The sequence below is a fragment of the Gossypium arboreum genome, chromosome 8 (assembly GCF_025698485.1).
Source record: "Gossypium arboreum isolate Shixiya-1 chromosome 8, ASM2569848v2, whole genome shotgun sequence".
NCBI classification, from domain to species: domain Eukaryota; kingdom Viridiplantae; phylum Streptophyta; class Magnoliopsida; order Malvales; family Malvaceae; genus Gossypium; species Gossypium arboreum.
This window is the reverse complement of record NC_069077.1, coordinates 18846786-18918874: the sequence shown is the minus strand read 5'-3', so window position 1 is coordinate 18918874 and position 72089 is coordinate 18846786. Positions and strand designations below refer to the sequence as shown.

The following is a 72089-nucleotide window of genomic DNA, read 5'->3' as shown; positions in this document are numbered from 1 at the left end:
GGCCGACCCACCTTCTCCTCTTCCTTTCCCTTCCTCTTTCTTACTTCCTCATCCTTTCTTCTCTTCTCTCTTCATCCCACACACAGTACCTGAACCCCTCCCACGCCTGTTCCCATCAAACGCTGACCATTGACCTCCACCGCCGTCTCACACCACCGTCACCATCCCAACACTACCACCGTCGGTCTCCCCTTAACTGAGTATCTTCTTTTATTTTCATATTTCATATTTTTAATTATTATTATTATTATTTTTCTTATCATTCTTTCTCTATTTTCCAAGGCTTATTATTCTTTTCTGTTGTCTTCTGATTCTGCTCTCTTGTGTTTATGATTCTTGTGACTATTCTTTATTTCATTTTGCACTACTATTCTTTGAATCGATCTATTCTTTTGCTTTCTGCTATGATATTTTGCTTATTCTTTTGCATTATTATTACTATTATTTAATGCTCTTGTTTTGTTTCTCTTGCTTTTTAGCATTCTATTCATTCTGCATATATCTTTTCTGCTATCCAGGTCCTTGCCCTATTAAATGTTAGTACACATCCTTTTAGGATTATTTGTTGACTATTTCGGTTCTATCTGTAGGCATGTGTTTGAATATTGGATGATGCCTTAGTATTGATATATTCTTTTACTTTTGCAAGTACATCATGAAAAATACACGAGGCAAGAAAACTGCCATCCACATTTCAAAAAGCGGAAGGGTCCTGGCGCAACCTCCTTGAGCGCCTCTACCGAAGCTCTTCATCCTCTACTTCGATTCTCGTTAGGCCCACAAGGCGACCTATTTCAGCTTCTTCGAGTACGACCATTAGGAGTGGACCGATGTATTGACTGGGCCGCATTAGAGCAGGCCAGACTAGCTGATAAGGTTCGTACTTTTATTACCACTGCCCCATGGGATTGGTTCTTTGCGATTATCGAGCCCATCTATTTAAAGCTTACCTTAGAGTTCTGCACGACTTTCCACCTACAGCATGTGATGAATACCCATGACGAAGCCGGTACTATCACTTTTCGACTCGATGGCTTAGTGGACATATGAGCGTCCCTGAGTTCGGCGCAGCTTTTTGTATCTACACTGATGAGTTTATAGGTGCCGATAACTTTCTTCACCTCTATCGTCACATCCATCACTCACCTTCGTGCTGTTGGACCCATCTCACAGCTAGTCAGATCCGTTATGACGCGAGTCACTTAAAGGCGACATCTCTTTCTCCGGCTCTGCGATACATCCACACCTTATTAGCTTACACATTAACTGGAAGGAGAGAGAGCACATGAGTTGTAAGCACTACTAACGCTTACTATCTTTGAAGCATGGTGACTGGTCACATCTTTTATTTGGAATACTTCATAGTGCTTACTTTTTGCCATCAGACGGACCGCCATTGGAAGGATCCCATCTATCTTGGACCCTATGTGACTCACCTCGCTCGACGCTCTGGCCTCTTCGACACTCCAGAGATGTCATCGACCCTCACACTAGTAGGCTAGATGTCTCCTCAAGGAATATCGAGTATGATCCACATGATGATGATAGAGCGACGCCATAGATTTGACCCGCTTAGTACAGACTCGTCTACTGTGATGACCAGGAAGAGCCGGAGGATATTACTGATGATGTCCCTCCCCCTCACGAGGACCCACACCCACCACCACCATCGAGTCACCAACCTCCTGTTGCCATTTTGACAGATATTTCGGAGCGACTCACTCGCTTTGAGCAGCAGTGTTTTGAGCGATTCGATAGCATCGATACCACTCTTTGACAGATTTGGCACCCCCTCCACATCTCTCATTCGGCACTATCGACCCACGGGGCATTCGACAATGAGGACCTTTGAGTCCCTTTATTTATTTATTTATTATTATTTTTATCTTCATTTAAATTTTATTTTGATTTTTATCTATTTTTGAAGACTTATGTTTTATATTTTGAACTATATTTATCTTTATGGTTTTTCTTGAGTAACCCCTTGGTTCTCTTCCACAATTGTGTTTATTTTTTACTAGTAACTCAGAATCGTGCCTTTCATTAGCATTATCTACAATTCTAGTTTTCGCTATTTCAAGTATTTTATTCAAAAATTTAGGGCAGTTTCGTTTCTCTCCCTCTCTTCTGATATTATGCTTATATTGCTATTATCTCTCTTATTACATTGAGGACAATGTATATCTTATATGTGGGGAGGTCATTTATGTGATTTTCAGAAAATCCCTAAATTTTTCTTGTTCTCAAATAATTTTCTCATATCATTATTAGAGTGAATTCTGATTGATTTATGATTTTTAGTGGTATGTGTTAAATTAAATCATAGGTAACTGTGTATTGATTATTTAAACTTTAAGACATTAGAGGATCAAGCGTGATAAGTTGACTTTTGAGAATTAAAATTTCTAGGTTGTTTCCCTGAGTTTACAGGATTGACATCAAATACCCATAACTTTCGTGAGATTTTGAGCCTTTTAGAGCATATATCTTTCTTGCTCATAGATTTTTTTATGAGTATGTTAGTATTGATTTGCTATTCTAGAACTTGCATCGACATGTCAGTATTGATTTGCTATTCTAGAACTTGCATCGACAATACATGTCGAGACCGTACCTTTGATTTGATACATTGAAATGATAAAGGCACTTAGGTTTTAACCCATTTACCCCATAAAAAGCTACCCCACAAATTGAAAGATCCAAGGAGTTTACAATTCCTTGCTTAATTGGTAGTTTAGATATAAGTCATACATTAGCTGATTTAGGGGCTAGTAATAATGTCATGCCTTACAAAATGTTTAAGCTACTTGGTCTTGGGAAACCTAAACAAACTAAGATGAGCATTCAATTGGAAGATAAAACTATAAGATTTCCTAGGGGTATTATTGAAGATGTACTAGTAAAAGTAGATACTTTTATATCCCCCGTTGATTTCATTGTTCTAGACATAGAGGAAGATAATAACACCCTTTTGATTTTAGGGAGGCCCTTTTTAGCAACTGCTAAAACAATTTTTGATATTGGCACAGGTGAGCTCACGCTTCGCGTAAGAGATGACACGATCACCCTTCAAGCTCATAATTCTGGCATCACATCGAACATTGAAGGTAATAGTCCACACCAATCTACTAAAACTAACACCATGACTTTGCAGAAATTGAGCTTCAAAGAAGTTCACGAGCCATGTTCCAGAAATGATTAGAGGACACACTCATGAAGAACGAAGGCTATGGATAGAGGAGCTAGACGAATGGTGAGTACACAAACCGAGAACATATGATAAGCCGAAACTATGCCAAAACAAGCCTAATACCTCTCCAAATCAACTTAAGGTTGGCGATAAAGTCTTACTAGATGCCGCAGATCCTCACATCGTCACTACCATACTGAATGAGGAAATCCCTCTTACGGTACTCAGTATTTTTCCATTCGGTACGGTGGAGGTAAGTCACTCCAAGTTCTGCACTTTTAAGGTAAACAACACCCGATTAAAACCCTATTTTGATGAGATTGATAGCAGGAATGAGGAGTATAAACTCCTCGAACCACCCTGACCATTCACTAGAGAGGTAAGTCGAGCTTAGACTATAAATAAGCGCTTCTCGGGAGGCAACCCGAGTACTAACATATTTTCATTTTTGTATTTTTAATTTCTAACACGTTAAATAATTAACTTTATCTTTGAATTGCAAAGCTTTTCAGCACACATGATCAGGCACACGAGCGTGCCTAAAGCCGTCGCCAAACAGGAGACGAGACACGGCCATGTGATACGGCCGTGTGGAAGCAGGACATAATTTCCCTAAAGCACGGGATGCGATAAATCCTTATGGCCGTGGGTGAACTTGATAGGTGAACACAGACGCGGGAATAGAAAAAAACGGGGGTGCCAGGGGCAAGGCTCGATTCTGTTTCTTCGACACAGGCATGAGACACCCCCGTGCCATTAAGTTGTGGACAACAATACACGGGCGTGGTACCCTAACATACGGCCGTGCGATACGATCACGCATCGACACGACCTAGACACACGGGTGTGCGATAAGACCATATGGCGACATCTTAATTCGCGACAAACACGGCTGAGCCACGGCCCACACAGGCGTGTGCTACGGTCGTGCCACTTAAAGAATTAGAATAATTATCTTATTTTATTTTTATTTTATTAAGTTTTTAAGATTCATTCGTTTTTTATATTCATTTGTTCTCCTTTTCAAAAAAAAAAAATGGCTTACCTTTAGAATCAAGCTTGCCATCCAAAGTATCTTTAATACTCGATCTCGCCAATCCAAGGATATCATCCATTCTTAATACAGGAAGTTTCACTCCTCCCCCTATCTTATTTTCATACTCTAATATCTATCTTTATACATTGAGGGCAATGTACACCTTAAGTGTGTGGGGTATTTATGTCACTACCAGAAAAATCCCTGAATAATCACTTAGTTCTCATGAAAAACTCTCATGTCATATTTAGGATAAATTTTAATTGATTTATGATTTTGATTGATATATCTTGAACTAAAACATAGGCATTTATGCATTGATTGTTTAAACTTTAATACATTAGAGAATCAAGCATGATAAGTTGATTTTTCAGAATTTAAAATTATAGGTTGTTTCCCCAAGTCTATGTATTACTTTGAATTGGAATTCACGAGTCTAAACATCAAAAAGCCATAATTTTTGTGAGATTTTTGAGCCTTGTGAGCATCTATTAATTCTTTCATACTCACTTTTATTATTGCTTTGAGTGCGTTAGTATTGAACTGTTATTCTAGAACTTGCTTGATTATGCATGTCGAGACCACACCATTTGATTTGATATACCAAAATGATTAAGGCACTTAGGATTAACCCACTCATGCCATGAAAAGCCTACCTCCACGATTAACCCCTAGTAAACCCCCTTGAGCCTAATAAGTCATTTCTTGTATTACCCTTAATATTAACCTTTAACCTATTATTGTTGAAACCCCCTAATTTAATCCCTATTTTTGTCAAGATTTGAGTTGAGGAAATTGCTTAGCTATGTCTTGTTTGTAATAAGTTAGTCTATGAATATTTAACTTGTTCTTTTTTTAAAAAAAAAACTATGTATATATATTAGTAATTCCATATTCTGAGAAGAAGCTCTGTTATACGCACGTAAAGATTAACTCTTTTTCTAGGTAGGAAATTTTTCAATTCAATCTCGATTCTAACCCTTTCTTTCAGCTTGTGACCACACCCCCTAACCAAGCCGCATTAGAACCCTCTAAAGACCTTTTGATTGATGTATCATCTTAAATTATAGTGGTGCAGATTTGATTTTCATGCAAGCCTACGGTAATGACTTTTCATTATTGACTATTGAGTGCTTCATTTATTATCTTTAAACACCTCGAGTGATTTGAGTGAATCTTTAGTGACGATGTGAATCTATGTGATATTCTGAATCAAAGGTAATTACTTAGATGCGGAGAGACACCTATGTTTGCATGATTAAATACTCAACTTGGAATGTTTAAAAATTTTATGTTCTTTTAGTTGAATTCTCAATGTATGATTACCTATGGATTATTTTGAGATATTATCAATAAGAATTATAAGTTGAGGAGAATTTATTTTGATTATGAGTTGAGGATTTTGCTTGAGGACAAGCAAATGCTTAAATGTGGGGGTATTTGATAAATCGTAAATTATACATATTTTTACCCCAAGTTTAATGCATTTTATGGATGATTTCTCATTAGAATTAGTGAATTTGATGCTCCTAATGCTTTAATTTCATGTTTTATACTTAGGAGAGCATAGGAGAACGAAAAGAATGAGAAACCGGCCAAAAATAGAAAAATAAGCCAAAATAAAAAATCAACAAGGCCTGGACCTCCTCACACGGGTAGACCACACGGTCGTGTCAATTTGGCAGGCTCGAACAAGGCCTGAAGTAATCGAACATGGGCGTGTGCCACGGGCGTGTCCCTACCGAGCCCAAGTTGAGTCCAATTCAGAAAAGGCCAATTTTGAGGGTTTTTAGGCATTCCAAAGCCTATAAATACACCCTAGAGGTGGAGAAAAGGGGAGACGGAGAATAGGGGGTAAGGAATTGCCCCAAGAAAGCCGATTGATTCATCTCTGAAGCCAGATTCATCATCAAGACTGAAGATCTCTCCTCAATTTCCCTTCAGGAGTTTTGGGTTTTCTTTATGTTTTGTATTCTTTATTCTTCTAAGATGTTTTCGTATTTAGTTATGAACTAAATCCCCTAAATACTTAAGGGGAATGAAACCTAAGACGAATCTTGTTATTATTTTCTGAATCATATGATAAATATTTAACTTGTTCTTAATTATGTGTTCTTAATTCTTGTTTTGATATCCCAGGACTGATTCAAGACATGCCTTTATTCAGAGGAGGAATAGACCCTGTCTAAGAGTACTTTTCTCATAATTAAGTGGTGTTTTTTGTGCGCCTAGAAATAGGGTGACAAGATTTTGCTGGATTAGGGTGAAACTTAATAAGGGGATCCATAGATCGAGTTAATGCAACCTTAGAGTGTTAATTAGAGAAAAGTCTCGGTTATTCAATCTAGGGATTAGATGTTATTAGTCTTGAATGGGGATAATAACATAACTTAGGGATCTCTACGGAACAAGTTGAATGAATAAATCATTTGATTTGAAGCCAGAATAACAAGTAAAGTCTAGGTGGATTTTTCTTTAGGTATTGTCTCAAGTCAATCGATTTTCCCAAAAGCAATTCCCCAATTCTTTTCTCTGTGCTTTCTTAGTTTAGATAATTAGTTAATTAAAACAAAACCCCATTATTCTTAGGCTAGATAATAAAAAGACAGTCATTACTAGTACTTTTAGTTCCTTTGGGTTCAACAATCCGGTCTTGCTAAAACTATACTACTGTTCGATAGGTACACTTGCCTACATCGCGATATTAGTTAGTCTAGGTTTGATCTTCATTTTAAATGTTTATTACTTGTTACGAATCACGCGATCAAGAAAGTAAGCGGGAGAAGAACTATCCCATATCTTTTACGTAGGCCAAAATATGGATACAATTCATTTGCACCAGAGTTAGTCCCTTACTTAACACTAACACTGTTAATATGTTTTGAGTTGCACTATTATATTATATTTTGTAGCGAAGGTGCATTTCTGTAGGCAAATGGATCAATAAGGAGATAAAGAAATGCGTAGTGGGTGCCAAGGTGAGAGTTTATTTTCCACACCTAATCACAGACTTGTGCCATTGAGCGAGGGTGGCAATGAATCCAACCGAGCAATTTCATCACCCTACCTGTAGTGTTATCGGGTACACCATGATCTACTAGTTCCTTGAGGTGCAAAGGGAGTAGATCTGTGAGTGGAATCTAAGGTGTAAAAACAAGATAGAAATGCCTCCGGCCCCACGAAAGAAACCAATGAGAAAGAGGGTTGATCAAGGTATGGACTGGAAGCGAAAAGTGTGTTAGGAAATACGTCGAACCACTGGCGTGCTTGGAGACATGAAATTATTTTTAGATCGACTGGTAGCGAGTGAAGGGATTGAGGGCCAACAGTGGCCCGAGGACATGAGTGATTCATCCATGGGAGGAGTCAGTGAGGAGGAAAAGGGAATAGAAGAAGAGGAGGATGACAAGGTTATGAAGGACAATACCCTCGAGCCATTCCACGATGATTTTAAGGAGGCTTTTATGCCTACGCACGCCTCGACGATAGGTTTCGTCATCCAAGATCCTAGCGATCGACTGAACTACCATAATTCGATGTAGCAGATTAAACTAGGTTTCACATTTCATGAGCTTAAACATAAGCACTTTAGTTATACATAGGGAGTGTGTAGGAGGCCATTAGAAGATGTATTAACTCAATATTGGTCGCTAGATTATAATACATAGCATGCAATGTTGCAACATGGTGAGCAGAATAAGAAAATCCAAAACAGCCTTCAATGTCACAACATAGCCTGAGGATGTCGCAACATAACCCTGAAGATAGCTTAAAGCTGAGCATACTGCCCTCGATGTTGCGACACAAGACATGGTGTATCATGAAACAGGACCTGATGTATCGCGAAACAGGACTTAGTGTCTCACAACATCCCCTCTGCACGAGAAACTAATATCAACCAAGGGTGTTTTGTTCCACACAATCCAACTGTAAGCTCTGGAATGTCAAGCGAACTAGGTTTAAGAATGACGACCACCTTAAATCTCTAAATAGGCTCAGCTAACACATGTTATGGACACCATTTTACTTTGTATAGGTTTCTCTCTAGATTTAGACTTTATTTTTCCATTCTTGTTATTTACTTTTAGGAAGAAATCAGATCCAAAAGTTATTCTCAAACTCTGGAGGATTCTACGTTTATAGTCAATACAATGAGGCTTTTTCTAAACTAGTACTCTTGAAATTTCTCTTCATGTTCATTCTTTCATTCAAGTTTATACAGTGTATTAGATCCATGAGGAACTAATCCTCCAATGAGGGATTAGAACGTAGAGGTATGAATAATTAATTTTTTGTAGTAATTTCTTAACGAATTAGTTGTTCAAGAGAGGAAGAACCTAAACCCTAGGAAGTCATCAATGTGGGAATTAACCCAAAATTGGTATGGCCTATCTGTGAACATCTGAACCCTAAACCGGTTTGGAATGTGAGGCTGAAAGGTAAGTAGTCCTTGTACACTCAATATTTATGAGAACATATCGAAAGAACTTGCTAGGATTTTGACTAGTTGATTGAACTAGAAAGCCCAAGGAAATAGTTGATTATGATTACTAGAGCAAGCTAATCACCCATGCCCAAATTTGGTGTTTACTTTCTTATTTGATTTCTTTCTTGTCATTCATTTAGTTACTTTTATTCCCATTATTATTATTATTTTATTATAGTCCAAAAACTCTTATTTTACTTTCTTTTACTATAAACTGATTAGAGTATTAATTAGATCTATTTATGTTTAAGTTAAGATTAATTTAGTGCCCTCATCCCTTAGGTACTATCTTCAGAGTACTCACTTACTTCATTGTAAATTTTATTACAATCTGACTTGTATACTTGCCAAAACCAATTTCCCAAATCTTTGTGCATGACTTCTACTTTGGAAGTTGGTACGTTCGGAGGCGATCAAGTTGTTGGCTCCTATAACAGCCCAATTTAGGTGAAATCAGAACAGTGGTCTTAAGACCACAAATCCAAGCCAAAAAATAAAATTTATTTTTATTTTATTATATGGTCCGTATTATGATAGACATGTCATGTGAAAATTTTGATAAGAAAATATTATCAATTAAGTGTTTAATTACGGGAAGGACCAGATCGCATAAAATGCAAAAGTTGGATTCTATAGCTAGAAGGATCAAATAGCTATGGAATTCGAAACTTAAGGTCTTTATATTGTAATTATACCATTAATAAAAAGTATATAGATATTTTGGTGACTCATCCGTGTAAATTTAGAAAAAGGCTAAGGACTAAATTGAAAATCAAAATTATTAAAAGATGATAAATTATTAAATAGAAATAAAAATCATTTTTATCATCTTCTTCCCCAAAATATTCCATGAAAACCCTAGGAGGGAGAGAAGAAATTTTCATGGCCAAATTGGGTAAGTTTCCTCAGCCCGTTTTTAGTAATTTTGATATTTTTGAAACTAGGATAGCTTAATCTACCTATTTTGGGGATTAATTTGAGAAGTTATCAAAGTACGAAAAATGGGTCATGGTTGTATATGCTGAAAATTTGAAATTTATGGTAGAAAATGAAAGGCTGTTGATAGATAAACAACTTTTACAAAGTGATTTTTGATAAAAACATGATTTAGGGACTAAAATGCAAAGTGGTGAAAATTGGTGAAAAATTCTGAATTTTTATGAATACGTGTGCTGTAAATTTTGTAATGGGGCTTTGGTTGGGCTTGGAATAGGGAGTAATTTGCACAAGTTTCATTTTCTGGGCTTAGGGACAAAATCAGAATTTATGGAAAAGTTAGGGGTAAAATGGTAATTTTGCCTAGGATGTAAATTGATTCTAAATGAGTATCAAATATGAGAAATTGATGTAAAATTTACTTGTATAGATCCGAATAGACCAAATTCGGAGCTAGAATGACGAAAAAAGAAAATGTTAGATTAGTAGATTTTACGTACACGAACATTGTCAAGGTAAGTTCGTGTAACTAACTTGTGTTTATTTACATGCTTGCATTGATTTTTTTTATGTAAATTATATAAATTTCATAAATATGTGAAAATGATTACATATCCGATCAAGCCCGATAAATAAAAATGTTTGAATTAAATGATAATGCCCGATAGATGATAAAGGATAAACGATGAGAATGTTACTTATATGCTTGAAATGAATGTGGAATGTGTTTTTTTGAATTATATGAATGTTGTGGATGTATGAAATAATAACATGCCTGATAATTCTTGAGAAAATTTTTTAAATCCCGGTTGAATAAAATGGAAATTTAGTGGATATGTGATTTCCCGAAATGAATGAGGTTCTGCATTTGTTGCTGACAGGATTTAGCTCGGATGAGTAATCCTATTGACCTCATTACAGAAAGGATTTAGTCTGGACAGGTAATCCTGATATAAGTCCTCTCGAACATATGTTATGTATTCTAGATCAAGCTCTTTAGAGCATATGTCATAAAAAGAATTTAATCTGGACCTGTAATCTTGTTGTATACATGTGTGGCTTGAGAGTGTACTCCCTAAAATAGTACCTTATGAGTACCATTAATTATGAACTGACGGATCCTGATTTGTACACCATGAGTGTACTACCTGTATATCCATCGATATTTCAGATAAATTCAACGGGTGAAAGTTCTCAACATGAGAAGATAGGAATAAGAAATGAGTTTTTACACATATCGGCCTAAAATACATGAAAATGACAGTACGTGATAATAAATATATGGAAATATGAAATGACAATATTGTACATGGAATTTATTTGATGATTATGTACATCCTTGATTATAGAATTTTACACCTTGAGTGTACTAATTGTGACCTTGATATTTCGAGTAATATGAGTAAAGTTCTGATAAGAAATGATCTGAACTCGAAATGAATACTTGTAATAATGAGGTAAATCATGCACGTTGAATGAATACATGTTGTGGAAAGCATATATGATTGAAATCTTGATTATTTTTGAGCCCATATATGTTTGATGTTACTATAGATTATATGACTAACAAGGGCAATGAGGATGTGTGTGTAGGGCTTGAGGTCAAATTGATTGAATATGCCTTACATAGTTACCTCATAATAGAATGAATGGTAAGTTAAGTACCATGTTATACGAACTTACTAAGCATTAAATGCTTACTTAGTTTTATTTCCCTGTTTTATAGTGAATCAGAAGCTCGTTTGATTAGAAGCTTGGCGGAGATCACTCGTACTATCTATCAGCCCATGTCGGTACATTATGGTAAAGAAAATATTGGTTACAATGGCATGTATAGGTTATATTGGTCATATTAGCATGTAAATGTAAATGATTATTGTAATCTAGCCATTGGAATAGCTACTGATGATTATGTTTTGGAACATGTATATTTATGTATTTAAGTTCACTTTATGGAGATAACATAAGTGTTTATTATTGATTGATTGGGAAAGGTTAAATAAGTATGCTTAACTAAGGTAAGATTATAGACATGTATGCATGAAATGATAAGTCATGATGAATGATGGAATTTGCTTAATTTGAATGATTTAATTGATTGGTTTATGGATGTTAGTTTTAGTGCAGGACATGGGTGTGATTTTGGGTGAGAAATGAAGCTAGAAATGACTTTATTTTGTCCACACGGGTAGACACACAGGCTTGTGCCTAGACGTGTGTGACATACACACGGGTACATGGGCGTGGAATTAGGCCGTGTATCCCCTGCACCCTAAATTTGGAGAAACAAAATGCTCTGAATTGGGCACATGGGCAGAGACACGGGCATGTGTCTTGGTCGTGTGAAACCTGCACCTAATTTTGAATTGAATTAATTGACCACATGGCCTAGCACACAAGCGTATGGCATGGCTGTGTGCACAAGTCAGAGAGTTACACAGCGTCGAACACGGCCTCTGGCATGGGTGTGTCCCAGGGTTACATGGGCATGTCCCTTGGACCATATGGGCGTGTGAGCCCTGCACCTTGGAAAAATTTTAAAAAGTCGCAAAAAATTCTTAAAGTTCCCAATTAAGTCCCGACTTGATTCTAATGCTCGTATTGGGCCTTGAAGGCCCAATCAAGGGACATTATAAATGATCTCAGTAAATGAATAGTAACTTAGACGAATTATTTGTAAAATGCTCTGAAAGTTTTGATAGTGCTCTGAAACCATGTTCTAACGATGGATAGGGGTTAGGGGTGTTACAACTCCGTTTGACGATGAAAAGAGAGGTAAAAGTGATATTCTCGAAGCGCAAAAGGAACACACTAAGACTTGGATCACACATTGCGACACCAAAACCTTATGTCACGACATTGGACAATTTTCAAAACAGGTAGGTTGTCTTCGACACCGCGACACCACTACATAAACTCTGTTATCCGAATTTAAATTAACATTTGTCGTTTGTGTATTTTAGTTTTATTAGGTTTTTAAATTTTTAACTCTATATTAAGTATAATTAAACTATAACTCTTCATTATGTATTATTTTTCCTATAAATAGATCACTTAACATCTACAACAAGTGAAAAACTCATTAATTTTTCTGTTGAAAGCTCATTAATTTTCAAAACAAAAGATTGCTATAGAAAAATAGATCTAAAGAAAGGCAAGTTGTTGTGCTGCAATCTTATAATGCACCGTATTATTATCACAATTATCTATATAAAATAGATCTCAAGGAGTTTAAAAACGTCGACATAGAAGATATCCTAAGATTCTTGATGGAAAGGAAAGAGTTATGGACATATCAGAAGGTCACAAAAATACATGAATCATTCAACCAAGATTAATGAGACCAAAAGGCAAATTTTAGATGAAGTTTGTGTGTTAAAAATTATGGCCTATAACTAACGTGTCCGACATCAAGCTAATTCATGCTATTATCACATATGGAATATTGCAAAAGAAGTAAATATGTATTGGTACGTTGGCATATAGGAACATGGTTGAATGCACAAGAAATCTGGAAAAAGGGATATTCTTTCCTCATCTAATAACAGAAGTGTGCAAGAGAGCAGGAGTACCTATAGAGAGAATAGATAAAATAATGAGCCCCCAAAGAAGCTACTCGGAGATGATGTTTATAAACAATTGGTCATTTTTTAGAAAAACCAAAAGGAGGAAAGGAGGAGAAGAGAACTTCAAGAAGATGATGAATGATAGAAAAAAAATAATGTAGTAATTGTTTTTAGGAATATATAGCATTAGGAAAATTAAACTCAATTTTTTTTATTTTTCTTTTATTCAATTAGGGTATTGTAATTCGTTATATTTAATGTATTTAAATTATTTATAAAATACTCCTGCAAAGTAGATGCACAATAGTTTTGGAGTTGCCCGTGATAAATGGAGGAAAAATCCACCAATAGCCGATGGAACTATCACGATCAATCAGGTAACTTCTTTCCTTATCTTTTTAGGGGCAACACATCGAGGACAATATGTTATCTAAAGTGTGGGGGTGATATAGAAAATTTGTTATAAATTTTTATGCTTTTCCTTGATTTTTCTTGTCATTTGTGTGCTTGAGGTTGTAGAAATACATGTCCTTGGTTAGGAGCATGTACATAGGTTGGTTCTATTTACAATAAATTTGGCATAAGGATAGATGATTTCAATTTTTTTATTATTAGACTACTAAGTTTTATATATTACACTGTAAATAGGCATTAAAGCAATTGAATGTACTAAATGGTATAGAAAATACAAGGAAACGAGCATGCTAGTATGAATGATAAATTATTGAATTTGTGGTTGTTTGGTTGATTAGAGTTGTGAATATTAATATACCTAGGGATGACCTAAGACATTGTTTGGAATATGCCTAGAGCCAAAAAGTTAACCCTATTATTTATCTTTAGTACCTATTTTTTGAGCTAGAAAACACTTCTTGATGAACCTTTAATACAAAAGTAGAGCCAAAATATTAGTTTGTACTTATCCTTTTTCTTTGGTCCTGAACTACACAACTATAGACTTTTGGCCATATGTATTGAGGGTTAAGTAGATACATCACGGTGGATTTTTTAAAAATAGAGTGAAATAAGAGGGATTAGTGTGATATAATGATTGTAGGTTAGCCAAATTGTGCAATAAAAGAAAAATTCAAAAAGAAAATCAAAGCGAGTGGAAAAAGTCCTTGAAAAGTAAAAGCATTTGTGAGTGAGATGTGTTGAAAAATGGAAAAAAATGTGACTTTGTCACAAAAGTAGAAAAGCTCATTCATCAAGTGCACAAAAACTCGTGAGCTAACCATGATTGTTATATTATGCTGTGACTTCCTATGTGGAAAAATAAGAAAGGTGAGAGAAAGAAAAATAAGGCAGTGAACAAGAAAGGGTTACTTAGGTGGATAATAGGGGACAATATGATATGTTAAACTATTTTCATGCTTGAAACTTTTTTATACTTACTATTCTTGAAATTCATACCTGTCTTAAGCCTCAAAATGTTACAAGCCGAAAAGCCCTATGTGATCTAGGTAGACTTATTCACAATTTGAAATTATATTGAACAATTGCATTTATGACTATTTGTATTCTTCTAGGATAATCAAATTAATTATATAATTTATTGATGGATTCTTACATTTGAGACCCTTAATTCTTTTATGCTTTGTAATACACTGAACTTAGGTGATTGATATCCAAGGTGATAAGTCAGTTATATCTCATGCCAAGATTATACGTGAATATAAAATGCTTATTCTTGTGCTCCAAAGCTAACACATGTACCACACCTGCTCAATAAGTCACTACAACAATTGCCAACGTATTTAATGCTAATCAGGCAACGTGAAGATGAATCTTTACGAGATTTTGTAAAGAGATATTCCAGAGCTCTTAGGAATTGGGATAAACAAATAATAGTTATAGATATAAATATTGTGGGGTAATATATTTTGGGAGTGTGTAGGTGCATAACTCAATACTGGTTGCTAGGTTGCTAGGTTGTAAAGAGATATTCCATAAGAACTCAATACTGGTTGCTAGGTTGCAACATGGAGCATGCAATGTCGCAGCATAACGAACAAAATAAGAAAAGTCCAAAACTACCTTTAATGTCACGACACAACTTGATGATGTCGCTACATATCCTTGAAAACACCCTGAAGCTGAGCATATTGCCCTGGATGTTGCAATACAAGACCTAGTGTGTCACAACATCACCTCTACATGGGAAATTAATATGAACCAGGGGTGTTTTGGTCTGCACAATCCAACTTTAAGCTCAAAAACATTAGCTGACCTAGTGTTCAGGACAATGGCCATCCTAAATCTATAAATAAGCTCAGCTAACACATGTTATGGACATCTTTTTACTTTGTATAATTTTCTCTCTAGTTTTAGACTTTAGTTTTTTATTTCTCTTAGATTTTAGACTTTATTTTCCATTATTGTTATTTACTTTCGAGAAGAAATCAGATTTGGAAGTTGCTCTCAAACTCCATGAGGATTCTATGTTTATAGTCAATACAATGAGGCTTCTTCTAAACTATTACTATTGAAATTGCTCTTCATGCTCATTTTTCATTCAAGTTTATACAGTTTATTAGATCCATGAGGAACTAATCCTCCTATGGGGGATTAGTGAGTGGAGGTATAATTAACTATTTTGTAAGGATTTCTTAACGGATCAGTTGTTCAGGAGAGAAAGAGCCTAAACCCTTGGCTTGATACCCTAGGAAGCCATAAAGGTGGGAATTAACCCAAAATTGGTATGTCCTATCTGTTAACACCTTAACCTTGAACCGGTCTGGATTGTGAGGTAGAAAGATAAGTAGTCCTTGTTGACTCAATATTTCAGTGGACATATCAGAAGATCTAGCTGGGATATTGACTAGTTGATTGAACAAGAAAGCCCAAGATGATAGTAAAGTACGATTGCCAAAGAAAGCTAATCACCCAAGCCTAGATTTGATATTTACTTTCATTCAATTTGTTGCTTTCCATTCATTTAGTTACTTTTATTCCCATTATTATTTTATTATAATCCGAAAAGTCTTTTTTTTATTTTCTTGTACTATAAACTGATTAGAGTATCAATTAAATCTATTTATGTTTAAGTTAAGATTAATTTAGTGCTAGCCTCCCTTAGGTACGATCCTCGAATTACTCACTTACTCCATTGTAAACTATATTACATGACCCGTATACTTGTAGATACCATTTTCCCATGTCTTTTGTGCAAGATTTCTACTTTGGACATTGGCACATCTGGAGGTGATCATTTACCATCGCAGTCTTACAAGAGGAAGGTTGATAACTCTTGAAATGAGTTACATTTAATGCCTTTAAACCTAGCTAATTGCTTGTACTTAAGTACATTTTGTTACATTTTAGGACATTTTTAGTTAGCATTTTTAATACTGCATTAGGACTTGGATTGTGTTGGAATTAGGTCCTTTAATCGCTTGTGGTGGAGTTTTTTTTGTGTTGGTGTGGCAGGAGCAGGTTTCAGAATGAGGAAATAAAGGAGTGAAGTTTTGTGAGAGTAAGGTGTAGACAGTTTACCAGCACGGATGTTGTGGCAATGCTGAGAAGACCAAGTCAACATTTTCCGCGTAACAGTCCCAGTTGAAATTCAAACTTGTACAAGATAAATCCATTTAAAAGAGGAGAAGATAATCACGAGCTGTTAGATGACTCTAGCCGAAGTGTGGGCTGGGCAAACGAAAGCTATTTCTCAAAGTTCTATTATTTCCATCAACGTTCCTTCGAAAGATTGAATTGAAATAGTTGAACATAATGTCAGATAATATTTTGGTTTGGAATTTTATTTCTCAGCATTACCTAAATCTCATAGGGTTGGGATTACTTTTGATGCAACCTTAACTGTTTTTATGGATGCTGTATATCTCTAATTTACTTTACTATTTCATGTGATTGTTCTTATTTCTTGATTAAAATGCAAGTGATCTCTAGACATAAAAGACTGTTCGCATACTTATAAATTGATTCTAATTCCAAAAGGGTTGGATTGGTTGGATTAAAATTAAATGAAATGAGCAAGTGTTCGATAGACAATTGTAGTCAACTCTTGACATAGAGTCACGATCATACAAAAGGAACCCATGCAAGATATCTAAAAAGCCTATAGACACGAGCAAGCTAACTTAAGGTTCTACTTTCATGAGAGGTAGGCCATTTTAGAACTCTTCTGTGTAGTAAAGTAGATACAATTTTTCCAAGGAATTATTGACAGCAAGGGTTGATTCTGGGTAATCACGACCTTCCAAATCAACATCACTCTATTCTTAGTTTTTGCCACAACATATTTAGTTGTTTCTTTCTTTTTTTACATTCTATTCGGATAAACACTCTCGTTATTACCATTACATTTCTGCTCTAATTTTTACCATAGTATTTCTAATTACTCATCAATTCCATCTATCGTATACTTCATCATTCCTTTGAATTACCACTGCATACTTATCTTAGTTTACCATAGCATCTTATTCGTCAGCCTTGCCATAACATTTTACAATAACTTGACCAATTTTATGCCTTAATCGGATTATTGTGGGAACAATACTTACTCATCATTTTATTACTTGATCCGACATGCATACTTGCACTAATCGCATATTATTTCACACACGACAAGTTTTTGGCATTGTTGCTGGGGTTCGACAATTTGGTGAAATTTGAATTGGTTATTTTACTTAGTAGTTTTATATAACTTAGTGTATTTAGTTTTTACATGTTTGCCATCAGTGTATGAGAAGAGGCATTCCTACTTAAACAGAATACCGTTTTGACCTATAGATTGACAAAACCTTTCGGAGAAAAAGAAAAGAATTGAGAAAAATGGCTGGAAACATGAATGATCTTAATGGTAATCCATATGATGGCAATGAAAATCCTCCTATTGAACGTGTGGTGGATGAGCAAGTCATCCCAATGTTGGATGATCTGAATCGAAGGATCGTCAGACCAACCATACAAGCTCAGCAATTCGAGTTGAAACCAGTAATATTCCAGATGTTACAAATAGTAAGACAGTTTGGTGGACAACCCACTGAAGACCCACGATTACATTTAAGACTCTTGATGGTCACTAAGCTAACTAAAAATTTGACTAAGGTAAGTGCACCTATCGAACAGTAGTATAGTTATGGTGAGACTGAAAATATCATATCCACAAGGACTAAAAGTACTAGTAATTACTATCTTTTTAATATCCAGCCTAAGAATTAAAGGGATGTTTTTCAACTAAGATTAACTATCTAATTAACTAAGAACACGACAGAGATAAAAGTTGGAAAATACTTTTGAAAAATCGATGGACAAGAAAATACCCAAGGAAGAATCCACCTAGACTTCACTTACAAATTTTGAACTAGACAATTTATTCACTTGACTTAATCCGTAGAAATCCTTAGTTTATGTTAATATCTCTCTCGAGAGTAAAAACAACTGACTCTAGGATGATTAATTGAAATATCTTTTTAATTAAAACCCCTATTGTTGCATTAACTCGATCTATGGATTCCCTTATTAGATTTGACTCTAATCCGGAAGATTTATGTCATCCTATGTCTAGGATTGCATTCAACTCCGCTTAATTATGCTAGATCTACTCTTAAATAGGGACTTTTACTCCACTGAATAAGCACATCAGACTTGAATTAATATCCCAAAATATTAAAGCAAGAATTAAGAAAACATAATTAAGAATAAGAACAAGTATTTCTCATATAATTCAAAAGATAATAAGATCTATCTTAGGTTTCATCTCCCTTAGGTATTTAGGGAGTTTAGTTCATAATGATGGGGGAAAACATCTCAAAATTGGGAAAACAACAAAACATAAAGAAACCCAAAGAACTTCTGAAGGAAATTGAATGGAGATCTTTATTCTTGAAGTAGGTCCTACTTCCGAGCTGATTTCGATGGTTGACTTCGAGTATTCTCTACCTTCTACTCTCTGTCCCCCTTTTGATCCTCTTCTAGGGTGTTTATATAGACTTTTGAAAGCCCAAAATAGCCCAAAATTAGCATTTTCCGATTAGAATTAGACTTGGGCTCGATAGGGACACGGCCGTGTGACACGCCCGTGTGAGAGTGCTCAGGCCGTGTGAAATTTTGAGTTGGTTTAAGTCGACACGACCATGACACACGGGTGTGTGGCTTGCCCGTGTGTCTAACATGGGCGTGTGGATTACCCGTGTGGAAGTGCCTAGGTCGTGTGGAACATTGAAATCAGCCTATTTTGTCCATTTTTGGCTCGTTTCTTGCTCTTTCACTTTCCTATGCTCTCCTGAATATAAAACATGAAATTAAAGGATTAGGAGCATCAAATTCAATAAATCTAGTGATAAACCATCCATAAATATGCCAAGCATGGGATAAAAATATGTATATATTATGGTTTATCAAATATCCCCACACTTAAGCTTTTGCTTGTCTTCAAGCAAAATCCTCAACTCACAATTAAAATAAATTCTTCTCAACTTATAGTTATCATCAATAATGTTTTGAAGTAATCCACAAGTAATCATACATTGAGAGTTTAACTAAAAGATCATCAAATTTTCAAACAATCCAAGTTGAGCATTTTATCACGAAAACATTGGTATTTCCCTTTATCTAAGTATTTACCTTTAATTCAAAATCACGCAGAGTTGGCATACTCACTAAAGATTTGCTCAAATCACTCAAGGTGTTTAAGGTTCAAAAATAAGTGCTCAATTAGTCAAACATGAAAAGTTATTACCATAGGCTTGCATGAAAATCAAATCTCCACCACTTTAAATCAGATGATACACAAATCAAAAGGTCTTTAACAGGGTTGTAATGGGGCTTGGGTTAAAGGTGTGGATAAAGGCTGAAAAAGAAGGTTAGAATCAAGATTGAATTGATAAATTACCTAGCTAGAAAAAACTAACACTAAATAATTACATCAATCGAATTTATTAACGAGAAACATGAGCTTCTTCTCAGAATATGGAATTAAATACTCAGCTCATAACTAAGAACTAATAACAATCAACATAAATATATATATATATACATTTTTTTATAATAATAAGAACAAGTCAAATATTTAGAACTACTAATTGAATACGAAAACATAGCAAGGCAATTATTCAAATCAAATCTCGACAAAATGAGGATAAAATTAAAAAGGGAAAAGTTTCAAGGAATCAAAAAGAGGTTAACGGGTTAATGTTAAGGGTGAATTAAGAGGGAGGTTTTAAGCTCAATGGGTTTCACTAAGGGTTAATTATAAAGGTAGACCTTTTAGGGAGTGAGAGGGTTAAAACCTAAGTGCCTTTATCATCTCAGTATATCAAATAAAAAGTGTGGTCTCGAAATGTATAATCGAAGCAAGTTCTAGAATAACAAATCAGTGTTGACCCACTCATAAACAACAATGGAAGTGAGCAAGAAGGGATATATGCTCTAAAGGCTCAAAATCTCACAAAAATTATGGCTTTTGACGTCAATCCTTTGAATTTCAAACTTCAAGATAAGACCTAAATTTGGGGAAACAACCTAAAAATTTTTAATTCTCAAAAATCAACTTATCATGCTTGATTCTCTAATGTCTTAAAGTTTAAAAAATAAATGCATGATTACCTATGATTTAATCCAAAATATATAAATAAAAATAATAAGTCAATCAAAATTCATTCTAATAGTAATATGAGAAAATTACTTAAGAACGAGATAGAAATTCAGGGATTTTTTGATAATCATATAAATAACCTCCCCACACTTATGATGTACATTGTTCTCAATGTACAAAGATAGATAATAACAATATAAGCATAATATTAGAAGAGAGGGAGAGAAGTGAAACTGCCCTGAATTTTTGGATGAAATCCTTGGAATAGCGAAAGCTAGAATTGTAGATAAGGCCAATGAAAGGCATGATTCTGAGTTACTAATAAGAAAGTAACCACAACTATGGAAGAGAATTAAAGGATTACTCGATAATAACCATAAAGATAACCATAAAATATAAGACATAAGTCTTCAAAAATAAATAATAATAATAATAATAATAATAATAATAATAATAAAATAAATGGACTCAAAGGTCCTCATTATCGGATGCCTCGTGGGTCGATGGTGCCGAAGGAGAGATGTGAAGGTGGTGGTAAATCTGTCGAAGAGTGGCATCAATGCTGTCAAACCGCTCAAAACACTGTTGCTCAAAGTGAAGGAGTCACTCAGATATATCTGTCAAGGTAGCAGCAGTAGGGCGGTGACTCTGTGATGGTGGTGGAGGTGGAGGTGGGACCTCATGAAGGGGAGGAACATCATCATTAATGTCCTCTAGATCATCCTGACCATTAGAACGAGCTAACCGGTACTGAGGGGAATCGAATCCATGACATCACTCGATCATCCTCATGTGGATCATACTAAAAAATCCTTGAGACATCTGACCTACTAGTGTGAGTGTCGATGACATCTCTAGCATTTCGAGGAGACTGAAGTGTTAAGCGAGACGAGTCACGTAAGGGCCAAGAAAGATGGGGCCCTTCTTATTGTGTTTAGTTTGGTTACGGAAAGTGAGTACGATGAAATATTCCAAATCAAACACATGTCTGGTAGTCATGCTCCACAGGAAATACGCTTCATAAGTACTAACCACTCTTGTGCTCTCTCTCCGACCTGTCAAAGTGTGAGCTAGTAGGGTGTGAATATACCATAGGACCGGAGAGAGGTGCGTTGCCTTCTAGCGACTCGCGTTATAGTTAGTTAGGCCACCCATGAGCTCAGTCCAGCATCGCAAAGGTGAGTAATGAATAAGTCTATGAAGCTGAAGAAAGTCCTCGGTGCTCATGAACTCCTCTGTGTAAAGTCCCAAAGTAGCATCGAACTCTGAGACGTTCATGTGTCGCACTAACCTACCAAGCCGAAAAGTGATAGTGTCAGGCTTGTCATGACTAACATGACCTGCTAGACTAAAAATATGGCACCGAACTCTAAGGTGAACTCTGAGTAGGTGGGCTCGATGATGGTGAAGAACCTATCCCATGGGGCTGTGGTAATAATCGCGCGCACATCATCAACCAAACGGACCTGCTCTAGTGCGGCCCAATCAATACAACGACCCACACCAAGGGGTCGTACGCTAAGAAGCTAATTAAATCCTCCTGGTTTCTCGATGGAAATTAGAGTAAAGGGTGGCGAGTTGCGGCCGAAATGCTCAAGGAGGTTGCACCGGGGTCTTTTAGCTTTTTCAAAGCGGGGATGGCCACTTTTGACTTTCCTCGTGTGTTCGTCATAATGGGCCTGCAAAATATTTTAGAATGAATGAACACACTTAATAGCTGTATGTAAGGAGAGAATAAAAATTTAAACAAAGCTCCAAAATTGGACGAAAATAAACATAGAATATAATGGGGCTAAGAAACAACATGCTTATTAAGAGACACCTAAGACCAATCCATGAAGCAACAGAGCTAAAAAAATGAAATTATAAAACTAAGAACAACAATGAAAATAGAAGATATGTGGAAGACTAATGGAATTAGTAGAAGTAACAAATGAAATCAAATGACTAAAAATAATGTTCAGAATTTAATGAAGCAAAAACACAAGATTATCATCAAGGAATTAACTAACTAACCAAGAACAAAGGAGTAAATAAAATCAATAGCGACAAAGAGAAATAAAATAAAATAAAATAAAGAAACAAAATAAAAAATAATAATTAAACTAATAATAATAAAGGAAGACAAGAATAAGGTTTGAGAAGGGGTGACTGATCACACGGACGTCGAAGCGGGGCTAGATGGTGGGAACGGTGGTGGCCGTGGCGAGGGGAAAGAATAGGCGTGTGGCGGTGGGGCTGGGTTGTGGGGATAGAAGCTTAAGGCGATGTTGGTCGGTGGTGAAGGGACAAGTGAGGAATGGGAAAAAAAAAAAGGGAATGGAAGTGTATGCAAAAAGTGTTAAGGAGTACACGGCGAGGCTAGGTGCCTTGAGCAGTGGTTGGACGGAGGGGGGAATGGAGTTGTGGCGGCTAGGGTTTGGGGGATTTTGGGGGAGAAAAGAAAAGAATAAAGAAAGGGGCTAAGGTTTTTTTTAAGGTGACACAGTCATGTAACGGCCCCGTGTTAGGCCACACAGGTGTGTCACATGCCCTTGTGGCTCGAATCTAGCCCGTGTTCATCACAAACATTAAATGCCCATTCGTCACATGGCCTAGGACACACCCGTGTTTTCAGGCTGTGTGGTTCATACAACTATCTCGCACTACCGTGTTCTATGTCCTTCACTTCTCCCACGTCCGTGTGGCTCGCCCACACGCCCGTGTAACATCCCACACACCCGTGTGGTTCAGTCGTGTCTCGAACACAGCCATGGCCCTTTCTCGTGCATATCTCTAACCTGTTTAACATTCGATAAAGTAAGCTCCAGGTTTCACATGGCCAAGGACACGTTCGTGTGTCCTGGACGTATGCTTCACACGGCCGCATCGCATGGTGGTATTGCTTGAGTTTATGGCCATGTGTATGTCGATACTTAGGAATTTTTAGCCCTGTTTCTACACAGCCAAGGACATGCCCATGTGTTCTGACCGTGTGAGTCACTATACCTATATTAAAACATGAAAAATAGATAAAATAAACTAGTTAGTGGTGTTAGTGCTCGGGTTGCCTCCCGAGAAGCGCTTATTTAGAGTCTAAGCTCGATTTTACCTCTCATTTCCCTGGTCATGGTGGGTCAAGGAGTTGGAAGTCCTCATTCCTACTATCAATCTTATCAAAATAAGTTTTTGGACGAGTACTATTTATCTTGAAAGTGACGAATTTGGAATGAGTTACCTCGACTGTACCGTATGGGAAAACGTTGAGTACCGCAAAAGGTATTGCTCCATTAGGTTAAATAGTGGCAACACGAGGGTCTGCTTCATCTAACAGTACTTTGTCTCCAACCTTAAGTTGATTCGATTCACCTTTAAGTTTGTCATGGTACTGCCTTGATTTATTGTGTATTCTTGATTTCTCCTTAACCTGTGTTCGCCATTCATCTAGTTCCTTGATCTGTAGCCTTCGCTCTTCATGGATAGTCTTGTCATTACATGGACTGCAACGTGGCTCATTTGTACTTCTTGGATGTTTTTCCTGCAAAAAAGGTTGAACAACAAGGTTACTCACATTAAAAGAGCCTGTGTAATCATCTCGATCACTAGTCTTTTTGTCAGAATCATGAGCTTGGAGTTTAATCATGTCATCGCCTACCCGAAGCGTTAGTTCACCTGTTCCAACATCAATGATAGATCTAGCAGTTGCTAAAAAGGGTCTGCCTAGAATTAAGGGTACGTCATTGTCCTCATTCTTGTCTAAGACAACGAAATCGACTGGGAATATGAATTTGTCAATTTTAACAAGCACATCTTCAATGATACCCTTAGGAAATCTAATAGTTTTATCAGCTAATTGTATGTTCATTCTAGTTTGTTTGGGTTTCCCTAGTCCTAGCTGCTTAAACATCTTGTAGGGCATGACATTAATACTTGCCCCTAAATCAGCTAGAGCATTGTTAGCATTTAAACTACTAATTAAACAAGGTATCGCAAAACTCCCTGTATCTTTCAGCTTGTTGGGTAGCTTGTTTTGTAGAATAGCTGAGTAAAATGCATTTAACTTCACATGAGATGACTCATCTAACTTTCGTTTGTTTGCTAAGAGCTCCTTTAAAAATTTAACTACGTTTGGCATCTATGAAAGAGCTTCAATAAACGGTAAGTTAATATGTAATTTTTTAAGTAGTTTAAGGAATTTATCGAATTATTCGTCTGTGTGGTCCTTTCTTGTCGCACTGGGGTATGGCACACGGGGTGTATATTTTTTACTTACCGATTTTGGTTCATTGTGGCTCAGCTCAACCTTAGCATTGCTTACCATAGCTTCTTACCTCATTTCAAATTTAGGTTTAGCTAACCCTTCTTCATATTGAATAGTAATCATATGAACCTGCTCCCTTCGGTTAGTCTCGGTGTTGCTAGTCAAACTACCTTGCGGTTGTTTTGGGATCAGCTTGGCAAGCTGACCTATTTGAGTTTCGACCCCTTGAATTGACGTTTGCTAATTTTTAAGCGTTGTCTCGGTATTCTAAAAATAAGTTTCTGACACCGAGATAAATTTTGTAAGCATTTTCTCAAGGTTCAGTTTTTGCTCCTGTTGGTAAGGTGGTTGTTGAAAACCTAGAGGGTGTTGTGGCCTTTGATTCCCTTGATCACCCCATGAAAAATTGGGATGGTTCCACCAACCTGCATTGTAAGTGTTACTATAAGGGTTATTCTGAGGTATAGAATTGTTACCCATATAGTGGACTTGCTCTCCCTCGGTTCTCGGGGTTGAAGGATGGATAATCTGCGTTGTGCATCCCTCTTCCATTTGAATCACACCTCATCACTAGATGCACTTGAGTAGAATCATACAAACCATCAATCTTTTTTATTGAATAGTTCTACCTGGTTAGATAGCATAGTGACGGCGTCGAGGTTGAAAACACCGGCTACTTTTGTCGGCTTCGTTCTCATGACTTGCCACTGATAGTTGTTTAGTGACATCTCTTCAATAAATTCGTAAGCCTCTTCAGGTGTTTTGTTGTTCAAGGTTCCACCAGCAGCTGCATCAATCAGTTGCCTTGTTGAGGGGTTCACACCGTTGTAGAAGGTCTGAACCTGTAACCAAAAGGTAACCCATGGTGAGGGCACCTTCTCAATAAATCCTTGTATCTCCCCCATGCATCATAAAGTGTTTCTAAATCCATCTACACAAAAGAAGAGATATCATTCCTCAATTTAGCCGTTTTAGCTGGCGAAAAATATTTAAGCAACAATTTTTCGGTTATTTGTTCCCAAGTAGTGATTGACCCTAGTGGTAACAAGTTCAACCACTGTTTAGCCTTATTCTGTAACAAAAATAGAAATAACCGAAGGCGAATGGCATCGTCAGAAACGCCATTGATCTTAAAGGTGTCGCAAAATTCTAGAAAATTTGCTAAATGAGTGTTTGGATCCTCATCCTGCAAACCATCAAACTGAACAAACTGTTGTATCATTTGAATCGTGTTAGGTTTTAGTTCAAAATTATTTGTAGAAACAACAGGTCTAACAATACTTGGTTCAGTTACTGTTAAATTAGGTTTAGGATAATTGATAAATCATAAATTATACATATTTTTACCCCATGTTTAATGCATTTTATGGATGATTTCCCATTATAATTGGTGAATTCGATGCTCCTAATGCTTTAATTTCATATGTTATACTTAGGAGAGCATAGGAGAGCTAAAGGAACGAGAAACGGGCCAAAAACGGAGAAAATGGGCAAAGTACAAAATCAACACGGCCTGGACCTCCTCACACGGAAGACCACACGGCCGTGTCAATTTGGCAGGCTCGAACACGGCTTGAAGTAATCGAACATGGGCATGTCACACGGGTGTGTCCCTACCGAGCCCAAGTTGAGTCCAATTCAGAAAAGGCTAATTTTGAGGGATTTTAGGCATTCCAAAGCCTATAAATACACCCTAGAGGAGGAAGAAAAGGGACACAGAGAGGAGGGAGTTAGGAATTACTCCAAAGAAGCCGATTGATCTATCTCAGAAGCTGGATTCATCATCAAGACTGAAGATCTCTCCTCAATTTCCCTTCAGGAGTTTTGGGTTTTCTTTATGTTTTGTATTCTTTATCATTCTGAGATGTTTTCTTATTTAATTATGAACTAAAGCCCCTCAATAGCTAAGGGGAATGAAACCTAAGACGTATCTTGTTATTATTTTCTGAATCGTATGATAAATATTTAACTTGTTCTTAATTATGTGGTCTTAATTCTTGTTTTGATATACCAGGATACTGATTCAAGATAAGCTCTTATTCAGAGGAGGAATAGACCCTGTCTAAGAGTACATTTATCATAATTAAGCGGAGTTGATTGCGCGGCTAGACATAGGGTGCCAAGATTTTGCCGGATTAGGGTGAAACCTAATAAAGGGATCGATATATCGAGTTAATGCAACCCTAGGTGTTAATTAGAGAAAAGTCTCAATTATTCAATCTAGGGATTAGACGTTGTTAATCTTGAATAAGGATATTAACATAACTTAGGGATCTCTACGGAATAACTTGAATGAATAAATCGTCCGATTCGGAGCCAGAATAACAAGTAAAGTCTAGGTGGATTTTTCCTTAGGTATTGTCTTAAGTCAATCGATTTTTCCCAAAAGCAATTCCCCAATTCTTTTCTTTGTGAGTTCTTAGTTTAGATAATTAGTTAGTTAAAATAAAAACCTCTTTATTCTTAGGTTAGATAATAAAAAGACAGTCATTACTAGTACTTTTAGTTCCTTTGGGTTCGACAATCCGGTCTTGCTAAAACTATACTACTGTTCGATAGGTACACTTGCCTACATCGCGATAATAATTAGTTCAAGAATGAGTAATTATAAATATTTAAAACCTATCACGAAATTCCGCGATCAAGTTTTTGGCGCCGTTGCCGAGGAACTGAAATATTAGGAACGCACAATTTTTATTACTTTAGCCATTTATTTTTCTTGCACTTTAATTTATTATTATTATTTATTAATTTACTTTTTCCTTCTCTTGGCAGGTTTTTATAGTTTATGATTAGAAGAAACCCGTCAAGACCACTGCTTTTTGACGAAGAAATTGATTGTACAGTTCACAGAAATCAAAAAGAAATAAGGGAAGCTTACGATACACAGAGAACGAGCAAGAAGACAATACTTAACCCCCAACTGAGAGATGGCAGAAAACCAAGAAAATCAGCTACCTCCTACAATTGTGGCTAATCAAAATCCTGCACCATGCACTATGTATGATTATGCTAAACCTACTTTAATAGGAACTGAATCGAGCATAGTTAGACCTGCTGTAGCTGCAAATACTTTTCAATTAAAACCTAACACTATTCAAATGATACAGCGATTTGTTTAGTTTGATAGTTTGCAAGATGAGGATCCTAACGCTCATTTAGCCAACTTCTTGGAACTATGCGATACATTTAAAATTAATGGTGTTTCTGATGATGCCATTCGTCTTCGGCTATTACCTTTTTCATTGAGGAACAAAGCAAAATAGTGGTTGAACTTGTTACCATGAGGGTTAATTACTACTTGGGAACAAATGAACAAAAAATTTTACTAAAATATTTTCCGCCGGCTAAAACGGCTAAATTATGTAATGATATCTCTTCTTTTATGCAGATGGATTTAGAAACACTCTACGATACATGGGAGAGATACAAGGATCTTTTGAGAAGGTGCTCTCACCATGGGTTACTGCTTTGGCTCCAAGTTTAGACATTCCACAATGGTCTAAATCCTTCGACTCGGCAAATGGTTGACCCAGCTCCTGGCGGAACCATCAATAATAAAACACCTGAAGATGCTTATGATTTTATAGAGGAGATGTCACTAAATAACTATCAGTGGCAAGTCATGAGGACAATGGCAACGAAAACAGCCGGCGTTTATAACGTCGTTTCGGTCACCATGCTCTCTAATCAGGTAGAACTCTTAAGTAAAAAGATTGATGCTTTTTTTTGTTCTTCACAGGTTCACCTAGTAATGCAATGCGAAGCAAGTGGCAGTGGAACAAGCCATTCGGAATACCAACCTTATGGCCACAACATGGATAACGAGCAATTAAACTACATGGGTAATAATCCTCGACCTCAAAATAATCCATTTAGTAACACTTACAATGCAAGTTGGAGGAACCGTCCTAATTTCTCGTGGGGAGGCCAAGGAAATCAAAGACCACAACATCCTCTGGGTTTTCAGCAACCACCCTACCAACAGGAAAAGAAACCGAACCTTGAAGAGATACTCTCAAAGTTCATACGGTGCCAGAAACTTGTTTCCAGAACACTGAGACAACACTTAAAAATCAACAAGCGTCGATCTAAGGGCTCGAAACTCAGATAGGCTAGCTTTCCAAACTAATTTTTGAACGACCACAAGGTAGTTTGCCAAGTAATACTAAACCCAACCCAAGGGAACAGCTCAACGTGATTAATGTTCAAGATGAAGAAGGATTTGTGGAGCCTAAACCAGAACCGAGGTAAGAAACTGTGGTAAGCAAAGGTCAAGGTGAGGTAGCTCAAAATACAAACAAATCAGTGAATGTCTAATATAAACCTCTTGTGCCATACCCCAACGCGACATGGAAAGACCGCTCAGATGAACAATTTGGTAAATTCCTTAAACTCTTAAAAAAACTACATATTAACTTACCGTTTATTGAAGCCCTATCGCAGATGCCAAACGCAATGAAACTTTTAAAAGAGCTTTTAGAAAATAAGCGGAAGTTGGAGGAGGCATTGTATGTGGAGCTAAACACAGTGTGCTAAGCTATTCTGAAAAATAAGCTACCGTACAAACTAAAAGATCCAGGGAGTTTTACAATTCCTTGCTTAATTGGTAATTTAGATGTTAATAATGCATTAGCTGATTTAGGGGCTAGTATCAATGTCATGCCTTACAAAATGTTTAGGCAATTAGGTATTGGGAAACCCAAACAGACTAGGATGAGCATTCAATTAGCAGATAAAACTATAAGATTTCCTAGGGGTATTATTGAAGATGTGCTAGTAAAAATCGACAAATTTATATTTCCCATTGACTTCATTGTTTTAGACATAGAGGAGGATAGCAACACTCCTTTAATTCTAGGAAGGCCCTTTTTAGCAACTGGTAAAACAATTATTGCTGTTGGCATAGGTGAGCTCACACTTCGCGTAGGAGACGAAACAATCACCCTTCAAGCTCGCAATTCTGAAAACACATCAGAAATTGAAGGTAATCATCTAAACCATTCTATTAAAACTGACCACATGATACAACCCACTTTGCAGGAGATAAGTCTGAAGGAAGTACATGAGCCACTCTCAAACAATAGTAGAGGATCTATTCATAAAGAACAAAGGCTGCAAATAGAGGAGCTAGATGAATGGCGAACACATAAATCAAGAATACACGATAAACTAAAACTATGCCAGAACGAGCTTGATACCTCTCCAAATGAACTTAAAGTTGGAGATAAAGTCTTATTAGATGCCGCAGATCCCCACATTGTCACTACCACACCGAATAAAGAAATACCTCTTACGGTACTCAGCATTTTTCCATTCGGTACGGTGGAGGTGAGTCATCCCAAGTTCGGCACTTTTAAGGTAAACAACACCCGTTTAAATCCTTATTTTAAGATTGATAGTAGGAATGAGGAGTATAAACTCCTCGAACCGCCATGATCATTCAACGGAGAGGTAAGTCGAGCTTAGACTATAAATAAGTACTTTTCGGGAGGCAACCCGAGCACTAACTGTATTAACTTCTTTAAAAAAATTTAGTGTTCAACATCTAACTTACTAACGGAGCTCTTGAATATAGGTTTTCCATAGAGACACGACTAAGCACACGGGCGTGCTTATGGCTATGTGAAAACAGTGCAAGGATTTCCACAAATACGGGCTATGATAAAACGCCACGGCTGTGTGACATGGCCGTGTTGAGCCTACCAAAACAACACGGGCGTGCGACATGCCTGTGTTGAAGACCCGTGGTTGAAACTGAGAAACTAGCACGGGCGTGCGACACGCCCGTGTCTAACACCCGTGGTCGAACCTGTCAAATTAACACAGGCGTGGGGCGTGAACACACGGGCATGGGAGAAACAAATGAAGCTAGACACGGTTGTGCGATAAGGCCGTGTGAACCCACACGCCCGAGGTACACGGGCGTGGGATATATTTTAGACGCACCCAAATAGGAAAAACGCGAAACACATGGGCAAAAATTAGGGAACACAGGCGTGTGCCATGGCCGTGTGGCCCAAAATCTATAAATACCCTACACTATTCACTTTCTTCCCTATTCAAAAACCCTAACCCTAGCCGCTGCATGTTTACACGGCCTCCTTGCCACGCCTGTGTGCCGCCTCCAACTTCATTTTTGACATCTATTCTCCCCTTTCTACTGTTTGTTTACTCTTTCCCCTTTAATTACACTCATTTATAATGCTACTTATCTTAGTTGTCTATATTTTTCATGTCATTTTTATCTTGCTATCACACAAATTTCATTTATGGGACAAGTCATCATCTTTTTCATGTTCAAATTCCTTCTCGTTACATGATTTATCTACTCTATTTAATTAGTTAGAAATGAATATCCATGGTTAGGATAATTGAAATAATCATGCCTTTTGTATTGACATTTCTATTCATTCATATAATAATGTGCATTCCATTTTTTGCCATTTTACTTATATCACCATGCTAGTGCCATAAAAGTATACCATTGAACTTATCGTTTTTAGTTGGTTTTAGTAGTTGATGATTGAAATTATGATTTTTAAGATTTGTTTTCGTTTTACTTTGACCACTCATCAAGACGACTTGGTGATTCTAATCGCAGGTACCATGTCATCTTTACGTGGTAAAAAGGTTGATGTCCCTGCTTCCAAGAAACAAAAGGGAGTGTCATCTTCTGCGGGTCCAACTGCAAAAATTCATCACCCCCTCCTACAGTTTCCCCGTGGGCCCCAGAAAGAACTTTTCCAGATACTTCGGGCCCGACCTTTAATTACGGGCCGTTGCATCGATTGGGCTGCCGTTGAACAAGTTCAGTTGGTTGATGCAATTCAGGCCCTCTTAACCACTAACCCTTGGGAGCTGTTCTTTGGGATCATCGAACCAACATACCTCGAGCTCACGATGGAACTATGCTCAACGTTCCATCTCCAGACCGTAATGTCAAACTACAATGATCCTGGCATGGTACAATTTCACCTAGGTGGATTAGTCTACCAGCTCAGCGTCCCAGAATTCGGTAGGCACTGGGTTTATATATGGAGGAGTTCAAGGAAGAGAATGACTTAGATGCTCTCACTCGCAACATACATTTCTCTCCCTCGAAGTGTTGGCACACTTTGGCCCCTGGCATAGCCTCCTACAATCCTAGCCGCTCCAAGGCATCAGTTCTCCCACCATCCCTGAGGTACCTACATGCCATTTTGGCTCACACGATTACAGGAAGGCGAGAGAGCACTGGCGTCGTCAACACTCACAACGCCTATTTTTTATGGTGCATGTCGCACGGGCACGTCATCACCTTGCCTATTTCATTGCCCTCGTGATTCAGCACTAGACGGAGCAGCATCGGAAGGGGGTCATCTCTATTGGCCCCTACGTGACTCGACTGGCACGACACTTCGGGCACCTCAACACCGCGGCCCAAGAATCATCCCTCACCCTCATCGGCCAGATGTCTCCACAAGGTATCTCGAGCATGCTTAGCATGAGGATGATCGAGAGGTGCCAAGGAACCTACCCTCTCCAGTATCGTCTCGCCCAATCTACCGAGGAGGAGGCCTACGAGGACATTCCTGATGATGTCCCCCCACAGCACGAGGACCCACCGACTCAGCCACCACCACCCTCTCGTCCAGTTCATGCAGCGGCTTCATACGCTAACATCTCTGAGCGCCTCACTTGATTCGAGCAGCAGTGTTTTCAACGATTTGACAACATTGATGCTACTCTACAGCAAATTTGTCAGCACCTCCACATCTCATCTCCAGTCCCACCTCGCGAACCATCCAGCGATGAAGATGTTTAAAAATATTTATTTTTAATTTTATTTTTTTAATTTTTATTAAAACTACTTTTTATTTTTTTAGATTTTAGAATTTTATTTTTAATTATTAATTTTGGTTAGTTCTTTATGAGTAATTATTCTCCCTAATATCCCTTAAAAAGTTCCTGATTTTATCACAGTTATATAGAGCTCTTAAGCTCATCATCACATAGAAACTAAAACTCCACTGGGAAAGGTTCTCCACGACTGCCATATCCTGCTCGACCACGACCATGGCTACTACTAGATATAATATTCTTTTGGCGCAGGACTTATGGACTAATAAACCTCTACGACCGCCAGAGTATCCACCTACACTCTCGAACCGATTACTCTCCAAAACTCCAGTTCGAGGAATTCATCATACAGGAAGTTTCACTTCTCTCCCTCTCTTATTCTTACTCTAATATCTAACTTTGTACATTGAGGGAAATATACATCTTAAGTGTGGGGGGATATTTATTTCATTATCAGAAAAATCCCTGAATGATTGCCTTGTCCTCTTGAAAAGCTTTCATATCATATTTAGGATAAATTTTGATTGATTTATGATTTTGATTGATGTATCTTGAATTAAAACATAGGCAATTATGCATTGATCGTTTAAACTTTAAGACATTAGAGAATCAATCATGATGAGTTGATTTTTAAGAATTTAAAATCTTAGGTTGTTTCCCCAAAGTTTAGGTATTACTTTGAGTTAGAATTCACAAGTTTTTTTAAACATAAAAAAGCCATAATTTTTGTGAAATTTTTGAGCCTTTTGAGCATCTATTAATTCTTTCATGCTCACTTTTATTATTGCTTTGAGTGTGTCAGTATTGAACTATTATTATAGAACTTGGTTGATTATGCATGTCGAGACCACACCATTTGATTTGATATGTCAAAATGATTAAGGCACTTAGGATTAACCCACTCATGCCATGAAAAGCCTACCTCCACGATTAACCCTTAGTAAACCCCCTTGAGCCTAACAAGTCATTTCTTGTATTAACCTTAATATTAACCCTTAACCCATTATTGTTGAAATCCCATAAATTAATCCCTATTTTTGTCGAGATTTGAATTGAATAAATTGCTTAACTATGTCTTGTTCTTAATAGTTAGTCTATGTTATGTAACTTGTTCTTAAAAAAAAAAAACCACGTATACATATTAATAATTCCATATTCTGATAAGAAGCTCTGTTGTACACAAGTGAAGATTAACTCTTTTTCTAGTTAGGCAATTTTTCAATTCAATCTCGATTCTAACTGTGACAACCCGAATTAAGGCCTAATCAGAATAGTGGTTTTGTGACTACAAATCCGAGATAGAAATAATTGTTTTATAATTATTTTGGGGTTTATGATATGATTGCATGATTGTGTGAAAATTTCGTGATGAAATTCTATGCCTAAAGTGCTTAAATTGAAAGTAGGGATTAAATCGAATAAGTTGCAAAATTTGCATCCCAGAAGTTTTTAGTATGAAATTGTTTTGGAATATTAATTAGGTGGTCTTAAATAGCAATTTGACCAATTTTAAGTTCATGGACAAAATTAGGACATGGAAGGAATTTTGAAAGTTTAGTAAGGAGGGCATTTTGGTCATTTGGATATTAAATGAAATAAAATGGGAAAAATAACACAAAATTGATCATCATCCTCCTTAGTTGCTGCGAATTCTCCCTCTCTCCATAGCTAGGGTTTCTTCAATTTTCAAGCTCCATAGTAAGTGATTCCAAGCCCGTTTTTAATGTTCTTTACGTTTTGGAATCCGGAAGCTCGATTAAGCTTATGCTAGTAATAATTTAACCTAGGGTTCACATTTGGAAAAATACCCATAGGTGAAATTTGTGTATTTTGATGTTTTATGATAGAATATGAGGTTTTAAATTATGTTAAATAACTTGTGCTACTCGGTTTTAAGTGAAAGCGAGTAAAACAAAGATAATCGGTAAAAATACCTATTGTTCATAACTATATGATAGAGTGAGAATTTGATGTTGTTGTAGAAGAGAAAATGTTCAGCATATCATAAAATATAAGAATAAGGGCTGAAATTAAATTCCGAGCCTAGGGGCAAAATTGTAATTTTGAAAAGTTGGGGCAAAATGTAATTTTTCCATGATGTGATTTTTGGATTGAAATAAATAGTATGAGTATTAAATGAGCTAAATGTGTTATTATAGATCAAGAAAGGCGGAATTGATCTCGAGCAGGGAAGGAAAAAGTTTTGGACTAAATTGCAAAATTTCCACATTTTGCACCAAGGTAAGTTGTATGTAAATATTACAATAATTTCATGTACATTCTTATATTTCAGCCTATTATATAAATATACTAGCTGATGTTAAAATATAAATCGACTATTGGAAGAATGAAAATAAATATAGAGAGAGATCCGGTTGAACATTGGAGATCGAATGAAATAGAGGGCGTAGCTAGGTCACATGTATGATCTGAGTGCACATCATGTGTACAAGAAAGCTACGAGACACCCTGTAGTAGCTAGGTCACATGTGTGATACGAGATGTATCCCATGTAGACAAGAGAGCTACGTGAAAGATAAATGTAGCTAGGTCGCATGCGTGATTCCAAGTGAAGGACACCATGTAGACAAGAGAGCTACGTGAAAGATAAATGTAGCTAGGTGCATGCGTGATTCCAAGTGAAGGACACCATGTAGACAAGAGAGCTACGAGACAAATCGGTTGGGTCGCATGAGTGGTACTAAGTGTTCACCATGTGTACAAGAGAGCCGAACTAAGCGAAGTATGATGGTGGGTTGTGTCTTTGAAACCATTAAATATCGAGGATTGATCCGAATTGTTCAACAGGATGGTTTTGTGGTGATATTGTGGTTTGGACCTACACTTATGGTGAATGAAATGTGGTGAAAATGATTTGTGGTATATACATATATAAGATAAAATGAGGTTAGCATAAAGAATGTGTGAAAGAGTGAAATTAGCATTAAAACTGTTTTTAGATGGTAGCAGTGACATGATTTTGAAAAATCACCAAAAATAGGAGGAATATAATTAGAGGTTGAATGAGATGTGAAATTAAAGTTTAATGAGTCTACTTTCATATAAAAGAAACAGAGCAAGCAAAGGAATTCTATATTTTGAGATATTTACAATTGTATGTGACTTGCTCAGGATGAATACGTGATCCCCTGTTCCAACTTTGAAAAATCATTAAAATTGTACAAAGAAAATTAAGAAATATAGTTTACATGCATAAATTCCTTATTGAGACTAGTTTTAAATGAAATAGACTTCAGGGTTGTTTGAATTGTGTACTGAGATAAATTCAATTTGTAGTGAACAGAGGTCAGATCAGTCGAGCTGTGTAACAGGAAACTTTAACTAATAAACTGTACTAATTGGCTTAACCAAAATTATAGAAAAAATTAGCAAAAAGCTTTATGAGTCTAGATTCAGGAAATTTTACAGATTTGAATTTCAAGTTTTGTAACTCGAGTTATGATTTATTTAGTGAATATGACCAGCAGAGACAGCTTAAACAAAGTGGAATGAATAGTGAAGTTAAAGTAGATATACTTGAATTGTTGTGTAAACATGTTCGATTTTTTTAATTAGTATTTACATACTTACTTACTAAGCTATAAGCTTACTTTGTTTCTCTCTTTTGTCTTATAGTGTTCTTGACTTGCTCGGGAGTTAAGGATCGTGAAGATCTACCGCACTATCATACTTTAGGGTATTTGAACTAAGCGTTTTGAATTATGGCATGTATAGTAGGCTTAATTATTTTGTTACGTGTCATATTTGTCTAGGTTTAAAATATTAGTTACAGTACTCGACCAGCTAATTTGTACAAGCCATTAAAGTTGGCTAATATTGTTCAAGACATATATTATACGATGCACTATCAAATTGGATGACATATTTATATTTCGGTTATGTTTAATGGTATGTGTTATGTTCTGGTAATACCTTGTATCCTGTTCCGGCGACGGTAACGGGTAAGGGGTGTTACACTAACCCTTTCTTTTAGCCTGTGATCACACCCCCTAACCAAGCCTCATTACAACCCTCTAAAGACCTTTTGATTGACATATCATCTTAAATTACAGTAGTGAAGATTTGATTTTCATACAAGCCTCTGGTAATGACTTTTCATTATTGGCTATTGAGTGCTTCATTTATTGTCCTTAAACACCTCGAGTGATTTGAGTGAATCTTTAGTAGGATGTGAAACTCTGTGATATTCTCAATCAAAGGTAATTACTTAGACCAGGGGAGGCACCTATGTTTACATGACTAAATACTCAACTTGGAATGTTTAAAACTTTTATGTTCTTTTAGTTGAATTCTCAATGTATGATTACTTATGGATTATTTTGAGATATTATCGATAGAAATTATAAATTTAGAAGAATTTATTTTGATTATGAGTTGAGAATTTTTGCTTGAGGACAAGCAAATGCTTAAGTGCGGGGGTATTTGATAAACCGTAAATTATACATATTTTTACCCCATGTTTAATGCATTTTATGGATGATTTCCCATTAGAATTGGTGAATTCGATGCTCCTAATGCTTTAATTTCATGTTTTATACTTAGGAGAGCATAGGAGAGCAAAAGGAACAAGAAACGGGCCAAAAATGGAGAAAATGGGCAAAGTACAAAATCAACACGGCCTGCACCTCCTCACACGGGCAGACCACACGGCCATTTCAATTTGACAGGCTCGAACACGGCCTAAAGTAATCGAACACGAGCGTGCCACATGAGTGTGTCCCTACCGAGCCCAAGTTGAGTCCAATTCGAAAAAGGCTAATTTTGAGGGCTTTTAGGCATTCCAAAGCCTATAAATACACCCTAGAGGAGGAAGAAAAGGGACACATAGAGGAGGGAGTCAGGAATTACTCCAAGGAAGCCGATTGATCCATCTCAAAAGCCGGATTCATCATCAAGACTGCAGATCTCTCCTTAATTTACCTCCAAGAGTTTTGGGTTTTCTTTATGTTTTGTATTCTTTATCATTCTGAGATGTTTTCTTATTTAGTTATGAACTAAAGCCCCTAAATAGCTAAGGGGAATGAAACCTAAGATGCATCTTGTTATTATTTTCTGAATCGTATGATAAATATTTAACTTGTTCTTAATTATGTGTTCTTAATTCTTGTTTTGATATACCAGGATACTGATTCAAGATAAGCTCTTATTCAGAGGAGGAATAGACCTTGTTTAAGAGTACATTTGTCATAATTAAGTGGAGTTGATTGCGCGCCTAGACATAGGGTGCCAAGATTTTGCCGGATTAAGGTGAAACCTAATAAGGGGATCCATAGATCGAGTTAATGCAACCCTAGGATGTTAATTAGAGAAAAGTCTCAATTATTCAATCTAGGGATTAGACGTTGTTAATCTTGAATAGGGATATTAACATAACTTAGGGATCTCTACGGAATAACTTGAATGAATAAATCGTACGATTCGGAGCCAGAATAACAAGTAAAGTCTAGGTGGATTTTTCCTTAGGTATTGCCTTAAGTCAATCGATTTTCCCCAAAAGCAATTCCCTAATTCTTTTCTTTGTGAGTTCTTAGTTTAGATAATTAGTTAGCTAAAATAAAAACCTCTTTATTCTTAGGTTAAATAATAAAAAGACAGTTATTACTAGTACTTTTAGTTCCTTTGGGTTTGGCAATCCGGTCTTGCTAAAACTATACTACTGTTCGATAGGTACACTTGCCTACATCGCGATAATAGTTAGATCAAGAACGAGTAGTTATAAATATTTAAAACCTATCATGAAATCACGCGATCAATAATCATACATAGTACGAGGAGCAGGATTCTGATTTACTGGATTTGCAGCAACTACAGGAGGTAGTGGATTATTCGGATTATCTGCCATCTCTTCGGGTATATCAGTCATGTCCTCTTGCTCTTCCTCTATATACTGTAGGCTTCGCCTTATTTCTCTTCGATTTCTAGGGGCTGTGCTTTCTATCTCACTGTCAAATAGCAAAGGTCTTTACGGGTTTCTTCTAGTCATAAACTAGAGATTCCTACCAGAAGCAAATAACAGGGAGAAAAATTAGTAAATAAAAATAAAAACAAAATTTAAATTGCAATAAAAATAAAGTGGCTAAAGTAATAAAAATAAAGGGTTCCTAATATGTTAGTCCCCAGCAACGGCGCCAAAAACTTGATGGTCGCTAAACTAACTAAAAGTTCGACTAAGGCAAGCGCACCTATCGAAAAGTAGTATAGTTATGGTGAGACCGGAAATATCGTATCAACAAGGATTAAAAGTAGTAGTAATTACTATCTTTTTATTATCTAGCCTAAGAATTAAAGAGATGTTTTTAAACTAAGATTAACTATCTAATTAACTAAGAACACGACAGAGATAAAAGTTGGAAAATACTTTTGGAAAACCGATGGAGAAGACAATACCCAAGGAAGAATCCACCTAGACTTCACTTACTACTTCTGAACTAGACGATTTATTCACTTGACTTAATCCGTAGAAATCCCTAGTTTATGTTAATATCTCTCTCGAGACTAAAAACAACTGACTCTAGGTTAATTAATAGAAATATCTTTCTAATTAAAACCCCTATTGTCGCATTAACTCGATCTATGGATTCCCTTATTAGATTTGGCTCTAATCCAGCAGATTTACGTCATCCTATGTCTAGGATTGCATTCAACTCCGTTTAATTATGCTAGATCTACTCTTAAATAGGGACTTTTACTCCACTGAATAAGCACATCAGACTTGACTTAATATCCCGAAATATTAAAGCAAGAATTAAGAACACATAATTAAGAATAAGAACAAGTATTTCTCATATAATTCAAAAGATAATAAGATCTATCTTAGGTTTCATCTCCCTTAGGTATTTAGGGAGTTTAGTTCATAATGATAGGGGAAAACATCTCAAAATTGGGAAAAGAACAAAACATAAAGAAACCTAACGAACTTCTTAAGGAAATTGATTAGAGATCTTCAGTCTTGAAGTAGGTCCTACTTCTGAGCTGATTCTGTAACGCCCCTACGGCCGAAACCGTCGCCGGAGTCGAGCTTGAGGGGTTACCGAACATAATTTATCAAATTAAGAACTTCAAATCATTTGTTTCTACATTCACAGCTTTCTAACTACCCGCGTCATAGTTACAAGAAAAATCATATCTCGAGTTATGAAACTCGAAATCAAGATTCGTAAATTTTACCTAAATCTAGACTCATATATCTATTTACTAATTTTTTTCTAGAATTTTTGGTTGGGCCAATTAGTACAGTTTATTAGTTAAAGTCTCCCCTGTTTCAGAGTTCGACTGCTCTGACCTCTGTGTATTACGAATCAGATATCTCTCTATACAGAATTTCAATGACAATGAGATTTGTTTCTATTAAAATTAGACTCAATAAGGAATCTGTAAATATAAAGAAAAACTTCTAATTATTTTTTTAAAATTTATTATGAATTTTTAAACTCAGAACGGGGGATCCAGAAATCACTCGGGGCCTGTTTCACAAAAGTTTAAATATCTCATAAAATATAATTTATATGCCTGTTTTGTTCAATCCACATGAAAATAGACTCATTAAGATTCAATTCAATAACTTACTCATTATTTAGTTCCATTTATACTATTTTTAGTGATTTTTCAAATTCATGCCATTGCTGCAGCAATATTCTGTTTTAAGGCAAGTTTCATCTTTCCATGAATTTTTATGAACTAGATAACCTATTAAACTTCCATATTATCAAACATGATCTAAATTAGCCATCACCATGACTTATCAATATCAAACATTTTCTCAACCAAACATGGCCATATCATAAAATTATTTACACAAAATAAGTATATTGCTATACATGCCATACTTAAGTTTTACAAGCCATTTACCCAGATGAAAGTCCTTTGGATAGTGTGATCGAACCTTTGACCCGTCTCGATTCCCGAGCTGGCTTGTTCAAAACTACAGTAAATAAAGAGGAGGGAGTAAGCATAAATGCTTAGTAAGTTCATATGTAAATAACAAGTAACATAACAATACAAATATACCAAACAACTTTAGCATGGTATCACCAAAACATATGTCATATTTCTAAACATCATTCATCATCTTACCACCTTATCGTTGTTGTATCTATTTTCAACGAGAGGGTTAAGAACATACCTGTCCAAAGTGTCCATTTCACAACACTTACCAAAACGTCACTTGCATCTTAAGTGTTCTTCCATTTCACTAGAAATTTCACCCGTTGAACACATCGGAATACAACTCGGATACACGGATAATTTGCACATAAGTGCCTCATGTGTAATCAAGAAATCATGTAACCCGCCCCTAAGTAACTCGGACTCAACTCAACGAGCTCGGGCGTTCACATCCATAAGTGAACTCAGACTCAACTCAACGAGTTTGGATGCCTAGTTACATCTCACGAACTCGGACTCAACTCAACGAGTTCGGACATTTGCATCCATAAGTGAACTCGGACTCAACTCAACGAGTTCGGATGCTCAACCATCCTAGTGACATGTCACTTGTATCCTTATCTATTCCTAAGGTTCAAACGGGCATTTTCCTCTATCACACATCTTTGCCATCTTCCACGGAATATCGAAATTGATATTTCGGTGATAGTTCATACTCATCAAGTAATTCACATAATTACATATTATTCAACAATAACCACAAAGCATAATATTTCATGATAATAATCAGCATCATATCATATAAACAACATTAAATTGCTTAAAATGACAATTATGTTACTACATTTACACATGAACTTACCTTGGTACGAAAATATAAAGATTTTGCAATTTAGTCCACAATCTTTTCTTTTCCTCAATTGCGACTTGAATCTCGTTTCTCTTGATCTATGATGCCAAATTAATCTTATTTAATACATACATTCATCAAAACAGCATTTAATATGAACTTTGGAAAAATTACACTTTTGCCCCTAAACTTTTGCATAATTACACTTTTGCCCCTAGGCTCGGGAATTAAACTTTATTCCTTATTCTTATGTTTTATAACATGCTGATCACTTTTCCTTCTATGGCAACATCAAATTCTCTCTCTAACATATACTTGTGACTATTAGGTATTTTTGGATTAAGCCCTTTTACTCGTTTTCACTCAAAACCGAGTAGCACAAGTTGTCTAACATAATTTAAAACCTCATATTCTATCATAAAAACATCAAAATACATAAATTTCACCTATGGGTATTTTTCCAAATATAAACCCTAGGTTGAATTATTGCTAGCATAAGCTTAATCGAGCTTAGGATTCCAAAAGCGTAAAGAACATTAAAAGCGGGCTTGGAATCACTTACTATGGAGCTTGGAAGCTTGAAAATAACCCCACTATGGAGAACCCTTGAAATTTCGGCCTAATGAAGAAGATGGACAAAATTGGCTTTTAATTTTGTTTTAATTCATTTTAATAACTAAATGACCAAAATACCCTTACTACTAAACTTTCCAAAAATTCCTTCCATGTCCTAATTTTTCCATGAACTTAAAATTGGTCAAATTGCTATTTAAGACCTCCTCATTAATATTCCAAAACAATTTCATACTAAAAACTTCTAGAATGCAAGTTTTGCAACTTATTCGATTTAGTCCCTACTTTCAATTTAAGCACTTTAGGCATAGAATTTCATCACGAAATTTTCACACAATCATGCAATCATATCATAAACATCAAAATCATTGTAAAATAATTATTTCTATCTCGAATTTGTGGTCACGAAACCACTATTCCGATTAAGCCCTAATTCAGGATATTACAACTCTCTTCCCCTTTTAAGGATTTTCGTCCTCTAAAATCTTACCGGTAAACAGGGGTGAATATTGGTTTCTCATAGTTTCTTCAGGTTCCCATGTAGTCTCTTCTACCCATGCTTTTGCCACAACACTTTTACAAGTGCAACACTTTTATTTCTTAGTTGTTTGACTTCTCGAGCTAAAATCTTAATCGGTTCTTCTTCATAAGTCATATCCGGTCATAGTTCAATTTCTGTCGGTGAAATTATATGTGAAGGATCCGAACGATACCGGCGTAACATAGATACGTGAAACACATCATGAATCTTCTCTAATTCGGGTGGTAACGCTAGCCGATATGCTACCAGTCCAACCTTTTCAATTATTTCATACGGTCCAATAAAACGCGGACTTAACTTGCCCTTTCGTCCAAATCTAAGGGCGTTCTTCCATGGAGACACTTTCAAAATACCTTATCACCAACTTGAAACTCCATTTCTTTTCGTTTCAAATCAGTATAAGATTTACATCTATCTCAAGCGACTTTCAAACAATCTCGAATCACTTTCACCTTTTCTTGATTTCTTTTATTAAATCAACTCCATAAATCTAATTTTCCTTGAGTTCGGTCCAATACAATGGTGTCAGACATTTACGACCATATAATGCTTCATAAGGTGCCATCTTCAAACTCGTCTGATAACTATTATTATAAGAAAATTCTACCAATGGTAAGTACCTTTCCCAACTATCTTGAAATTCCAATACGCAACATCTGAGCATGTCTTCAAGAATCTGAATTACTCTCTCTGATTGTCCATCAGTTTGTGGATGAAAGCGGTCTTTGAAATTTAACTTTGTACCTAATGCCTCTTACAACTTTTGCCAAAACCGTGAGGTAAACCTCGGATCTCTATCCGAAATGATTGACAAAGGTATCCCATGAAGTCTAACAATCTCTCGGATATACAATTCAGCCAACTTATTAAGAGAATAATCATGACGTGCGAGAATAAAATGAGCCGATTTAGTCGATCATCAACTATTGCCCGGATGGCATTTTTCTTCCCTAGAGTTAACGGCAACCACGATATAAAATCCATAGTAATCCGATCCCATTTCCATTCGGGAACCATAATAGGTTGGAGTAATCCAGAAGGTACTTGGTGTTCGATTTTCACTTGTTGGCAAACTAAGCACTTTGATACAAACTCAGAAATATCTCTTTTCATTCCACTCCATCAGTACATTTTCTTCAAGTCATTATACATCTTCGTACTGCCCGGATGAACTGCTAAACAACCATTATGTGCTTCATGCAAAATCTTTTGAATCAACTCATCGTTTTTGATACACAAATCCGATTTTAAACATCAAACAACCATCGAACCAATTCAAATCGATCCGTGTCGACTTCACCTTTATTTTCTTTTGGCTAGCAAATCTTGATCATTTTTTGAGCTTCAAAATCTCTTGTAAAAACATCGGTCTTGCTCTTAACTCTGCTAGAATCGAACCGTCATCTGACATTTTCAAGCGAGTGTTCATAACTCTCAAAGCAAACAACAACTTTTCGCTTAAAGTATCGGCAACCACATTCGCTTTTCCTAGATGATAATCAATAACAAGCTCGTAATCTTTCAATAACTCTAACCATCTTATTGTCTCAAATTCAAGTCTTTTGTGACATCAAGTATTTAAGACTTTTGTGATCGGTATATACTCGACACTTTTCACCATACAAATAATGTCGCCAAATCTTCAAAGCAAACACCACTGACCAATTCCAAATCGTGAGTAGGATAATTCCTCTCATGAGGTTTTAAGCGCCTCGAAGCATAAGCCACCACTTTTCCTTCTTGCATGAGGACACACCCAAACCATTTAGAGAAGCATCACTATACACCACAAATTCTTTACGATTCGGGTTGTATCAACACTTGGTGCTTGATTAATAACTTTTCAATTCTTGAAACTCTGTTGACATTCTTCCGTCCATTCAAATTTAACATCCTTTCGGAGTAGTCTAGTCATAGGAGCAGCAATTATAGAAAATCCATTTACAAACCGCCGATAATACCCAGCTAGCCCCAAGAAACTTCTAACTTCAGTTACGTTTTTCGGTGGTTTCCAATCAACAATGGCTGAAATTTTACTAGGATCAACCCAGTATACCATCACTGAAACAATATGACCCAAAAATCCAACTTCCCGGAGCCAAAATTCACTTTTACTAAACTTAGCATACAGCTGCTTATCTCTCAAAGTTTGCAAAACTATCCTCAAATGCTCAGCATGCTCTGTCTCATCTTTTGAATAAATTAAAATATCATTTATAAACACCACAACAAATCATCAAGTATGGCGAAATATGCGATTCATTAAATCCACAAACACAAAGAGGAGCATTTGTCAACCCGAATGGCATAACTAAATATTCATAATGACCGTACCTTGTTCTAAAAGCAGTTTTAGGCACATCTGACTCTTTCACTCGTAGCTGATAATACCCAAATCTCAAGTCAATCTTTGAAAACCATGTCGCTCCTTTTAGCTGATCAAACAAATCATCAATTCTCGGCAATGGATACTTGTTTTGATTGTCACCTTGTTTAACCGCCGATAATCAACACATAATCTCATAGAACCATCCTTCTTTTCACAAATAACACAGGAGCACCCCAAGGTGAAAAACTTGGTCTCACAAAGCCTTTATCGGTCAACTCTTGCAAGCTGCGACTTTAATTCTTTCAACTCTGTTGGTGCCATTCTATATGGAGCAATCGAGATTGGGAGCTGTTTCGATATCAAATCTATACCAAATTCTACTTCCACATGGAGGCAAACCCGACAATTCTTACGGAAATACGTCGCAAATTCACACACAAGCAAACTTGATTCAACTTTCTTTTCAACTTCTTTTGTATTAATTACATATGCCAAATAAGCTTCATAACCCTTTCTCAAATATCTACGAGCCGACATCGAAGAAATCATACTAAATATTGCCTCGATTTATGCGGTTCAACCCGCAAGATTTCACCACTTTCACATTTTAATTCTATAACCTTTTCTTTGCAATTTACTATAGCATCATGCAATGTCAACCAATCCATACCCAAAATAGCATCAAATTCATCAAGCGGCAACAACATCAAGTCGGTAGGAAAGTAATGACCGAATCATTAAAGGGCATTTCTTGCATACTTTATCAACTATCATGCATTTGCCTAACGGGTTCGACACTCTAATCATAAATTACGTGTTCTCAACGGTATTTTCATACTAGACACCGATTTCATGCATACATATGAATGAGTAGAACCGGGATCAATCAAAGCAATAACATTAGTATCATAAAGAGAAAATGTACCGGTAATCACATCGGGTAAGGAAGCATCTTCATGTGCTTTAATAGCATCAGTTCTAGCTGGAGCTCTTCCTTCAAATCTAACTGTTGCATCTCTGGCTACATTCTTACTGCTTGTTTCACTTCCAGCTTTTCTCGGATACCTTCCCCTCGAGTTTGCACCACTAGCTTTTACACTCTGAAATTTTTCTTTCTCAACTCTCTCTGGGGTCTCTAATAAAATGATCAGGAGAACCACATCGAAAACATTTATTTGCTCGCACGGACCAAAATGATTTCTACCACGCTTGGCTTTTCGGGTTTAACAAATTTCGTATTTCCACACTAGCCATGAAGTAGTCCGAGATTTAGGACCCACATTTCGCTTGTTAAAATTTCCATATGATTGCCCAGCTAAAACTTGGGAGCGAGGATTCATATTTCTTGACTTTCCGGTTTCTTTGTGAGGTGCATTACTCATTGGTCTTTTCTTCCAATTTCGTGTTTGATTCTACCTTTTCTTTTCCTTGATGAATTCTTCACCTTGCAAGCTCGATCGACAAGTACCACAATTTCTTTTAGTTCAAGGATCCCAACAAATACCTTAATGTCTTCGTTAAGCCCGTCTTCAAATCGTCGGCACATCTTGGATTCTGAGGAACATATTCCACAGCATACTTACTTAATCGAACAAAATCTCTTTCATATTCGAGATGTCATATTACCTTGCTTGACTCAAGAAACTCTTTACATTTCGATCAATAAATCTTTCACTAATATATTTCTTCCGAAACTCTTCTTGAAAGAATTCCCGGTTACCCTCTCTTTCGGTACCACTGAAATCAAATTCTTCCACCAATTATAGGTGAATCTACGAACAAAGATGTAGCACATTTCAAACATTCTTGGTGTACAAGATAATTCATCAAATACCGGATAGAATTTTCAAGCGAACTCGCTTTCTCGCATCATCATCAATATTTGCTCTAAATTCTTCACCCCTTGTTTACGAATTCATCAATGGGGGTTCGTGAAATTTTATCATATCCACTCCTTGAGGCATCGGAGGCATAGGTTGAGGAATTGGGGAGGTGGGGAGGTCGTACATTTGGGTTCGTCTGAACGAACTCGATGTACCATGCACTCATCATTTGGAGAAAGGCTTCCGATCCCTTTCTCCTCCTCCCCGACCAACAGATGGGAGGTGGGTTTTCGATCGGCGCCCCTTCAAAGGAGTGGCGCATTACTCTCTACTTCATTTGCCACAGTGGATCGGGATCCATTTACTATATAAAAATCATTTAAAAAGGTCAGAAGTCGTCACGCTATCACAATTCATACATATGGCATGTATAGCAAAATCCGTACATACAACACGTAGTCCGAAAATCGACTAAACCTACTCTGATACAACTAAATGTAACACCCCCACGCCCAAAACCGTCGCTGGAGTCGAGCTTGAGGGGTTACCGAACATAATTTATCAAATTAAGAACTTCAAATCATTTGTTTCTACATTCACAGCTTTCTAACTACCCGCGTCATAGTTACAAGAAAAATCATATCTCGAGTTACGAAACTTTAAATCAAGATCTGTAAATTTTCCCTAAATCTAGACTCATATATCTATTTACAAATTTTTTTCTCAAATTTTTGGTTGGGCCAATTAGTACAGTTTATTAGTTAAAGTCTCCCCTATTTTAGAGTTCGACTTCTGACCTCTGTGTATTACGAATCAGATATCTCTCTATACAGAATTTCAATGACTATGAGGTTGCTTCTCTTAAAACTATACTCAATAAGGAATCTGTAAATATAAATAAAAACTTCTAATTATTTTTTTAAAATTTATTATGAATTTTTAAAGTCAGAACAGGGGATCCAGAAATCACTCTGGGCCTATTTCACAAAAGTTTAAATATCTCATAAAATATAACTTATATGTCTGTTTTGTTCAATCCACATGAAAATAGACTCATTAAGCTTCAATTTCATAACTTACTCATTATTTAGTTCCATTTATACTATTTTTAGTGATTTTTCAAATTCATGTCATTCTTTGCAGCAATATTACATTTTAAGGCAAGTTTCATCTTTCCATGAATTTTTATGAACTGGATAACCTATTAAACTTCCATAATATCAAACATGATCTAAATTAGCCATCACCATGACTTATCAATATCAAACATTTTCTCAACCAAACATGGCCATATCATAAAATTATTTACACAAAATAAGTATATTGCTATACATGCCATACTTAAGTTTTACAAGCCATTTACCGGATGAAAGCCCTTTGGATAGTGTGATCGAACCTTGACCGTCCGATTCCCGAAATGGCTTGTTCAAAACTACTGATAAATAAAGAGGAAGGAGTAAACATAAATGCTTAGTAAGTTCATATGTAAATAACAAGTAACATAATAATACAAATATACCAAACAACTTTAGCATGGTATCACCAAAACATATGTCATATTTCTAAACATCATTCATCATCTTACCACCTTATCGTTGTTGTATCTATTTTCAACGAGAGGGTTAAGAACATACCTGTCCAAAGTGTCCATTTCACAACACTTACCAAAACGTCACTTGCATCTTAAGTGTTCTTCCATTTCACTAGAAATTTCACCCGTTGAACACATCGGAATACAACTCGGATACATAGATAATTTGCACATAAGTGCCTCATGTGTAATCAAGAAATCATGTAACCCGCCCCTAAGTGAACTCGGACTCAACTCAACAAGTTCGGATGCCTAGTTACATCTCACGAACTCGGACTCAACTCAACGAGTTCGGACATTTGCATCCATAAGTGAACTCGGACTCAACTCAACGAGTTCGGATGCTCAACCATCCTAGTGACATGTCACTTGTATCCTAATCTATTCCTAAGGTTCAAACGGGCATTTTCCTCGATCACACATCTTTGCCATCTTCCACGGAATATCGAAATTGATACTTCGGTGATAGTTCATACTCATCAAGTAATTCACATAATTACATATTATTCAACAATAACCACAAAGCATAATGTTTCATGATAATAATCAGCATCATATCATATAAACAACATTAAATTGCTTAAAATGACAATTATGTTACTACATTTACACATGAACTTACCTTGGTACGAAAATATAAAGATTTTGCAATTTAGTCCACAATCTTTTCTTTTCCTCGATCGCGACTTGAATCTCGTTTCTCTTGATCTATGATGCCAAATTAATCTTATTTAATACATACATTCATCAAAACAACATTTAATACGAACTTTGGAAAAATTACACTTTTGCCCCTAGGCTCGGGAATTAAACTTTATTCCTTATTATTATGTTTTATAACATGCTGATCACTTTTCCCTTCTATGGCAACACCAAATTCTCTCTCTAACATATACTTGTGACTATTAGGTATTTTTGTCGATTAAGCCCTTTTACTCGTTTTCACTCAAAATCGAGTAGCACAAGTTGTCTAACATAATTTAAAACCTCATATTCTATCATAAAAACATCAAAATACACAAATTTCACCTATGGGTATTTTTCCAAATATAAACCCTAGGATGAATTATTGCTAGCATAAGCTTAATCGAGCTTCCGGGATTCCAAAAACGTAAAGAACATTAAAAACGGGGCTTGGAATCACTTACTATGGAGCTTGGAAGCTTGAAACAAACCCTAGCTATGGAGAACCCTTGAAATTTCGGCCTAATGAAGAAGATGGACAAAAATTGGCTTTTAATTTTGTTTTTAATTCATTTTAATAACTAAATGACCAAAATACCCTTACTACTAAACTTTCCAAAAATTCCTTCCATGTCTTAATTTTTTCCATGAACTTAAAATTGGTGAAATTGCTATTTAAGACCTCCTCATTAATATTCCAAAACAATTTCATACTAAAAATTTCTAGAATACAAGTTTTGCAACTTATTCGATTTAGTCCCTACTTTCAATTTAAGCACTTTAGGCATAGAATTTCATCACGAAATTTTCACACAATCATGCAATCATATCATAAACATCAAAATCATTGTAAAATAATTATTTCTATCTCGGATTTGTGGTAACGAAACCACTATTCTGATTAAGCCCTAATTCAGGATATTACAGATTCCAATGGCTGTCTTCGAGTATTAACTGCCTTCTACTCTCTGTCCCCCTTTTGATCCTCTTCTAGGGTGTTTATATAGACTTTGGAAAGCCCAAAATTAGACTTTTCTGAATAGAATTAAACTTGGGCTCGACAGAGACACGGCCGTGTGAGGGTGCTCAAGCCGTGTGAAATTCTGAGTTGGTTTAAGTCGACAAGACCATGACACATGGGCATGTGGCCTACCCGTGTGTCTAACACGAACGTATGGATTACCCATGTGGAAGTGCCTAGGCCGTGTGGAATAATTAAATCAGCCTATTTTGTCCATTTTTGGCTCATTTCTTGCTCTTTTCACTTTCTATGCTGTCCTAAATATAAAACATGAAATTAAAAGATTAAGAGCATCAAATTCAATAAAACTAATGATAAATCATCCATAAATATGCCAAGCATGGGATAAAAATATGTATATATTATGGTTTATCAATGTTTTCTAGAAGTATGTGATTCATTCAAATAGCAGGGTGTTTCTGAAGACACCTTGAGACTTAAGCTATTCCTATATTCTTTAAGAGATAGTGCGAGAGCATGCCTAAATGCTTTGTCATCAGGAATAGTGGCATCATGGAATCATCTTTGCCAGAGATTCTTGCTACGGTATAACCTACATACTATGAATGCCAAGTGTAGAAATGATATTACATCTTTTCGATATATGGAGGACGAGATGTTATATAAAGCTTGGGAACGATTTAAGGAGTTAATTCAGAAATGTTTGATGCATAGATTCCAGCACTGGACTCAAATAGAGATGTTTTACAATAGGTTGAATGCGCACACAAGGATGGTACTTGATACCTCTGTGAATGGTACGTTGTTGGATAAAACTTATAACGAAGCATACGAGATCTTGAAAGAGATTGCGAGCAACGATTAACAGTATCTAACCACGAGAGCTGGGATGGGTAAGATAGCTGCCGATACCATCGAGCTTGGTGCAATCACTTCATTAACAGTCCAGGTATCTTCTTAAGGTAATATGATTAAAACCATAAAAAAAAAACGCAATTGTAATGCATGAGATGAAATCAGTAAAGTTGTCATGTGTTTATTGTGGGGAAAATCATGTGTTTGACGAAAGCCCATCAAGCCCAATGTCAGTATAGTACATGGGTAATTCCTATCGAAATAGCAATCCATATTCTAACACCTACAATTCAGGGTGGAAGCAGCATTTGAATTTCAGTTAGTGTAATCAAGGTGTAGGAAATTACAACAATGCTACAAGGCAGAATATCAACAATGCACTGCCTAGTTATATTCAATCTATGTCGAGGAAAAATACTCAATACGGTCAAGCATCATCTTCTACTTTCATTGAAGTTTTGTTAAAGGAATATATGGCCAAGAATGATCCTGTAATTCAGATTCATGTTGCATCTCTGCGAGCGCTTGAAAATCAAGTGAGGCAAATAACGAATGCTCTAAATTCAAGGACATAAGAAGCATTGCTAAGTGATACCGAGAATTCAATTACACAAGGCAAGGAGCATTGAGTGATGTTGTTCATGATGCTATGGCAGGACAGGATAATGCAAGTAACAACAACATAAAGATCCCAGAACATCTGAAAAGCGTACAACATCTAAAAAGGGTAAGCAAAAGAATGCTTTGGCAGAACCAGATCAGGTTGCTAAGAAAAATGCCACAGTAAAACAATATCAACAACCACAAGGATGATCCCCTCTAACTTTTCCACAATTGTTCCATAATTCTAAACAATATGCTCAATTTAAAAGATTTTTAGAGGTTGTGAAGCAACTCCATATTAATATACTGCTAGTCAAAGCCTTAGAGCAAATGCCCAATTACGTGAAATTCATAAAAGACATACAGTCAACGAAGTGCAAATTAGGAGAATTTGAGACTATTGCTTTCACTAAAGGGTGCAAAACAATGTTGATAATTAAGCGGCCTCCAAAGTTAAAGGACCTAGGGAGTTTCACTATCCCATGTTCAATTGGAAATCATTATGTAGAAAATGAAATTTGAGAGCTAGGCACAGGTGTAAATCTAATGGCTATGTCTATTTTCAATAAGCTGGGAATTGAGAAAGCAAGACCTATCATAATGATGTTGTAATCGGCTGACCCATTTACACCCATCCAAAAGGTAAAATTGAAGATGTACTGGTAAAGGTAGATAAATGTATCTTTCTTGCAAATTTTCTTATTTTAAAATGCGAAGCTGACCATGATGTACCAATTATTCTTGGAAGACCGTTACTTGCTACTAGTAGGACCTTAATTGATGTGCAGAAATGCGAACCATGAGAGTGAACGATTAACAAGTTACTTTTAATGCGTTTGATGCGTTAAAATGTATGCATGTGGATGGGGAATGTCACTCTATTGACTTGATAGAAATAGTTGTGGACGAATTCACAAAAGTTTGCTATGATAATTCTGATAATAAAGACAATTTGATGAAGCAAGGTGACACAGTAAGTTTTGAAGAGCTTGGTGAATTTATGGAAGCCCAGTAGATAATGGATAGGCTAGAGAAGAAATTTGAATCCTTAGATTTATCAGATCGATCTTTTGAGCCTCCTAAACCATCTGTAGTGGAATCTCTCATACTAGAGTTAAAGCCTCTGCCACAACATTTGGAATATGCATATTTGGGAAATAAAAATACTTTGCCAGTTGTAATTTCTGCTAAGCTAACACTTGAGCAAGAGGACAGGTTGTTAGAAGTATTACAGCGATCTAAAAGAGCACTGGGTTGGACCTTTACTGTTATAAAAAAAATTAGCCCTACATTTTGTATGCATAAAATTTTGTTGGAAGATTGCCATAACAAATTCATTGAATAATAGAGATGATTGAATCCAATTATGAAGGAAGTTTTCAAGAAAGAAATTATCAAGTGGCTTGATACTGGCATTATTTACCCACTTTCAGTCTTAATGCATTATTTTTGTCGAAGCCCACAATAGTTCTTGACTAAGGACCTTTTAAGAATAGTCATATTATTCTCAGGACATTATTATAAAAGATTTTATTTATATACAAAGAGGAGAAACTAAAATAATAATTGAAATGCCTTATATTAATAGATGAGGTAAAACAAGTATGCTATTACAATCGTCTTATGATTGGTCTTTAGGCATACTCTAACAATCTCCCTTTAGCACTAAGACCAATCACTCATATGTCTAATACCAAGTGACTTAGTGTGACGATCATGCTTTTTCTGTGTGAGAGGCTTCGTTAGTTGATCATCAATGTTTTGCAAATTTCCACATCTTCTCAATCAATGATTTTTTGAATGAGATGAAAGCGCATAAGTATATTTGTGCAATGGTTGCATTGTTGTCATAATAAATTTCTATAACATCTGATATGCTAGGCCCAACTCTTAGTTTAGATATGAACTTCTTGATCCAAATACCCTCTTTTGTAGCTTCACTAGCTGCAACATACTCGGCCTCTCTTGTATAATCAACAATTGTACCTTGCTTTAAACTTTTGAAGCTCATAGCGCCACCATTAAGACAAAACACAAAACCTGATTACGATTTTGAATCATCCTTGTTGGCTTGGAAGCTAGCATTAGTGTAACCTTTTACACTTATCTCTTCCTCACCTCCATATATAAGGAATGTATCCTCAGTCCTTCTCAAGTACTTAAGGTTATTTTTAACTTCTACTCAATGACCTTCACTGGGATCTACTTGATACCGACTCGTCATGCTTAAAGCATACAATACATCTGGACAAGTACATAGCATGGCATACATGATATACCTAATAGCCGAAGCATATGGAATCTTACTCATTCACTCTCTCTCTTGTGGAGTTGAAGGACACGTTTCTTTTGAAAGTGAGATACCATGTCTCATAGGTAAGAATCCTTTCTTAGATTCTTCTATACTGAACCTTCTTAATACTTTATCTATGTATGTACTTTAGCTTAGACCTACAAGTCACCTTAATCTATCTAGATAGATTTTGACTCTTAAAACCTATGTGGCCTCACCTAAGTCCTTCATAGAAAAACAATGTCCTAACCAGGTCTTAACAGACTGTAGGGTTGGTATGTCATTTTCTATGATAAATATGTTATCTACATACAGTACGAAGAATACAATAGCGCTCCCACTAACTTTTTTGGAAACACAAGGCTCATCTTCATTTTTGATAAAAGCAAACTCTTTGATTGCATCATTAAAATGAAGATTCCAACTTCAAGAAGCTTGCTTCAATCCATAACTGGATCTTTGTAGCTTGTATATATTTCTAGCATCTTTTGGGTTGAAAAAACCTTCAGGTTGTGTCATGTACACATCCTCGTCCAGTTTCCAATTAAGGAAAGATGTTTTGACGTCCATCTGCCAAATTTCATAATCATGAAATGCAGCTATTAGGAGCAAGATCCAGATGGATTTAAACATAGCAACAACAGAAAAAGTTTCATCATAGTCAACACCATGAACTTGGTGAAAACCTTTAGTGACCAATCGCCATTTGTATGTATGTACATTACCATCCATGCTGATTTTCTTTTTGAAAACCCACTTGCACCCTATAGGTTTAACCCCTTCATGTGAGTCAACCAAGATCCATACTTGGTTTTCTGACATGGAATCCATCTCAAACCTCATGGCCTCTAACCATTTCTTAGATTCTAGGCTCACCACCACTTCTTGATAAGTCCTAAGCTCATCTTGATCCATAAGAAGAATGTCACCATTTGTTGTAATAAGATATCCATATCTCTAAGGTTCATGACATTCTTTTAAAGATCTACATGGTGGTTGTGTTTCTACAGTAGTTACTTGTTCCTCAATTACTGGTGAAACTTGCTGTTGTTCTATCTTTGGTTTAGTGGTATTTTGTGGTTCTCAAATTTCTTCAAGTTCAATCTTTCTCTCATTTCCTTTTCTAGCAACAAATTCTCTTTCTAGGAAGACACCAATCCAAGCAATAAACATATTTTTCTCAATAGGGTTAAAGAAATAATATCCTTTGGTTTCTCTAGGATATCCCACAAATATACACTTTTCAGATTTGGGTTCAAGCTTAGTAGACGTTTGACATTTAACATAAGCTTCGTAACTCCAAATCTTCATTAAAAAAGTACTAGAACATTTCCCAGTCTGCATCTCATATGGCGTATTTTGAACCGATTTAGATTGAACATGATTCAGCGTGAAAGTAGTTGTCTTAAGTGCATGTCCCCAAAAGAAAGTCGGTAGATCAACATGACTCATCATTGATTGAACCATGTCTAACAGAGTTCGATTTCTTCTCCCAGAAACTTCATTCCATTGAGAAGTACCAAGAGGAGTAAGTTGTGAGACTATCCCACATTCCTTCAAAAGGTCATCAAATTCTAGGCTAAAAAATTCTCCACCTCGATCTGATCGAAGTGTCTTGATAGTTTTTCCTAGTTGATTTTGTACTTTATTTTTGAATTCTTTGAACTTTTCAAGGGCTTCTGACTTATGACGCATGATATAAGCATACTCATATCTACTGAAATCATCAGTGAAAGTATTGAAGTATTAAAATCCAGCTCTGGCGTATGTGTTCTTTAGTCCACATACATCAGTATCTATTAGGCTCAATAAATCATTAGCTCACTCGTTTTAACCTGTAAAAGGAGCTTTAGTCATTTTTCTCAATAAGCAAGATTCACATACTTCAATTTGTTTGAAAACAAATGAATCCAAAAACCATCTTTATGGAGTTTGGATATATGTTTCTCACTTATGTGGCCCAAACGATAATGCTAAAGATAAGTTTGATTTGAGTAATTTATTTTAGATCTTTTAGTATTTATGTTGTAATTAGGATTAACTTGATCTAAATTATAGAGGCCATTTACTAATTGTGTCGAACCATAGAAAACATTATTAAGATAAAAGCAACAACAATTCTTATTAATTATTTATCTTAAACCAATTTTGTCTAAACTAGAAATTGAAATAATGTCTTAGTCAAACTGGGCACAAAATAACAATCCTCTAAACATAAAACAAGTTCACTAGGCAAAGACAAAGTATATGTTCCTACAACTAATGCAACAACTCTTGCTCTATTTCCAACTCGCAGGACCACATCTCTTCTAGCTCGAGTCCTACTCCTTTGCAGTCCCTGTACAGAAGTACAAATATGGGAACCACAACTAGTATCTAATACCCAAGAAGTAGTAGTTGATAAATTAATATCAATAACATAAATACCTGAGACACTCCGCTTGCTTTGGCCTTCTTGACTTCCTCAAGAGAGATAGGGCAATTCCTTTTCCAATGTCCAGTCATACCACAATGGAAGTAGTTTCCTTCCTTAGGCACCCCTCCTTTGGGCTTCAGTGCAGCCTTTCTATTTTCAAATTTGGGCCTACCTTTGCCCTTGGGCTTTGTCTTAGCTTTACCCTAGCCCTTGCCCTTCTTATTAAGGACCATCAAAATAGGCTTGGGTCTAGTATTTTTCATGTTACCTTTAGCAGTTTGCAACATGCTGAGTAATTGTGGTAGAGTCCTGTCAATTTCATTCATATTGAAATTGAGGGCAAACTGGCTCTAACTATCAAGCAACAATTGCAGAATAACATCAGTGGCCAACTCTTGGCTTAGTGGAAATCCAAGTTTAGACAAGCTTTCAATATAGCTTATTATCTTAAAAACATGAGGCCCTACTGGACTTTCTTCTTCCAGCTTATATTGGAAAAGGGCTTTAGAGGTATTGAACCTCTCTTACCATGCTTGCCCTTGATAAAGTTCTTTCAGGTGCTTGATCATATCATAAGCAACCATGTCCTTGCTTGTCTTCTGAAGCTCAAGATTCATAGTGGCAAGCATAAGACATCCAACGTCTACCATATCATCAATATGCTTCTTGTAAACGTCTCTGTAACACCCCTAACCCATATCTGTCGCCAGAATAAGGTTATGGAGCATTACCATTCAAACAAAACATTAAAACATACATTTCATACATTGATGTAAACATGATATAAATCATTGCTTCACATACATATCATTCCTAAATTGAGCCTTTGAGGCCCTAGAAATACATAGAAACAATTCAAGACCAAATTGGAAACAATTGGAAAGTATAAGAAAATGTTAGAAAAATTTAACTGTAAGGGTCACACGGTTGTGTCCCAACTTGTGTCCTCACCCGTGTAACTCTCTGAATAGGATCACACGGCCAAGTCACACGCCCATGTGTAACACACGCCCATATGCCAGGCCGTGTGTTAGGTCTTGTAATTGCTTGACTTGCATACAATAAAACCTACAGTGGACACACAACCATGTCGCCAAGCCGTGTGTCACACACAGCTAAGTCACATGTCCGTGTCTCAGGCCATGTGGACATGAATTTGCCCAAAATCAAGCCATGTTCAACTCCAAACCATGCATACACCTAAAATATTTTGAGCACATAATCAAGACATCAAAACCTTACCAAAAAATGCATATAATGACCAATTCAATAGCATTAAATCAATTAACCAATATGCCATTTCAAGGAACCTCAAAAGCAAACATCAAAGCTTACGTAAACATGCATATTTGATCACATTTCGACCATTAAACATAATGCAACTTATAACAAATCATACCATAATTGTAACCACTAACACTTCAACATAAACTTACCATTCGAGCCATACCATTCATGCAACACAAGTACCAAAATGACACAATCCAACCAACATCAAATGGTACCAAAACAACTTATACATGCCAAAATCATAAACTAACATTCAACTAGATACCAATACAAGTCCACCTATACATGCCATCATGATCTTGGCCAAAATATCAAAAACTACTGATATTTATGCTGGCTAATTATTTATAGAACATAGGAAAGAAAACTACGTAAGCACATAATGCTTAGTAAGTTCGTAAAACATGAAACATAACTTACCATTTCACCTAAATAAAATTAAGTATAAGCATAATGTAATTCAATCACAAATTTGGCACAAGCCTAAGAACCATCATTAATACACAAGTTAGTGCATTCATACATAATTTCTTTGAATTAAACATATGATGATTCATTTCCATGCGAACATATATCATTTAACCTTTCCATGAACGTATGCATATTACCATATGAAAACTTACCTTTTCAATCCTTTTCATTACTCGTCGAACCATTTAGAATATCTGTGGATATTCAGGAAAGCTCACTCGAAGTGTGCTTAAACATATAACCGTAGTCTTTCCTTTACATTGTTGCTCACATGAGCTGTGAAATGGACTTGCTCACATGAGCTGTAGAGTATCCGTAACAAATGCAAAATCTCAACCATCAGTAAGACATTCAAGACCAGCACCCGAAACATGAAATCCCTAATGACATGTCATGTGTATCCTACGAATTCCTAAAGTTCAACTGGGACTCGATAATCGTCATAACATTGCTTTGGATATACATTATTTATTTACATGGCAAATAACACATTAACATATCAATCAATATAACATTAAAATGATATTTATTCATATGAACTTACCTTGAGACTAGGTCGAAAAAATGAGATCAACTAATTCGAGGCTTTGGCTTTTCCCTGATCTAGATCTATATGTGGTCTATCTTGATCTTAAAATACCAACATGCATAAGCTAGACATAGCTGAACCTTCAAAGCTCCAAAATTGTATTTTCTTGACCCTAAAATTCGGTAAAGATGATGACTAATGGATGATACCATCTTTTAGTTTTCTTTTAATTTAATTTATTTATTAAATTACTATTTTAACCTTACTTAATAACTAAACAAAACATTAAACTCATGCCCATATTTGTCCACTATTTGTTTAATTGGTTTAATTACCATTTAATTCCTTTAATTTAAAATTCCATAATCATTTGACCCTTTTAACTAATGGAACTCTACTTTTTTACTTTTTATGATTTAATCCTTTTTACATAATTAATCATGCAAACACCAAAATTTCTTAACAAAATTTTAATACGAGCCTTCTAACATCATGTAAACATTAAAATAATAATAATAATAATAATAATAATTTACTCGTCAAATTTATGGTCCTAAAACGACTGTTCTGATTTTATTGAAAATGAGCAATGACAATCTCTATCAGCCCTCGAGGCATTAATAGGTGGTTCATTAGGAAGGGTTTTTTCAATGACATATAAGTTCCATTCTTGTTTGAGGACAATCCTCAAGTTATAAAGCGAGTCAAGGAAATTCAACCCATTCAATTTGTCCTTCTCAAGGACCGATCAAAATGAAAGTGAATTTGTGTTTGCAGCCATAATATATCTACAAAAATGAAATATCCAAGTGAGTAAATTTATGAAGTTTATATTAATCATTAAAATGAATTTATTAAATGATGCTCACATTATTTTATTCAAAATTAATAACCCTCATATTTTAATTTCGAAAAGACTTTCTTGAAATTTTTTTTCTAGTGGGTAAAGATTCACATTTCACCTCCTCTTAAGTCAACTTTGGTTGAACACTCAAGATTATGGTTATTTAGGTAAGCAACACTTGCTAATTACATCATATGTATCTCCTAAATATTGAGTAAACAACTCTTGTTCTAATCATTTTATGATTTATCCAAATTACTTGCCTCTAGGTTTCTAATCCTATTAGAGTAACCTAGTTAAGTCAGTAACCAATGTTTTAACTAGCGAATATCACTTGCTTATTCTTCGTGTGTAACCAAGATAGATACTAGTAGTTCGCTTTAGCAGAACCTACATAGTATCGATAGAAGCCTTAACAAGGACAATGATTGGAATGTAACGTTGAGTTAATATTTTGATGGAGGGAATTTTATTAGGCTTGCATCACATATTATGGTCTACATTAGCCCATTTAGTCTTTTAATTAATCTCATCAATTAATTTTGTTTACAGTTATCAAATTTTAACATACTTTAAAATTTGGCATGTTTTAGACATCTATAGTATCTCATACATGAATAAATAAAGCGATAAATAAATGTAATATTTATAGCCCACAAACTAAGGTGGTTGCTCTTAAGCCTATTGGAGAAACAAAAGGAAACATAAAGGTGTAATCCACTTCACAAGCTTCTTTTCTACTTTAGTTGGCCTATCTTTCTTCTCATATGGCCCATAGCAACTCATTTGTTGTGTTGAAGCCTGTAAAAGAGTAAAATTATTGTACTAAATAATCACACTAAGTTCAATTCCCAGGAAAGAGAGGTGGATCTCAAGGATCGCTTAAGTACCAGGTCTTTCTTAGCCAGAATATCCCTCTATCGTAATTTAATAGCACAATAAATCACTACAATCACACTCACAAAATATGCAAAATAATACAATAAAGAACACCAGAATTTTAACGAGATTCAACAAATTTTGCCTACGTCCTCGGGCACTACCGAATATATTTCACTCTAAAATACAAGTGAAGATTTACAAAGAGAGAGAAAAATGCCTTAAGTAGAGAATGACAAATGTGGGTTGATAAAAAATGAGAAATGGTTAGGCCTATTTATAGTGGAGGTTCAGGGATCAACTATCAAACTCACTATACAATTAAGGACCAAAATTTGCAATTATCTCATGCCAAATCTCAATCCCACTCTTTGTGCTTTAAATCCCAAATTTCTAGTGCCAACATTTTGATACCCATATCTTTGTCTTTCCAAATTATGGATGATTTCCAATAATCTCCACATTGAAGATTTGATTAAAATAATCTTATCTTCACTCAATTCTTTCTACCTTTGTCAACAATACTTGATAGTGCCTTCTTCAACAGTTAAACTTACAGGATATAGATCAAGTTCAAATAATGTTCGAACTTGGTTGTTGTTATCACCTTGGTCACCATATCTGTGGGATTATCTGTAGTCTTAATCTTCTGAAGATGAATTTTCCCCTCATCAATAATTTCCAGCACAAAATGGAATCGTACGTTGATATGCTTAGTACTTGCATGATAGACTTGATTCTTTGCTAAATGAATAACACTTTGACTATCACAATACAAATTAATATGCTCCTGAACAATCCCAAGGTTTTAACCATACCTTGCAACCAGATAGCTTCCTTTACAGCCTCTGTTATAGCCATGTATTTGGCTTCTGTGGTTGACAATGCAACTGTAGACTGCAGTGTGGACTTCCAACTTATTGGTCCTCCAGTAAGTGTAAATACATAACCGATGATTGCTCTTTGTTTATCCAGATCACCGGAATAGTCAGAGTCAACGTACCCAATAACACCTTTACCAAATGTAGTATCCTGCTTGAACAGTAATCCAACATCCATGGTCTTCTGAATATACCGTGGAATCCATTTCACAGCTTGCCAATGTCGTTTGCCAGGATTATGCATATACCTGCTCACTATGCTAACTGCCTGTGAAATGTCAAGACTTGTACACACCATTGCATACATCAAGCTACCTACTGCATTAGAATACGGAACTTGTAACATGTATTCTTGTTTCGTATTCATTGAAGGAGATAGTTGTGCAGAAAGCTTGAAATGAGAAGCCAACGGGGTATTTACAGGTTTTGTCTGCTCGTTCATGCCAAACTACTGTAATACATTTTTCAAATATTGCTTCTGAGACAAGCTGGCTCTGCCATGAGCTCTATCTCTACATATTTCCATGCCAAGAATCTTCTTAGCTTCACCTAGATCTTTCATCTCAAACTCAAGGATGAGTTGAGTCTTCAATCTCTCAATTTCAACTTTACTCTTATATGCTATCAACATATCGTCAACATATAAGAGCAAGTATATGAAAATTCCTTCTTGTAGCTTCTGAAAATACACACAATGATCAAATTTACTTATTGTGTACCTTTGCCCTTTCATGAACTGATCAAATAGCTTGTACCATTGCCTCGCAGATTGTTTCAATCCATAAAGCGACTTTGTCAGATTGCAAACCCAATTTTCTTTATCAGTAACCTTGAATCCATTTGGCTGAGTCATATAGATTTCCTCTTACAAATCACCGTGTAAAAAAGCAGGCTTCACATCGAGCTGAACTAGTTCAAGATCATATTACGCAACCAAGGCTAGCAAAATTCGAATAGACGAATGCTTCACAACTGGAGAAAACACTTCATTGCAGTCTATTCCTTCTTTCTGAGCGTAACCCTTTGTTACCAATCTAGCCTTGTATCGAATTTCATGTTTACCAGGAAATCCTTCCTTTTTTGCATATATCCATTTGCATCCAAATGCCTTATTCCCTTTGGGCAATGTCACAAACTCCCAAGTTCTATTTTTTTGAAGAGACTGCATTTCTTCATTCATACATTGCTTCCACTTTACACCATGAGGGTTACTTATTGCTTCTGTGTAAGTAGAAGGAACATCATCATCTGCACTTAGAAGTGCATAAGCCACCATATCATCAAAGCGAGCAGGCATACGGATCTTTCTTCTTGGCCTTCTATATGCAATTGAATCTTGTTGCTATAGAAGTTCTTGGGTTGAAACTTCTTCATCATTTGTTCCTTCAATATTAGTTGGATCATCGTTAACCTTTTCAAGCTCCACCTGCTACAAAGTACTAATAGTTTTGTCATCCTTTTGTGAATCCTTGTTCTTTATCATGGTTGATTCATCAAAAGTCACATCTCTACTGAAAAAAATCTTCCTTGTATCAGGACACCAAAGACTATATCCTTTTACTCCACCAGTTATACCTAAGAATAATGCTTTCTTTGCTCTTGGGTCTAATTTAGATTCTTTTACATGATAATATGCAGTGGAACCAAAGACATGTAAAGAATCATAATCAGTAGCAGATTTACCAGTCCACATCTCCATAGGATTTTTTTCCATTTATTGCAGGTGATGGAAAACGGTTAATTAGATTGCACGCATATTTAATTGCATCAGCCCAAAATTCCTTGCCTAATCCAGCATTGGACAACATACATCAAGCTTTCTCCAGTATAGTCTAATTCATATGTTCTGCCACCCCATTCTGCTGTGGTGCATCCCGAACAGTGAAGTGTCACACAATGCCCTCATCTTGACATACTTGTAGAAATAGATTATTCTTGTACTCCATACCATTATCTGATCGAAGTCGTTTGACCTTTCGACTAGTTTGAGTCTCCACCATTTTATTCCATTTCAGAAATGCATCCAAAACTTCACTGTTTCTTTTCATTAGATACACCCATACTTTTCTTGAATAATCATCAACAAAATTAACAAAATAGTGCATACCTTCCAAAGAAGCCACTTTGGTATGTCCCAACACATCACTGTGAACGTAGTTCAGAATTCCTTTCGTATTATAAATTGCTGAACCAAATTTTACCCTCGTCTTCTTGCCCAGAACACAATGTTCACAGAATTCCAATTTGCAAGAATTTGCACCTTTCAACAAGCCTTGCTTTGCCAAATTCTGCAAAGCTTTTTCACCAACATGCCCTAATCACATATGCTATCACATGGTAGACTCTAAATCTGCATCTTTGACAAAAACTGTTAATGTTGATCTAATAACTGTACTTCCATTTAAATAGTACAGGTTATTCCTTCTTGTACCTTTCATCACCGTCAATACCCCAATTACTACCTGTAGTAATCCATTTCTCAAAATGATTATGAGCCCTTTAGATTCTAGGACCCCTATTGAGATGAGATTTTTCTTCAAGCTAGCTATGTAGTGAACATCTGTCAAGACTTGGATTGAGCCATCGTGATTCTTCAATTGGATTGTACCTACTCCCATTGTCTTATAAGTACTATCATTGCCCCTAAAAACAACTCCACCTTCTAGTTCTTTAAGACTAGAAAACCAGTCCTTATTAGGACACATATGGTAAGTACATCCTGGATCCAAAATCCACTCATCTATATGACATGCCATTGCCATGGCAACCGAGCTAAATCCTGGCTCCTCATCATGCTCCGTTACACATGCATTAGAAATAGACTTGCCCTTTTGTAACTTAGGACAATTCTTTTCTAATACCCTTTCTCACGACAAAAAGCACATTCATCTTTGGCCGGTCTCCCTTTGGACTTTCCCCTTCTACCAGGTTTGCTGCTGTGTGAACAACCTCTTATTGTTAAGACTTCTGCAGTTGTATCTCTATGATCCTTTTTTATCTTTCTTTCGAGTCTCAGATCTATACAACGCACTACAGACTACATCAAATGTGATCGTATCCTTCCCATGAAGCAATGTGGTGGTAAGATGATCATATTCATCAGGAAGGAAATTCAACAACAATAATGCCTTGTCTTCATCTTCAAATTTCTCATCCAAATTTAGCAAGTCTACTAAAATTTTATTGAATGAGTTCACATGGTCATTCATTGACATACTGGTTGCATACGTGAAATGATAAAGTTTCTTTTTCATATAAAACCTATTTTCAAGACTTTTCGTTAGAAACTTTTCTTCCAGTGTATCCCACAACTTCTTCATTGATGTCTCCCTCATGACATAGTACTTCTGCTCTTTGGCCAAACATAGGCGAATTGTACCACATGCTTATCTATTTATCTTAGCCCATTCCTTGTATCCATCTTGTCAGGTTTTTCTTCAAGGGCTATATCTAGTTCTTGCTGACATAAGACATCCAGGATCTCACATTGCCACATACTAAATTTATTTGTACCATCAAATTTCTCTACTTCAAATTTTGCATTGGTCATAGTAGTCTTTGCTGATGACGATGCATTTTCCATTTTTCTCCTTAATCCCAACTACTGCATATGTGAACAGTAACGTCAATGTGAATAGTGTCGTGGATGAAAAATACATATATGGAAATAGTATCGTAAACGATCGTATTTCCCAAGTAGGAATCTAGCTTGGATACTAATTGTTGTGCGGAAGCGTGTAAAAGAGTAAAATTATTATATTAAAAAATCACACTAAGTTCAATTCCTAGGAAAGAGATGTGGATCACAAGGATCTCTTAAGTACCAAGTCTTTCCTAGCCAAAATATCCCTCTATCGTAATTTAATACCACAATAAATCACTACAATCGCACTCACAAAATATGCAAAACAATACAATAAAGAACACTAGAATTTTAACGAGGTTCAGCAAATTTTTCCTACGTCCTCGAGCACTATGAAATATATTTCACTCTAAAATACAAGTGAAGATTTACAAAGAGAGAGAAAAATGCCTTAAGTAGAGAATGGCAAATGTAGGTTGATAAAAAATGAGAAATGGTTAGGCCTATTTATAGTGGAGGTTTAGGGATCAACTAGCAAAGTCACTATACAATTAGGGACCAAAATTTACAATTATCTCATGCCCAATCTCAATCCCACTCTTGGTGCCTTAAATCTCATATTTCTAGTACCAACATTTTGATACCCATATCTTTGTCTTTCCAAAATTTGGATGATTTCCAATATCATGCAATTTACAATTTGTAGAAACTTGTTTTACATACTAGGGAGTGAGAAAAGAAGAGAAATACAAGAGAGAAATAGTAAGGCAGGACACACAGGCCATATTTATAAAATACAAGCTTTTCAAATAATAAAATAAATGGGTTATCGGGCTATAACCATGCATTTCCAAACACCGTGCAAATCGACCATAACATAGAACATACTTGTAAAATATAATATGTTATGTTTTATTCGTCGCTGATTGTTAAAAATAGAACAATGGTAAATCTAGGGATATGTAAGGGCTGTGAAGGCCCTTAGTCGTTAAGAAAACTTCTGAATAAGCTTACTGGAACAATTCTTGTCCCCTTTCAAAAATTCTAATAAGTTAACTAGTAATTTCAATGATAACCCCACTAGTCCTAAACATATTCATTAACCCTTAGCAAACAATGTATTAGTCAACTGCAACTTTTTGTTAAATAGATTACATGCATCAAATATACATATAACAGATTGAACAAATCGGAACGAACAACATGCATATTATACAATTCCACTAACCATTAAATTTAATCCCAAATCCGTATCGTACAAATGGATCTGATACTATTGTTGCATCACTAGGATGCCCTGTGGCACAATGAAAAAAATATTGCAGTTATCTAAACCATGAATCCATGCACGAGGATCGAATCGGGAAGAAAAAAATTGAAAAATATACATTTCGTACTCTTAAAAATAAGAAAGAACCATTGTTGTTTTAATCCCTTTCACACACTTCCAATCCAAAGCTGCAACAGAATCGTCCCGGCCTTTAAGTAGTCCACTCTGTTGCTAATGAACGAACAAAAACTCTCACTGAATGTTTCAGAGAGTTTTTCCAAAAAGAAATGCACTAACTATACTTAGGTTCGTTTTCTTTTTTTTTTGTGGTTAATGTTGGTTAACACTCTTTTGCACCCTAGGGTTTTATTTAATGATTATTTTCCTTTTATTTAATATTCCCTAAAGAAACGGAATCCTCTTTTTGGTGCCAAAATATATCTATGAAAATATCACAGTGTGATATCCTTTCCAAAAGGATATTAATTTTCATATATATTTTATGTTTGACCGAAATTAATTATTATAATACTTTACTTTAATAATTTTGATAAGCATATCATAACTAATATTTTATATAAATCAAATTCATACATTTATTTTAATTTTGTTCTCTATTCTTGTACAACGAATTTGTACATATTTATAGTGTTTATTATTTAACTGTCAAATTAAATTAATTTAATAATTAATATAATTCTCATGACAATTAAATTTAATACCAACTGTGTTTAAATTATGTTTGTTTCAACCATAGGGTGTGACCCTGTAGACTTTTATATTATTGGTAGTAATACTAGAACACTTCTCATGTTACAAGCAATGAGTGGCATCTAGCAATGCATCATCACTACCCAAGTTACAAGAAGTCGTGGTTCAACATAACCTTTATGTGATAAATTTTCATGTATTATATCATTTTGTCCTTTATATCTCAAATGAACACAAGTCATGGAATAGTCACACTTGAAAAGTCCAATATCATGTTTCTTCATACCCGAAGTAGACTACAATAAACAAATAAGTGTAATATCTCATATTAACGTATTTGAGCATGGCCATGCATTTCTAGTCTCATTACATCTTAGTGGCCTAAGATATTACTCCCATTATGTAGGAAGGACAAATCCTATCTTGATCAATCATATCCCACTACATAGGCTGTGGCATACCCAACATTAGTCTTTATAGTACAACCTATTACAGTAGATGTTTGACTATATCAAAATATACGACTTACTATGTTGGGACAATGATGATCTCAAGTTTAAGGATTGTATACATAGTTATCACTATGAGTAATGTTGTAACTATTATATAATAATCCAAGAGACATACTCATAATGGGTTAGCCCAATATGTCATTCTCTAACATATACTCATGTATTGATTTTGACATCTTTATTTCAATGATAACACTTTGTCATCAATCGACTACATGTTAGCCTTAATGCATTTATGCCGTCCAAGCCCACAATAATACTCGACTAAGGACCTTTTAAGAATAATCATATTATTCTCAGGACATTATTATAAAATATTTTATTTATATACACAAAAAATAAACTTAAATTATAATGGAAATACCTTATATTAATAAAAGAGGTAAAACAAGTATGTTATTACAATCATCTCATAATTGGTCTTTGGGCATACTCTAACACCATGGTAGTAAGTAAAGAAAAAAATCAACTCATATCGACTCATATTGTTATGGGATGGATAGTTTGTGTGGACTACTGTATGATTAACAAGGCAACTAGGAAAGATCATTTCCCTTTGCCTTTCATCGATCAAATGTTGGACAGACTAGCTAGTAAGGCTTTTAATTATTTCCTAGATGATTATTCAGGATATAATCAGATTTCCATAGCACCTAAAGATCAAGAGAAGACAACTTTCACATGTCCATATGGTATTTTTACATTCAGGCAGATGTCATTCAGGTTATGCAATGCACCAACAACTTTCCAGCGCTTTCTAGTGCTGTATGATGGTCGTATTCTCAAAAATTGTGAAAAAATTCCTTTAAGTTTTTATGGATGACTTCTTTGTGTTCGCAAATTATTTTGAAGATTGCTTAAGGAATTTGGAGATGGTTTTATACCGCTATGAAGAAATAAATCTAATACTAAACTAGGAGAAATGCCATTTCATGGATTGTGAAGGCATTGTCCTCGAACATAGAGTGTCACAATGAGGATTTGAAGTAGATAGAGTAAAAATAGAAGTGATCAAAAAATTGCCACCGCCAACTAGTGTTAAGGGTATTAGAAGTTTTCTAGGACACATAGTATTTTACAAAAGATTTATGAAGGATTTTTGAAAATCTCTAAACCCTTGTGTACTTTACTTGAACAGAATAAACCTTTTAATTTGGATGATCAATGTTTGCAGGCTTTCAAGGAACTCAAGAAGTGACTTGTAGCAGCACCGATTGTAGTGCTTCAAAATGGACATTGCCCTTTGAACGCATGTGCAACGCTAGTGATTATGCTGTGAGAGCAGTGTTGGGTCAACGGAGAAACAAGGTACTACATGAAATATATTATGCTAGTAAGACGTTGAATGAGGCTCAGCTTAACTATATGACTATGGAGAAGGAATTACTGGCAGTAGTTTTTGCATTCGACATGTTTCATTCTTATTTAGTAGGAACAAAGATTACAGTCTACACAGATCACCCGACTTTTAAGTACTTGATACGGAAGAAAGATGTCATACCAAGATCGATTAGGTGGATACTCTTGTTACAAGAGTTTGATTTGGAAATTAGAGATCGGAAGAGAACCAAAAATCAAGTGGCTGACCACTTGTCAAGAATGAAATCAGGAAATAAAGATGAAAGCAAGAAACTTATTAAGGAAGAATTCACAGATGAATCGTTGCTCATTGCTAAGGCATTAGCTTTGTATGCCGGTATTGTAAACTTCTTAGTAAGTGGTGTAATGTCACCTGACTTCGATGCTCATAAAATACAAAAATTTCTTTACGATGCCAAAAAGAACCATTGGAATGAACCATTCCTATTCAACCATTATATAGATCAAATAAAGTTGAAGTGCGTCCCAAATAAGGAGATGCATAGTATCTTAAAACATTGTCACTTAGCTTCATATGGAGGACATTTTGGAGGAATGAAAATAGCTGCTAAGGTACTCCAGTTAAGATTCTATTTGCCAAGTTTATTTAAAGATGCTTATGAATTTTATAGGTTGTGTGATCGTTATCAGAGAACAGGAAATGTGTCTAGGAGACAAGAAATGCCGTTGCAAAGTATATTAAAGATTGAATTATTTGATGTATAAGGAATAGACTTTATGGGTCTATTTCCACCATCCATGGGCAAGTTATACATACTTTGGTAGTAGACTATGTTTTTAAGTGGGTAAAAGTAGTAACCCTAGCCTTTAATGATGTTAAGTCGATATTGAAATTTTTGCATAAGAATATTTTTACTCGATTTGGTACATCGAGAGCCATTATCAGTGATAAGGGATACCATTTTGATTGCAAATTGATGTCCAATTCCTTGTTTAGGTATGGGGTGAAATATAGAATTGCCACGGCATATCACTCTTAGACGAATGGCCAAGCTAAAATCTCTAATAGAGAAATTAAACAAATTCTAGAAAAAGTAGTAAATCCATCTCAAAAAGACTGGTCTAGTAGATTGGATGAAGCTCTACAGGCATACCGAATTGCATTTAAAACACCATTAGGGACGTCAACTTTTAAATTTTTTTACAATAAGTCATGTCATTTACCTGTTGAACTTGAGTATAAAGCGTTTTAGGCGATTAAGAAACTGAACATGGATTGGGCTGCTGCTGGCGACAAGAGATTGCTAAAATTAAATGAAATTGAAAAGTTTCAAACACAAGCATATGAGAATGCTCGTTTGTATAAGGAAAAGACCAAGCAATGGCATGATGCCAAAATTTTCCCAATGCAATTTGAACCTAGACAACAGGTATTATTGTTCAATTCCAGACTCAAATTATTTCCTGGTAAGTTAAAATCTCGATGGTCAGGACCCTTTGAAGTGATTCAAGTGTATTCACATGGAGCTGTTTTTGTTAATGACCTAAGAACAAGGGCTACATTCAAGCTTAATGGACAACGCTTGAAGCATTACTGAGTAAAATGTTAGCCTTCATGATGTTTGAATTTTTTGTTTTCGTTAATAAGTAGTTTTTTTTTTCTGTTTTATTTCCCATTGTTATTTTTATTTTTATTCTCTTTATTTTTAATACAATTTCATTTCTAATTTTTTACTATTATGAATAGGAGCAGAATAAAAGAAACAGGATTTGCTAGTATGTACTAAGCAGCAGTTTGCAACAGCATTACAGAGAAACGTTATGCTATGACAAACTGAATGATGAGGTGTTAATAAAAGAGTTGACCGGTTAGAAAATCCCAAAGGAAAGACTTTTAGGAAGTTGCATTTACTGAATATTGGGAAACCCAAAGTATGAAGCCCACAATGCAGGGCTCGGTTATTTCATTTTTCCCCCAAATATCTTTTCTATTATTAACTTTTCATCCATATCATAACCTTTCTTCCTCATGTTTCTCTTTCAATAAAAATTGTCATCATTATCCCTTTTTATTTTCTTCACACTGTTTAAGTTACCTTGTAACACCCCTTACCCGTATCCAAGACCGAGACAAGTACGAGGCGTTACCAGACATATACTCGAACACTTTTAGAAAATACAGGTTATAAAATTTCATTCTAATTTAAAACTGACTAAATGACATCATAGTGTCCCGGTTATGGACCTACAAGGTCCAAAACATATATTAAAAGTGCTCCGGGACTAAACCGAGGACTATAGAAAATTGTAGTAAAATTACTAGGGTTATGCCTCACACGCCCGTGTAGAGGCAAAGCATACACTCGTGTGCTTAGGGACACGCTCGTGTGTCCCACCCATGTTGAATTATTTGGATTTTTTTTCCATTTCAAACCTACAGAGGTTTTCACACGGCCAAGCACACATCCGTGTCTCTGGCCCGTGTCCCTCACACGGCCTAGACAAGCTCGTGTCATCACTTGTGTCCAAAAGCCCAGACATTCTGTTTATGACGTCATCATTCATTTTGAGGCACACGACCAAGGCACACGCCCGTGTGCTAGGCCGTGTCCTCTACACAATTGAGACACACGGCCATGTCTCTACCCGTGTGTTTAGTACCATGCAAACTGCCTAAAATTTTAAAAGCAAGGGACACACGGCCGGGCAACACGGCCACTGGAGCTGACCATGTGTCATATACAGCTTAGACACGTGCCCGTGTGTCTACCAGTGTGGACCTTTTTAGAGCTATTTTCCAAGCCTTTAGTCACCCTCTATCATCCATACACACTTAAGGATTTTAATGGTATGTAACATGACCTAATTATACTCTTAAACAACCTTGACATAACTCATTGCATGCTAACTCTATCTTGTCGATTTAGTACATGCTAGATTATCCTTTTCGTATTAGGGATTAACATAGTACATTTTACCTTTTTACACTTAGGCCATATTATAACCATATACCATTGTACGCTATGTCCACTCTCAAATTATTAGGTCCCATTTCAATCATCCATTTATGATAAGCCTCATCATCATATCTCATGAAACATTTAAACATAGATATGCATCATTAGTAGGTTTACAGCCTACATCAATATGAGTCATATCTCATAGCCATATACAAAAGAATAAGTATAACATTTAAGCCCTTACAATGGCTAGCGAAATGACACATGTAACAAAATAACCAAAAATCTTATACATGCCATTAGACAAAATGAAGGTATCTATATACCAAAGCGGGACAAGCCGATAGAGTGTTGCTTCTCCAACCGTCTTCCAATCTTCACGAGTCTTCGAGCTCTGTAAGAATAGGCAAAGAGAAGGGGGTAAACATTTATAAATGTTCAATAAGTTTAGATAACTCAAAAACAAACTTACTGGTTAATTAGCATACAACCATATTAAGCAATAATTCCAATAAGTACACTCAATCATCAAGTTAGTCTCAT

The 72089-nt window shown here is 35.9% G+C and overlaps 2 non-coding genes across 2 annotated transcripts; one reads left to right on the top strand and one right to left on the bottom strand.

The window, feature by feature from the left end:
* The first annotated feature begins 25866 nt into the window (after positions 1–25866).
* LOC128279983 (small nucleolar RNA R71) lies at positions 25867–25973 on the top strand. Its single transcript, XR_008270166.1, has one exon. It is a non-coding gene; the product is annotated as a small nucleolar RNA R71 (small nucleolar RNA).
* A 2394-nt stretch (positions 25974–28367) lies between these two features.
* Positions 28368–28474, bottom strand: LOC128279689 (small nucleolar RNA R71). The gene has a single exon (XR_008269887.1). It is a non-coding gene; the product is annotated as a small nucleolar RNA R71 (small nucleolar RNA).
* Positions 28475–72089: the final 43615 nt, after the last annotated feature.